Raw genomic sequence first — 72,089 nt, forward strand, 5'->3', positions numbered from 1 at the left:
TGTACAAGTCATTCTTCGGACCCCAAATAGAGTGTCCGGACACCTACGAGGACGTGGGCCTGAGCAGCAACCACACCGCGGCCCAAGTAAGTAATCCTCTAGTCGAACACACTGTCTTTCATTTATCACGACGTCATTCTGAAGAATCGCTTTTTGAAAAGGACTGGATAACAAAAGCGAAGATGATCCGCTGTTCGGCCCCCCCTTCCCGAAGTCTTGGACAATCTGGTGCTGGAAAAGATGCTCGAGCCAGCACCTTGCCTGGTGCCCTCAAAGGAAGATGAAGGAGGGAATAAGGAGGGCGAAAGCGGGCCACCACCACTACCTATTCCAACCGAGGGAACGAGTGCCTCCGTGAGGGAGGATACCCAAGGGAAGGAATCTGACATTCCCTCACCCCGCGGGAGGAAGAGGACTACCTCTGATGATCCGGAAACCAGGGTTTCCAAATGGGAGAAGAAAACTCCACCATAGGGTCCCGCCTCAGAGGGTGCTCTTGCCGTACAAAATCCATGCGGGGATCAGCCCTCTAACGAGCTGTAAGTAATCAAAAAGTACTTAATAGTGAAGATATACTCCCTTACTTCTGAGGAAGATAACCGAAACATTTATCTTCAGTTCGGATCTGAGCCCTTCTCAGCAGAGCTCGTCTTCGGGGGATCTGCTTACGGAGATGATGGAGAGCGAAACGCCTCCCCTGGACTCCCCGGCTCAAGAAGCGGGCGACCTTGAAGTGTCATCACGTAGAGTTTCTCCGGATCTGGCAAGGCCAGAAGGTAATCCCATGGTCACCCAAAGCCCTTAGTATCCAGCTCTTGAAGAGAGCAATCAAAAGAGTCCGTCACCATCTGGTATGCGGTCGGACGTACTTAAGGGTCTGCTAGAGCGAGCAACTATCTCAGAAGAGCACCGTACATTAATGTGTACCGTGATTGAAAGGATTTCGTCCGCCGAAAACAGGTTGCATGAAGCCTTTATGAGTTTACTGACGGGCTTTGAGGTACGTGAAATGATATACATTTGTGATGGTACCGCACATTTCAGGTGTGCCCTGTGTAGATAGTATCCCCTGAGACTCTAGTTGTTGTCGATAATGGTGGCGAACAAAGGATCATAGTCCCAGGTAATAACCAGACCGCCTTTATATGCAGGTGTCTGAAGCTCCGGTGGCTCGCCAGACTGATGGGGTTGCCGAACTAAAGCGGCGACTGGATGCGGAGGATGCTGACATCGAGCTTGTTAACAAGCAGCTTGACGAGGCATAGGGTAGGTGATATTTATAGTGGATGTCACATAGTAAGAGCAGCGTGATGCCAGTATCTTTAATATGTTGTGACTGCAGATGGAGCTGCCATCGTGGAGGCCCTGCGGGCAGAGCTTGCCCGAGCCAAGGAGCAAGCAAGGAGTAGTAATGCGGCCGCTTTGAAGGCGGCCGAAGAGTTGTGAGCCGAGAAGGCCGCTCATAGCGAGAGCAAAAAAAATGGCCAAAATGGCTGTGAAGTTAAAAGACACTGCCGACCGCTGCTAGTTTCTTGAGGAAGAAAACCGGGCGAAGGCTACGGACCTTGAAAACGCCACAATGGCAACCAAAGACACCCGCTCTGCAATGAGAGCGAAGAAGCAGGAACTGCATGAAGCCTGGGACATTGTGGCTGGCAAGCCCTTTATGCTGCGGAGGAAGTTCGGTGATCCGCGGTATGCCCCTCTGGGTCGGCTGTGGAGCTCGGCCGACGCATATCTGGACTTAGCGGCGAGCGCTGTCGATGCGGCCGAATACATCCGAGATCAAACAGATCGTGAAGTGGACAAGCTGTTCTGGTCGCAATTTAACGTTCCAGAGCGTCCGCTTCCGTTGACTGATCAGCTTGCCGAATGGGCCGAACTCAATAGATTGTCCGGACTCGCCATGAGGTCTGTCGTGGATCATCTGTGGCTGGAAAGGCCAAAGCCGAACAACTATTTTAGCTTGGTGCAGCAGTTCCTTGGACAGTAAAAAAGGTTTACGCAGGGTCTTAATCTACGAAGAATCCTTGGAACGGCTCCCTGCTGCACGTCTGCGCCTGTGTCTCCGTTGTGCCGTATCCTAGTCGGGTGTAGCACGATGGTCTTCTGAAAAAGAGAGGAACTTAATTGTCATGCAAAAGTTAAGTTATACTAAATAAACAATATATAGTTTAAATTGAGTAAAGGTGAGCCTTATTGCCACTTTTGCGCGCGCGTTGAGCCCCTTGTATTGTAATAGGGGTATGGCCATTAAACCTGTATTAATTATGTATAGCTGCGCCGGACTTGTCTAACCGCGTCTGTGGTCTTAACGACCTATCAAATGCTTGAGTTGGCGAGGCCGTTTAGTGTGCGGCGCCCAAGGCAGCCGCACCGTCTTCGGCGCCCAAGGAGCGCTCAATATTTCCATTTACTGTCATGATGTCACATGGACCGGGCATCTTGAGCTTGAGGGAAGCGTAATGCGGTATTGCGTTAAAGCGAGCGAAAGCCTCATGTCCGAGTAGTGCTTGCTAGCCACTTTGGAATGGAGCGACATGGAAAGTTAAATTTTCGCTGCGGAAGTTATTGGGGTAGCCGAATATAGCCTCTAGTAGCAGCGAGCCCCTGCAATGAGCCTCTGGGCCTGGCGTTATTCCTTTAAAGGTGGCATTGCTGCGGCAAATTTTTGTTGGGTCTATCCCCATTTTGCAAACTGTGTCCTAATATATCAGATTTAAGCTTCTGCCGCCATCCATCAGGACTCGTGTGAAGTGGTATCCGTCAATTATTCGATTTAAAACCAAGGTAGCCCATCCTGCACGCCGGATACTTGCCGAGTAATCCCGATGGTCGAAGGTCATCGGTTGGGACGACAAGTGGCGGAGCTCCGCGGTGATAGGCCCTGGGGCATGTTTCTCTAAAGGTGCCGCTTTGTTTCTCCCGTTTATTACGTGTAACATGTTGACTGTTCTGACTTCTGGTGGGAATTTCTTCTGTTCCCCTGTGCTTTTCTTGTGAGGCTCGTCCTTGTCTTCACTTGGTGTATCCTGCCCCTTGTGTTCGGCGTTGAGCTTGTCGGACTGTTTGAAGACCCAACATTCTCTGTGGGTATGATTTGCAGGTTTATCAGGGGTGCTACGAATCTGACATATTTGATCCAGAATTTTTTTTAGGCTGGACAGTTCGTCTCTGTTGCCTTTGGAGGGCGGCTTCTGCTAGCCTGTCCGAGAGCTTCTAAATCCGGCGTTTACCGCCATGCTCTTCGGGCTGTCTTCTTTATTCCGGTGCTTATTCTTGCTGCGTCATGATTTCCCGTTTCCATCCCTGACTTCGGCTGTACTTGGGTCGCTGGTGCTGCATCGGGCTAACCAGCTGTCCTTGCCCACGCAAAAATGGGCCATGAGGCTTGTTAATGCTGCCATTGTTCTCGGCTTTTCTTGACCGGGGTGTCTAGCAAGCCATTCGTCTCGAACGCTATGCTTGGAAGCTGCTAAGGCTTCGGCGTCCGGACAGTCGACTATTTGGTTATTTTTAGTGAGGAACCTGTTCCTAAGTTTTCGGGCTGACTCACCGGGCTGTTGAGTTATATGACTTAAATCGTGTGCATCTGGTTGTCGGACATATGTCCCTTGAAAATTTACCCGAAAGGCATCTTCAAGCTCTTACCAGCTTCTAATGGAGTTTTCAGGGAGGCTTTTAAGCCAGTGCCGAGCGGGCCCTTTAAGATTGAGGGGTGGAGATCATATCCTTGAGCCATATGGATATGGAGGATGTAGTCCTCAATCCAGACCCTAGGGTCTGTTGTTCTGTCTTACGCCTCTATGTTTACGGGTTTGAATCCCTCTGGAAATTCATGATCCAGCACCTCGTCGGTGAAACATAGAGGGTGTGCGACACCCCTGTATTTGGGTGTACCGTGGTGTTCGGATGTTTGTTGTGTTGCATTGTATGTTGGAGCGCGCTTGCGTGGTCCATAGATGGATCTGGTTGCGTCGTCCTTTTGATGCGAGCCCTTACGCGGATCGCGTACTGGTTTGTGTGCGATGTCATTTGCCGCTTTATGTTGGCTATGAGGTCGTCTATTCGACCGGATGGCCATTTTATTTTTTAATTGTGGAGGATCTAAGGCCTTCTCATCAAATTCAGGTAGCAACTTTCGCTTCGGATAGCTCTTGGTGTGGCGGTTACTGCCGTACTTCGCTATAGTGTTGAGTACTTCACTCCATTTGATTTTGAGTGTGTCTAGTGCAGCCTTGAGCCTTTGCTTCTGTTTTTTCAAGCTCCTCGCCATGGCAACAAGCCTTTGATGGGCATTATGTTGCTCCTGGCACCTGTCCAGTGTGGTGTCATCTGGACAGTTATCTTCGACGGAGTCGGCTTGTTCGGTTTGATTCCCTGTGTTGCCCTGGTCGGGTGATGGTTAACCCTGCTCTATCGCTGGGTCTATATGATTGTTATTTCTGCCGAGGCGGGATTTGGAGCGGCGTTTATGCCGCCACTTTGACTGCTTCTCGAGGGAACCACCCTTCGCTGCGTCCTTCCGTTCCTCGTCGTTGTTTTCTTTGGGTGTGTCCACCATGTCACTACTATGGAAAACCCTAGCGGTAGCGCTGGTTTTGTGCTCACTAGTAGCGCGGGTAGGCACGCTACTAATAAGGCGCTACAGCTATTTCTAAGCAGTAACGCATGCCCGCACGCGCTACTGCTAGGACAAATAGCTGCAGTGTTTGTTCACTCCCACGCTACTGCTATTGTAACTACTGGCACCGTGTTTTCTCTCCATCGCTACTAGTATTATTTTTTTATTTTTTATTTTTAGTGTATTTATGCGCCATCGTACAAATATTGGTACAACACCAGTTATGAGGTTTACATCATTATGTTCATAACAGTGTGTCAAATGAAGGTGGATTAGGTTCAAGTGGAGGCAATATGTGGTGCATGTCAAAAGTATACTACTAATCCAAACTTGATCAGTTTGGACTAGTAGTACTTTCGATGTGCACCTCATGTTGCCTCCACTTGAATCTAATCCACCAGCACAAGCTATTTAATCATCATCATAGTCATTAACACCAATAGTATTTATTTAATCACCACTAACACTAGCTAATAATAATCATCATAGTCATTACCAGCAACACTAGCTATTTTATCATCATAGTAATAGTGTAGCACATCATCATCCTCAAACTCATTTCTAGCTAACTAATCACTCATGCTGCTCTCTCTTAGGTAAAATAACATAAAACATGTGTAGCTCTCCTCCTTGATCAAGTTGGAGCATGCAGATGAACCTGTCTCCTAATCGTGGGTAGCGCATCTGCTTGCTGCCCCCTAGTACTTCTCTGCGCTTCTCCATCACACATTTGGTCCAGTCTTGCACTATTAAGCATCCGTCGCTAATCTTGAATGCACTAAAGTAATCTGTAGGATATCTTGGCCGTCAGCTAATAATACTCATGGTACCTTTAGTCTCGATCCCATAAGGCACAACATTCATCGGGAGTCCCTGTTGAAGAACATCGTATGGTAACATACTTAGAAATGAAGTTTAGCTTCAAAAATAATGTATGGAAAAGATGCACTGAGGACAAATAGTAAAAATCTTACCATCGTTCCTAAATAGATGTGACCGTAGTTCATCACGAACACTATTGGTCGCACGTTTTCAGTACTAACATTTCTAAATGTAGGAAGAAAATATGTCTTGACAGTATCAAGATCCTCAAGCCATGAAACATAATGACTTAGCTCCTCACGGTTTAGTTCAGCCTCGGGACAGTAGTAGGTCCTGTCTACCAAGCGTTGGACAGGTTTTCTTGCACCAAAATAAGCTGACAATACAAATTAGTTGTCAACTATTTTTGAATAAACAATATCAAAGACATAAATATGGTTGAGAAACTTACATAATGGTATAACTAGAGGCGTCTGCACATCGACCCAGATGTCGGTACTACCTTCAATATCATCTTCCGGACGAATATCAAAGGTGATAACCATATCAAGCTCAAATGCATAAGTCTTGCATAGTGCTCGCCATGTTTTTCATCCAAAATAGGTGTAGTCGTCTAAATGGTATAATTTTGCGTGGAAAATATAACCATGCTCGGTCTTCAAGTAAACTTTCTTTTCCTCCATAGTACGACTGAAACCTATCTTATCCAATACAAAAACTCTTGCATGGCAGGGGATACGCTAGTAGAATGGTAAATAATGACTTGTCATGCTTAATGTCATGCCTAAATTATAAGTTGAAGCAAATGTCATGCTTAATTACGAAAAAAGACTTGTCGTTGTGACTTACTGTATCCAGTTCGAAGTTCTCGTCCAGCTTGATGCCGAAGCGCCTATCATCATCTATGAAGATTCGCTCGCACAGGCCGCGCTCGTCTTCGCAGTATTTGCAAATACCGAAATCCTTTTCGTTGTCAGACATCTCCTATGTTCATAGTTAAAACATTAATTGAAAATCCATCAAAGACAACTACTAGGATACTCAACACACAAATCCGGGGCACTGGATATTTCCTACATCTTCTGGCACAAGTGTAACACCCTCGATGCGACTATATCTCCCACGTGTCGAGGCACGACTTAGAGGCATAATCGCATCGAAGGCATATGTCGCAAGTGAGGTAATCTTCACATAACCCATGTAATATAATAAGGGAAATAGATTACATAGTTGGCTTACAATCGCCACTTCACACAATTACATGAATAAAGGATTACAACAACCAAATACAATCAGGGCCCGACTACGGAGCCAAAATAAAAGAAGAACCCCAAATGCGACAAAGGTCCCCGATCGACCCCAACTGGGCTCCACTACTGATCAACTAGAACGAAACACCACAAAGGACAAGATCTTCATCGAGCTCCTCCTTGAGTTTGGTTGAGTCATCTGCATGGTCTCATCGGCACCTGCAAGCTGTTTTGGAAGTATCTGTGAGTCACGGGGACTCAGCAATCTCACACCCGCGCGATCAAGACTATTTAAGCTTATGGGTAAGGTAAAAGTATGAGGTGGAGCTGCAGCAAGCGACTAGCATATATGGTGGCTAACATACCCAAATGAGAGCGAGAAGAGAAGGCAAAGCACGGTCGAGAAACTATGATCAAGAAGTGATCCTAGACAACCTATGTCAAGCATAACTCCAACACCGTGTTCACTTCCCGGACTCCACCAGAAAGCGACCATCACGGTTACACACGCGGTTGATTCATTTTAGTTAAGGTCAACTTCAGGTTTTCTACAACCGGACGTTAACAAATTCCCATCTTCCCATAACCGCGGGCACGGCTTTCGGAAGTTCCAATCCCTGCAGGGGTGTCCCAACTTAGCCCATGACAAGCTCTCACGGTCAACGAAGGAATAGACCTCCACCCGAGACATTCCGATCAGACTCGGTATCCCGGTACAACAAGACATTTTGACAGGGTAAAACTAAACCAGCAACACCACCCGAATGTGCCGACAAATCCAGATAGGAGCTGCACATATCTCTTTCTCAGGGCACACTCAGATTGTCTTAGGTACGGGTAGGCCAGCCCAGAGTTGCCCCTGGTGGTCACCGGCAGCTGACAGGTTGGACCAACACTCAGAGGAGCACTGGCCCGGGGGGGGGGGGGTTAAAACAATGATGACCCTTGAGCCGGCCGTCTCAAGGGAAAGAAAACGGCTAGGTGGCGAATGGTAAAACCAATGTTGGGCATTGCTGGAAGAGCTTTACTTAAGGCGAACTGTCAAGGGGTTCCCATTATAGCCCAACCGCGTAAGGAACGCAAAATCCGGGAAGATAACACCGATATGACGGAAACTAGGGCGGCAAGAGTGGAACAAAACACCAGGCATAAGGCCGAGCCTTCCACCCTTTACCAAATATATAGATGCATTAATTAAATAAGATATATAGTGATATGCCAACAAGTAAATATGTTCCAACAAGGAACAACATCTCCATGTTCCAACAAGGAACAAACTTCAATCTTCACCTGCAACTAACAACGCTATAAGAGGGGCTGAGCAAAGCGGTAACATAGCCAATCAACGGTTTGCTAGGACAAGGTGGGTTAGAGGCTTGGTTCAACAATATGGGAGGCATGATAAGCAAGTGGTAGGTATCGCAGCATAGGCATAGCAAAGAGCAAGCAACTAGCAAGCAAAGATAGAAGTGATTTCGAGGGTATGATCATCTTGCCTGAGATCCCGCAAGGAAGAAGTACTAGTCCATGAAGAAGACAAACGGACGTAGTCGAACAGGTCCTCACAAACGCTACGTTACCGGAACCAACCCGAAGAAGCAACACCGGAAAATAAGCACACAACATAGTAAACAACCACCACAACAACATGGCATGATGCACAACAAGTATGATTCATGTCCGGTTTAATGAGTCATGGCATGGCAAAGTGCACAAACAACCCTACAAATTAAGTGGAGCTCAATATGCAACTCCGTTGCATATTGACGAAACACCACGTGACTTATTTAGATCGATCTTGTTTATGTACTCAGCAATATTAAATGTTGTTAAACATGGCAAGAGATGAAACATGAGTAAACTAAACATTTAGGCAAGTTTAAATGAGGCCGGAAATAACAAACAACAATTCCGGTAAATCCCCATATGCATTTAGCAATTTAATGCAACAACAATTTTTAAACATATTAAATGTTGTTATCATGATGCGGATGTCATGTTCAAGTTTAGGCAATTTTAAGAAAATGTTAACAAGAGCATATTGTGAAGCATTTGTCATCGTGGCGGAAATGAAAAAGGGTTCCACGATAACGAAACAGAAATGATGCCGCGGCAACAATTTGATGATCCGGTAGCTCACGGGGATACCGGTGCAAAGAAAGTGGGTGCGAGTGTGTCATGCAAAAAGATGGGGTGCTCCCGGATTCCGGGTTCCCACATGACAGCGGCAAGACAAAAGAGGGGCTTCGTGCAATGGGTAACTCGTACACGGAGCAACACATGGTTCAACTCATACATCGCAAGCATTCACCCATGGGCGGTCGTTCTCGGCGGTTAGACCTTCGAAGTGTGCATTGTCGGAACGGACCAAGTTCGTAGAGGGAATTAGGCGTTCACGGATCGTCGAGGGAAGTAGTGGTTCATGTCCGTAGATGTTCAGGGTCGCGACATGGAACTTGATGTCCACGGGGTCTTCCGCGATGGTCGTGGTACATGTTTCGTAGACGTTCGTGGTCGCTGATAGTTGTGCATAGTCGTTGTTGGACTTGCCGGATCCGATGCCTCCGGGCGTAGTGGTGCACGTTCACGAAGTAGGTCGTACGCGTCGTCGGTAGATGTTCACTTGATGGCCTTCAACAGCGGTAGTGTTACTCATTTCGTCGTGGAACTTGGCGATTTCGGAGATGGCGGAAGACGAACTTGGCGGTCCTCGTTGACCTAGTACTTGGCGTTTCCCGGTTCGGTGACCATTTTCGGCATCAGACGTCGAGGTACTTGGCAGATCTGTGGAGCTCGCGGTCTGTCGTGGTACTTGACGGTCTCGCACGGGGCAGCAACATGGCAGTCTTGGCGGCCAACAAAGGCGTCGCGGTGACCACGATGATGAACAGGGGCGCGACACCATGGCGGGGAGGCGGCGTGCCCGTTTCATCTGTCACGGGAAACCACGGTAGCAGCAGAAATGACGGCTCTGGCGTGGGGCTGCCAGGTTCTCGCCGGAGCCATGGCCAGAGACGGGTGGCGCGGCTTCCTGAGGAGCCTAGGGCGATCATGCAGGAGAGGGAGGCGAAGGCGGGAGGAGGCGCTGAGGCGGGCGTGTGAGGGGGCGGCCACGGCGGCGCTGGTCGCCGGCATGAGGCCGCGTGGCCCGCGGGCAAGTAGCAAGGCGAGGAAGGCAGCAAAAGGCGCGGGGAAGGGCAGAAACGGAGGAAGGGGGCCGCACGAAGGGCGTCGTGCTCGCTGGCGTAGGGCGGCGGCCTACTAGAGAGGAAGCAGAAGCAGAGGGGCGGCAGAGCAGCGAGGCGAGAGGGAGAGGTCGAGCGTGAGATGGGATCGGGCAGAGGCATCGAGCGCGGGCGCTCCTTCCTAGCGGCGCGAGCAGCGGGACAAGAGGAGAGACGAGGGGGGATCGGGAAGGACGAGGGGTGGCGGCGCTGGTGTTGGGGTCGAGGGAAAAGGGAGATCGGGCTAGGGTTAGGTAGTAAGGGTGCCGGTTGGGCCTATGGTGGGCCGAGGGGAGCAGGGTGGCCTGGCTGGCCGGCCCAGAGGAGAGGGAGGCTGCTGGGCTCTCCACTCCCTCTCTCATCTATTATTTCTTTAACAGAAAACAAGAGAAGAAAATAAATGAAGAGGGGGTTTAGGGAGCAAAGTTGGACTCACGAATAAATTTTCCGGACTCACAAAAATATGTTAGGTCCGAGAAAATTAGGAAAAACCAAGATTGAAAGAATAAATTCAAATTTCTTTGAATTTAATTCAAAAGGTTTGAACTAGGGTAGGTTCTAGGAGTTTCCAAAAATGTTGAGAATTTTGGTAGAGTTCTGGAAAATGATGAAAGAATAAATGGCAAGGTTCGACGTCAAGCAGCGAGATAACAAAGGCATGGGGAAATTTGCAAGTGTGTTTTAGGTGATTCCAAAAGAATGGATAATTTTTATGATAGCTCCACTAATATCGGGAGGATATGTTATAAAGAGAACTCACCTTGTGAATTCCCTCAATTTAAATGGACCGAACATCCATACGATTTATTTAGTTGAGTTGCAACAATTAATGATATGATGGCATGATGACATGATGCAATGCACATGATGCAGAGATGAATGCAACCGACGAAACAAATCAACAACGAATCTCGGAAACCCTGGAAGGCATCTGAAGCTCCGGTCTTGGGGCGTTACAACAAGTCATGCCAAAATTCATGGAAAAATCTGGCATGACCTTTGCTAAAATAGTACATATCGAGCACCTGAAATTTGCCGGAACGGAAATGAATCAACACTCCGGCAAAACATAGGCCACTCGGAGGTGTAACCTGCAAACATGACTGGCCACTTTGGCAAGAACATATCCTATTTGAGCAACACAAGATATACATTTCATAATATATTATATGACTCAAATTAGCATGCATTCAATAAGCAAAAGTAAATCATCTCATGCATCCATACATCATCGAATAATATCACTAATACATCCCAAATAGTGTCATGCATATAACATCACTAATACAACTAAAACCCTAGCACACGACAGGTATCGGCGCGGTCGGTGGACACCCACAGAGAAGGAACGATCACGGGATCATAGCTCCAGTGAGATCCCTAGAGAACCTGCCAGGTATTGGAGAACATGTGCTCCAACGCAAACAAGTAGCGACGGACGTGTGCGTCGTCCTCACTGACACGGTGACGCACCACCTCTGCGGGGTCCTCGAGCCTCTAGACCGTCACTTGCCCATGTGACCGCCACCAAAGAAGGTTCAAGTCAACGACATGCTGTCTCCTCACCAACCTGCGCCCCCCGGTAGGTAGCGGCTCCCAGTAACACCCCGGCGGAGCCCAGTCCCGGACATGGCCCATCTAGTCAAGCAGGTGTCGTCCTCTGCCGACTCGATGACGAGGATGCGGGATAGCCATCGTCCACATCGATGCGGGAAAAATTGCTTTAACTAAAAAATAGCAACAAGTTCTTATTAACTAGTTCTATCAATTCAACTAGTTCTTATTAAAAATAAACTTACTCTAAATAAAAATAAGCTAGTACCTAATTAGTACGTAGTTCTTACTAACTAATTAGTACCTAGGAACTACTGCCCTAATTACCATCTAATTTGATGAAGCTAGGGGTGGAAAGTGGTAGCGGATATTCCAATTATCCAACTATAAAGTGAAATAAGTGGTAAAATTTTACTCGTTTTATGATTCATCTTAGAAATTTGATTCGTTTCCACCCTTAGATGAACCCTAACTCATTTGAGCTGCATCCGATTCGTTTCCACCCTTACATGAACCCTAACTAATTTGATGCAACTAAAATATAAAGAAACCCTAGGCAGAGGTAGGGGAGAGGGAGGAGCAGGCGTGCTCACCTCGGGTGCCTGCGATGAGGGAGGGGCAGGCAGCATCGAGGTCGGGGTCGGGGCTCGGGCACGCGGCGGATGGCGGTATCGAGGTCGTGGTCGGGGTCGGGGGCGGCGTCCGGGGCAGCGTTGAGGTCGGGGGCGGGGGCGGCGTTGAATCTAGGGTCGGGGGCAGCGTAGAGGGTGTGCGGAGAGCGCGCGGCGGCCGACGGGCGACAACGGCGGCAAGAGTGGAGAGCTTGATTTGGGGGAAGTGGCCGTGGGGAAGGACGAACCCCGTGGTTAAGTCAGAAGTAGCAGTAGCGCGTTCCAGAAAGCGCGCTACTGCTATGTTAGCTACAGCGCGTTCTGGGATACACGCTACTGCTACTCCTTTCTCTTTTTCCCCTTTTTCATTTAATTTTCTTCACATTTTATTTTTTTTCCTTTTCACCTTATTTTATTTCTTTCATTTTCAATTACCTTTCTATGTGCTTTCCATTTAATTTTATATCCTTTAGCAGTAGCGAGTTTAGATTAAAATGCGCTGCTACAAAGAAAGTAGCGGTAGCGCGGTTCGATATAGGTCGCTACTACTATGTGTAGCCTATCGGCTAAGCCGTGGGAATTTTAGCAGTAACGTGTTTAGAACAAGACGTGCTACTGCTAAAACTTTATCTACAGCACGGTTTGCACAGGCGCGCTACTGCTACTTAGCACCAGCGTGCTTCTTTGACCCGCGCTACTGCTAAAGTTCTGTGTATAAGGTTTTCCCTAGTAGTGTGTATAAGTCATGTGATGAAGTGGGCGTCCAGTGCCCTGTGGGCAGTGGTTCCTGTTCGTCTCCTGCATCGTCGTCCATACCGTTGATGTCTTCTGAGTCAAAGTCGAGCATGTCGGTTAAGTCATCGATAGTCGCTACTAAGTGGGTGGTGGGTGGGCGGCGAATTTATTCGTCATCCGCATCCCAATCCTGCCGGACATATTTCGGCCAACACTCTCCTGACAAGGAGAGAGACCTTAATGAGTTCAGTATGTCACCGAAGGGCGAGTGCGGAAAAATATCCGTGGAGGTAAACTCCATGATCGGCGCCCAATCGGATTCGACAGGGACGAGCGCAGGCGGTTCGGAGTCCGTGGCTGGAGAAGGATCCGGCCATTTGGCAACACGGCTCTCATGAAGGGTAAGGTCGATATTCAGCTCGATCGCCGCTAAGGATACGGCCTCCGTTGTGGGCTCTATCCACCCGTCCATGGATGGCGCAACTGGTTCCGAATTAAGGGTCGGAGCAGCTGTCGGTGCGATTTCTTGAACACTGTCCGATGGTAGAGCTAAATCGTACTCATCGCGACCGCGTGGCGCACAAGGCAGGGGCTCGAATCCGTCGAAGATCAAGTCTCTGCGGATATCGGCCGTGTAGTTTAGGCTTCCAAACCTGACCTGGTGGCCAGGGGCGTAACTTTCGATCTGCTCCAGATGGCCTAGCGAGTTGGCCCACAGTGCGAAGCCGCCGAACACAAAGATCTGTCCGGGGAGAAAAGTCTCACCCTGGACTGCATCGCTATCGATGATTGTAGGAGCCATCAAGCCTAATGGCCACGACACAGAGGAACTTTCAATGAAAGCACCAATGTCGGTGTCAAAACTGGCGGATCTCGGGTAGGGGGTTCCGAACTGTGCGTCTAAGGCGGATGGTAACAGGAGGCAGGGGACACAATGTTTTACCCAGGTTCGGGCCCTCTTGATGCAGGTAAAACCCTGCGTCCTGTTCGATTTTTTCTTGATGATATGAGTATTACAAGAGTTGATCTACCACGATATCGGAGAGGCTAAAACCCTAGAAGCTAGCCTATGGTCTGATTGTATCTTGTCCTGCGGACTAAAACCCTCCAGTTTATATAAACACCGGAGGGGCTAGGGTTACACAAGGTCAATTACAAAGGAGGAGATATACATATCTGTATTGCCTAGCTTGCCTTCCACGCCAAGTAGAGTCCCATCCAGACAGTCCAGCCAAAGGATATAGTCTGGCTATCCTGAGACCCCCTAATCCAGGACTCCCTCAATGCCCCATCCTCCTCTTCCCCGAGCGCCACGCCAACCTCGACCTCGCCCCCTCCCCTTCCTCTCATGACTGGCTACGCCGCCACGAGCTCTTGGGAAGGAGGGACGCACTTTCGAGCAGAGACCCTCGCTGCCATCGTCGAAGGGCCGGCGGCCCCTCTCGCCATGGCAGATGAAAGAACGGAGCCGAGGTGGAAGGAGAGGGATGATGAAAGATTGTGGGGTGCCATCCCGCTCCCCCCTTCTTATAAACGGGCGGGGTCGGGGCTCGGCCACCCCACTTAGCCAATCCGGCCATCAGGGACGCAGGGAATCGAGACTGACCCGCTGCTCCAATCAGTGATGGGCCGGTTTCCCGCCTCGTTATTTAAGGCTCGTGCACCCCCCTCCCGCGCGTCCACTGCCTGCCACCTTGGGGGCATGAGGGACACGTGGAGAGCAAGCAAAAATTAAGGGGACGGGTGAGGTGACCGTTCTCCACCCTGTGATCGTGGGGCACGGGCACCTTGAAGACCACGACCCGAGTCCACTCAGTAAATGATCCATGCCTTTCTGTTTTCCTCTTTTTATGGGGAATGCGCGAGGTGCCTCTTTACCATGATGTGATGCATGCATGCGGGAACCGCCACACGCGTGATCCCCACGTCACGCATGAGCCCCACGTCACGCTTGACCCTCCACGTCGCACGTTCAACGCAGGTCGTGGGGAAGCACATCGGAGGGAAAAGCTACTGCAGTAAAAATCTGCCCCTGCCTGCCCGCGCACCGTTCTCGGCCTAGACAAACAACGCATCATGCTTATGTATGGCCCAGGCCCGGGGGCTCCTATCGGTGTACAAAATTAGGGGCTCTTCTTTGCCCCTTTACTTGTGCACTGGCAGTCAGAGCCGCGCCCACAGCCGCACTGAGCAGGGCAGAGGAGGGAAGCCGGAGCACGAGACAAACGAAGCAATTCCAAGACCAGAGACAAAAGAGCAAGAGGGCAAGGTGGACTCCCCCGGCAAAACCCTTGCCGGGGCAACTTGCCAATGCCAGCAGAGCGTGCCGCCCTTGAGCCAAGGGGTTCCAATGCCATCAGCCACATTGGAACCAAGGCTCGGAAGGCTCCTCCATGGTGGCATGTAGATCTTCGTGGAGATCATAAATACACAAGATCAGATGAGGACCAAAAGACGACGATCCTTGGCAAGGTCCTTGCCAAGGAAATCGACGAGACCCTCGGCAAGATCCTTGCCGGGGAGGACCGCGGTGCCACGGCAAGACCCTTGTCGGTCCCCCAGCAAGACCCTTGACGAGGAAATCTATGGGGCCACAGACAGGCCCACGTCTGCCAAGACTCCACCGCCGCTCCCATGCAGCTGCTAGCTCAACCAGCTGGGCAGGCATCTATGTGGCAGCGTGCGGCCTCCACACCGACTCAGCAAGAACTAGCATGGTGGCATGCAGATCTAAATGAAGACTCCGCCACCATGCCAGCCCAGCGGCCAGCCAATGTGGCGCTACAACGCCTCATCAGCTCGGACGCGTCTCGAATCTTGGTGAGGCGGCGATAGCTGGGAGGAACTTCCTTGCCATCCCCGATAAAGCAAGAGGGGCATGTCGGCGGCACATTAAATGTGTTTGTCTGACGGTGCCAGAGGATAGACTCAACCACTATACACCTTTACACCTCCTGTGTGCCACAGTGGCGACCCCCTTCTTGGCTATAAAAGGAGGCCCGAGGCGTATTGGAGAGGGATTCGGATCTTTGGAACTAGAGACACATCATAGCTAGTTCAAGAACTCAAGAACACTCAAATATACATCAAAGCAGGACTAGGGTATTATGCATCTCCGCGGCCTGAACCTGGGTAAACGATCCTTGTGCTGACCACCAAACCCGCTCTTTGCACAACCCCGCGCCCGCCAATCATAGAAGGGATCCCAGTGATTCCATAGGTGTCGTTTCCACCGACACATGGTGTCATGACATGGCACCAATATACTACGGTAAATTTTTTGGCCGAATTGGGACAAGCTTTTGTGTAAGCTTCTTGCAAACCGGAGCTTCCCTCAAGAAGGCTCGTGGTTCTGATAGGGAACGTGTCACCTCCGTGTGTGAAACGACATATGTACACTGCCTTCTCTCGCTTTAATTTTTGTTACACAACCAGATTAGACCAAATGGATGTATCGTGCTAAATTTTGAAATTATTCCGGGTTCGTTTCGCCTTTCTTATACATTAATTGAGTTTCTGGGCATTTAATGTGCATAGTTCAAATTTGAACTATAAGGACATGCTCCAGTGCAGCAAAGTTGTTTGAAAAATCACATGTGTGTCCTTGGGTGAATTTCTAGATCCCATGCAAGAGATTGGAGTGAAATTCAAACATCTGGGCGTCGTGGCTCAGCCGGAAAGATTGAGAAACTTGGTTTTTTAATTCCTGTAATTCCAAAAGACGCCTCAAAATTATGAAACTTGGCGTGCTGTCATGACATGGCACCAATATGCTGTGGTAATTTTTCTGTCCGATTTGCGAAGGCGCACACATTAACAATCAACAAAATCATTTTGAACAAGTGCTATCATGTTACAAATCGGAAACACAAGTATTATTGAAACCGTGGGCGTTCAACTTACCAATTACGTGCGGCCACGCGTCCCCTTTTTTATTGGCTAGGAGGTGCCGTGCGGGGTAGCTATTTGAGTACGGGAGGTGTGCGATTAGACCCATGCACGTGCTCATCTCGGGGAGAGCCCTTTTGACCGCTACCCTCCCAATGTCTCCATTAATGGCGCTGGATTTTCTGTTCTACGGCGTGGCTATATGTCTCACTGGACTGAGATTTAAGAGAGACATGAAAATCGGAAAAGAAAGTTTTGCACGGATCTTGATGTAAGATCTGACGGACCTATATAGCATCGACAACGACTTAGCAAGCATGATGAATATAAGGATGATGGCATTGGATAATAATTGTTTTACATATTTATAAACATAATTAAAAAAAGCTGCAAGCGGCAACGCCCAATATACACAAGGGCAAAAGAAGAAGGAAGACAATGATCTGGCACGCTGATCTCTACTTTCTTGATGTGTTGCTGTAGACCACGGGAACTAGTCTCCACGGCCGGCGGCGACAAGCTCTTTCTTGTCCTCAAGATGCTGGTTGAGAGCATCCATGGATTCCTCCACCAGCCTTCTGCACTCGATGCGCAGCATGGCATTCTCGACCATAAGTTTCTCGACGATGACGCCAGTCCTCTTCAACAAGACAGTGGTCTGCTCCTGCTACTCCGCACTTCCGACGTTCTTCGCCCTTAGCAGGTCGCGCTCGGCCCGAAGCTTCACATTACTCCCATTTAGTTGCTGGATGACGTTGAGACTGTTCAAACGAGGCTTTCAGGTCATCCTGCAACCTCGCCCGCCTCGAGATCTGATCCACCTACCTAAGGACGAGGGCACGCATGCTCCTGTAAGAGTCCTCGCCTACCTGCGAGGCATTTTCCCAGGCCACCGCGGCGCGAGAGGACATCTCTGCTGCATTCGTGATGCAGCGGGACATCTCTTCTTCTTCCGTGGCACGGCCGGACCAGTCTTCTGCATCGACGGTGCGACGGGTCCTCCGTGCTGCTTCAGCGGCGCGGCGGGACCTCTAAGCTGCTACTGCCGTGCGGCGGGACATGTTGGCTGCTTTCGCGGCGAGGCGGTACATCTCTCGTGCTCCCGCTTCCAGGCTCGCCTCTCCCTAGTGGCAATCTCTCAACCCAAAACTCACGCTGGCCACGACGGATGCAAGGGAATGATGATGAATGACTTGTTTGTTTTTAACTTTTTGTGGATGAGGAGTTGAGGAGGAATGTGCAGTCATCTTGGAGTAGTAGTATTTATAACCGCATAGTAATAAGCTCGTAAGTGGGAAACCATTTAGGTTTTGATCGGTTTGAACATGTTTGCAATTTGGAATGTGATGGGACACATGCTCAGAATTTACTGAAGGTTATAAGTGCGGAACTATTCCCGGAAGGCGTAACGTGGGCACGTACGCCTTCTAGGCCGCATACATGGCGTTTGCACAATAGGGTGCACCGCAATAGGCAATGTCAGCATGCGTCTTGTTCCAACAACTGTGCGCGCTCATTATTACCATCGCGCATGCTTCTTTTAATTAAAATGGGTGTGCCCATCTAGCACACACACGTTGATCTATCTAACTATTTCAGTTTATTGTGGCTAATCGCAAACAGTTCATCCATGTGAAGTGTATGCCATCAATCGTAGACACTTTGATCTGGCTTACCTGTTTCTGTTCTGTTGCCTAATCGCAAACAGTTAATCCTTCTAAAGCGTACGCCTTCAATCACACACACCTTGATCTGGCTGACCATTTCTTTTGTGTTGCCTAATCACAGACAGTTCATCCGACTGAACTGTATGTTGTATATCGCACACACCTTCATCTGGCCACCCGTTTCTTTTCTCTTCCTAATCACAAACAGTTCATCCGAGTGAACTGTATGCTCTATATCGCACAAGCCTACATCAGGCTGCCCGTTTCTTTTGTTCCACCTCATCGCAAACAGTTCATTGGACTGAACCGTATGCCCTCGATCGCACACGCAACTAAAATCTGAAACGTCTTTGATGCATACTCCATTGCAAATGTTTTTCACCTTTTCTGACGGTTCTTTTACATCCCCGTTTGTGATTAATGCATCGCACACAGTTTCTTGAAAGGGTCTCTGATTGTAGTGTCACATTAGCAGCATCCTGCAGTAGTGCTTTACCAAGTATCTAGATGCATTAATTAAATAAGAGATATTGTGATATCCCAAGATATCCATGATATCCATGTTTCAACATGGAACAAACTGCAAATGCACCTGCAACTAGAAATGATATAAGAGGAGCTGAGCAAAGCGGCAACATAGCCAAACAACAGTGTGCTACGAAGGGTAAAAAGGTTAGAGGCTCACATGGCAACTTGGGAGGCTTCATAAACAAGTGGTAGGTAGCTCGACATAGCGATAGCATCAAGACAACTAGCATAACAAAGATAGTAGTGAGATCCAAGGTATCGGTCATCTTGCACGAAATCCAGCTAGGAAGAAGACGAGCAATGTAGTGAAATGAGTCCTCACACTCGCAACGTAACCGGAACTATCAAGAAGAAGAAACACCGAAAAGAAGCAAACAACATGGTAAACAACCATCACATAAACATGGCATGATGCACAATCAAGTATGATGCATGTCCGGTTTCCTGATTCATGGCATGACAAAGTGCAACAAACAATACTATAAATTAAGTGGAGCTCAATATGAAACAAGTTGCATATTAATGAAACACCACATGACTTATTTAGTTCTCTCTCGGTTATCTACCTAAGAATATTGAATGTTGTTAAACATGGCAAGAGGTGAAGCATAACAAAACTACCTATTTAGGAAAATTTAATTGAGGCCAAAACAACGAACAACAATTCCGGGAAAACCTCATATGCATATTTTGAATATGGTATTGTTCTTCCCTAAACACAAATTTAGGGTTATTAAACATTCAAAGTAAAGGGCACCATGTTAATATATGAATTTTTCTACCCCGTTAACATATAAAGTTTATTTAAAATGGAGCCACGGTTATTTAGTTGTGAAATAAATCATATTAGCATGTCATAATGCAAAATAAATGCAAACATCAATTTAACCATTTTTAACATGGATGAAAGTTGCATATTATGAAACTAGATGAAATTCCAAGCATTTTCCATATATAAATTATTTTAATCCAACGCCCCATTTGTGAGTTATTGAATGCATGATCTAGAGGGACTTTTCTATAATCTGTTTTTTTTCTGGACAAGAGGAAATTTGCAGCACGCCAAAAAATAGCAACGGGACGAAACTAAAACTGGACCCAACAAAAGATAAAAAATGAGGCGCTAGGATGCCCTCACCATGTGAGGAGTCCTGGACTAAGGGATCGTCGGGCGTCTGACCTATTGGATATGGGTCGGACTTATGGGCCATGAAGATACAAAGACCGAAGACTCTATCCGTGTCCCGATGGGACTCTCCTTGGCGTGGGAGGCAAGTTTGGCGACCTTGTGTAACCCTAGATCCCTCCTGTGTCTATATAAATCGGAGGGCTAGGTCCGTAGATAGATTCGGATAACCATAATCATAGCCAGGCTAGACTTTTAGCGTTTAGCCATTACAATATCGTGGTAGATCAACTCTTGTAATACTCATATTCATCATGATCAATCAAGAAGGAAGTAGGGTATTACCTCCATAGAGAGGGCTCGAACCTGGGTAAACATTGTGTTCCTCGTCTCCTGTTACCATCGATCCTAGACGCGTGGTTCGCGACCCCCTACCCGAGATCCGCCGGTTTTGACACCGACATTGGTGCTTTCATTGAGAGTTCCACTGTTTCGTCCTCAAAAGGTTTGATTGCTCCTTCAATTGTCTACAACGATGCAGTCCAAGGAGAAGTCTTTCTCCCTGGACAGATCTTCGTGTTTGGCGGCTCTGCACTGCGGGCCACACTACTAGGGAAAAGCCTACCAGCAGCGAGGGTTTTGGGCCTCTCAGTAGAGCGGGCACCGGCGCTACTAATAAGGCGCTATAGCTAACATATAGCAGTAGCGCCGGTTGTCCCACGCTACTGCTATACATGAATAGCTGTAGCGCTCTTTGGGAAAGGGCGCTACTGATATTATCTGCAGCGCTGTTTGCTGGGACGCGCTACTGACAATGCGACGCTACTGCTAAATTTCCCCCCTCGCTACTACTAGTTTATTTATTAGTTTTTTTCCTGCATATTTGTTTTGTATTTGTTTTGTATTTGAATAGGCTTTATACAATAATCTTTAGCATATCATACACATACAAATGTAATCATAGCATATACATACAATTAGTCTCATCATATCATGTCATCATCATAATCATCATCCAACACAAAGTGGTCTCTCGTCATCATCTCGAAAATAGCGATACAAGTCTCGAATGATACGCAAATACATCGTCATCCATCTAAACAATGATATACGTGAGAAGAGCTATCACTTTGAGAACATGAGTTCGTATCCCTCTTTCGCATTACCGTGAACCTCTAAACTAACTACTGCCTGTCGCTCGGAAACCGGAAGGGCCTGACACTCTGGCCACTTGTCGTATATATACTCCTGGCATAGCACTTCTTCACCATCTATGATCTATGCACCTGCATCATCACATGAGTCGATGATATGCAACATATATAGTTGAGCAACAGAAAGAGACAGACTTGGCAAAAATAAAAACAACATATCATAAGCATAAATAACAAAGTTCGTCGTACCCCAAAATAACCTAACTAGAGTGATTTTCGCTAGTAGAGGAGGAGGACGGTTTAATTACATCAAAAATAAAGTTTCACCGTGCATAACTCAAAGTTTTGTCATACAGAAAGTATGGACTAAACGGACACATTGTCATATATCGACAATCACTCCAACATGTCGTTCCATCCATCCAAGTCAGGGAGATAGTCCCCGAGCCTAGTGAAAGGCTTCAGGTCGAGACGCTGAGAGGCTATCCATGTTCGGATGTCTTCCCGCAACATTTGTCCTTCTCCATAGAACATCCCTATTTTTCCGACGACCTCCTTCATGATGATTTGGGCAAGTTCGCGCTGGATGTTATAGAACTCAGCTCGAAGTCGATGATCCTCGATATCTCCTATGTCCTTTGCCCATTGCAGAATATGGGCATCGCCGGAAGAAGGTGCCATGCGAAGGTTCTGGTGATCCCGTCTGTACTCCAGCATGTGGTGTAGGACATAGAATCCATCATTAAGAGAATCGTCCGGTTGCTGGATGCAGCAGAAGTTGGTCTTATGGCCGAAGGCGACCCTGCCGCCCCTCATCTTCTTGTCCCTGACCTCTCCACCCAGTGATTGGTAGTGATACATAGCACTGTCGAGAAAATCCTTGATGTGGGTGTAATCCTTTTTGTGAATGTTCTTCGACGTGTCCAAGTAAAGAGCGTGGGAGAATCAGGGGTAGAGGATGATGAGGACGGCGCGCCCGCCGCTGCGCAAAATAAGTCCTCAAATTAATTAGCCTCCACCGTGCAAATGAATGATTGAAATCGAAGGAAGGATAGCAACGCGGATGACTTACACGGGATGATAAGGCACGAGAATCGCCCCCTTGTCCTTATTGGTGAGCATGAAACTGACAATGTAATCCCTCGCGTATTCACGGTGATTTGCGCAGACTCCCAAGAAGCCCTCGTGCATGTAGTACAGGTCAGCGACACAGATATGAGATATCTGCTCAACCCCGATGATGTAGTTCATGTGCAAGGCATAAAGGCGGACAAACATAAAATCCAGCTTCTTCACATGAAACATGTCGAATATGTAATCGAATCGGAGGAAGAACTTATCCACGGGGAAGCTGTCGACGTACGACATTTGCCGCGGAACGTTAACCACGTAGAGTGGGTATCCTGGATCTTTCGAGGCGATGAGGTCTTTCTCTACCCGCAGCACATCGTCATGAAGTCTCTTTAGATCGCCGAATCTGGCCCGTAGCTCTGTTGCAGGTAGGATTGGTTGACCGGGGATATGCCATTTATCCGCACCAGGGATATCTATACGGTCCTAAAGCCGAGGCTGCTGAGGCGGCTGGATCATAGAAACAGCTTTTTTGCCTTTCCTTGCTCTCTTCCTAAACTTCTTTACTACGGGAAGGTCGTCCATAATATGTTGAGACGGCAATTCAGACACCGACTCATGACGCTCAAACCCTGAGGAGGCACCAGTATAGACATACTCTTCAGTAGCGCCATCGTCGTCCTCATCCTCATCCATGGCGACGTCATCAGCGACTAGTGGAGCCTCCTCCTTACCTCGTCCGCTATCACCCAACCCGACACCCGACCATAATTGGGTAGGTGGGGTGTTGATGTTCATACCTTGCTGAGGCTGTGTGCTCGTGGGTGTGCTCCCGGCCGCCTCCAGACGAAGCAGACTCTTTGGCCACAATAGGACCCACCCAGCATTGCAACAATCACCAAGCCGCCGCAGTGTCCCGTCGTCATCCCCCAGTAGTACTGGAGGAGGCAAATTCTCGTGGCCCGGTTTGACACTGGCCACGGAAACCTTGAAGATGTTCGGGGGGATCGGCCGGCTGTGGAACAATGGTTCCTTCGGCTCCATTATCATCGCCTTCCCCACGTCCACCTTCTGGTTGCCGATGGTGTACAATATGGTGCACGGGGTTTCGTCGGCCTGCAAAGAAAAGTCTGCGATGTGAGACATCCGAAAGGCAACGAAAACAGGAGATTATACATTTATATTGAAGGGGGCCGGTGTGACAGATACCGTGAGGGCGTCGAGCTCAGCCAAAGACGAAGCATCGCCTAGCACGTCCGGTGCGGGAGCCAGTGTGGGAGCCGGTGCGCGAGCCGGTGCGGGAGCCGGTGCGGGACCAGGTGCAGCTGCAGGTGCTGGTGCAACGCTAGTCAAGGTGCTCCCCGCCAAGAAGTCAGCAAGGGGAAAGTCCGCTGCATCATTTTTTGGATTTTGCCTGGTCCAAATGAAAACAGCAGGAACCAAGGTAGTAGAAATATCTAAAGCCACCTGTTTTGCGGCAGCTACCGCTGTTGCGACTGTCTCAGTTGATTTCTTCTCAACCGCAATCTCAACCCTCTTGTCGATGTTTTCTTCATTTAACCTCCGTCTTTCCTTTCTCTCCTCCGTGGTCTCATGGTAGTACTACTTCCACGTGGTGCCGTCTCCGACACCGTGCACGCGTCCATACGACGGTCGAGTATCCACCGGTTGTTGTTTCAATATGTTCAACGCCCGGTTGAATGGAGTGTCCCACTTGGGCCTCGCCAATGCCTAAGACGGCGAGCCACTTTCGGCCGCAATCCTCTGCTCCTCTCTCTGCAAAAGGCACAACGATCGTTTACAAATATGACTAACGTGTGCAGTCGAATTGATCAAAAACTAAAATTACCAGCAGTCTCATGAACTCTGTAATGACCGGTGTTGTCTCGTAAACCTTTTTCACTGGGTCCCAATGGTGCCGGGCCCTGAGGACGTCACGCTCCTGCGGGACGGTGAACTCTGCCAAGGGGTCTGGGATGCCCAGACTCGTGGCTTCCGCGTCCTCCTTGGCCCATTTGGACCTCTTTCCGCCGTAACCACGGCTTCCGAGGTGGTGGCTCCCAATGTTCCTCTCTTGAAGCCCCTTCATGTACTTAGACTTTTTTTTGGCATCTTCCGCCTCGCAAGCCTCCTTGAATATTTGAAACTGCTCTTCCGTGATTGTCGGATTATCCTTTACAATCTCGGAGTAGGGTTCCTTCTTGTCGATGATCCTTGCTTTCACTCGATTTTTCCAAGCGGCCAACGCGTCGCTAAACTTGGTCATGGCGTGTTTGTTTATCTTCTTCATTGCCGGGTCCTCATCTGGATCTTTATAATCATTCTCATTCCGGCCCGGGAACAAGAATATTTGGTGAAATTTCTTTAGGAGGGAGCTCCTCATATTTTCTATCTTCTGTAGTTTCTCATCGTTGATGGTGGCGGTTGTCCGTACGATGCAGCATATTTGATGGCTGTAGCATCGACGTGCTTCCTCGGGCGCCGTTGGCTCAAAATTGCCGTCGTCCACCTCCGTGACCACCACTCTAGTAGTCCTGAGTTTGTTAGGAACCCGTTGCCTCTTTGCTTTCGGTTCTACGCCGGCTCCGCTCCCCGAGGCAGCGCCGGTCTCAGTCTCAGCACCGGTCTCGATGCCGGTCTGAGTCTGAGCGCCGGTCTCAGTCTCAGCACCGGTCTATGTGTCGGTCTCAGTCCCAGATGCCACCGGTGGGCCCAGCAATAACATCGGTTGATCATCGGTAAGGCTAAAAAATTCGTCTGCCGCCCGGTAGGCGTCGTCGCAATCACCAGAACCCTATCCTTCATCGTTGCTAGCCATGTTTCCAATGATTAAATCTAGTCAATTAATTCTAGACCTAATAAAATGAATAATGACATAAAAATGCCTATTGTTTTGCAGGAATGTTGGCTCCTTCCTGGTGCGGCAAATCACGGGCACTCGATATGTCCTAGTTTGTAGCATGAGTCATGCTGATTCACGGAAAATTTCGGCATGAGCTTTGCTAAAAAGTGGACAAATCGAGAACCTAAAATTTATCAGAAAAGAAATGAATCAACATTCCGGCAAAACATAGGCCACTAAGCATCATTCCCTGCAAACAGTGTCCAAATATATACACGAGCAACCCCATGTGCAAACAGTGTAGAAGAAAATTCATTTAACTACTAATAGAACAAAATTCAGTTAACTTTAGTGCTCTATAATGATGAAAGGAAAAAAATTTCAGTTAACTACTAATTTCATTCATTTAGGTTATTCATTTAACATCACCTAATTAACCTACTATACCAATACTACTAGAAGCACCACTAACCTAATTAACCTAGCAAAACTCTATTGCCCTAACTGAAAAACATCTAATTAACATCTAATTTTTCTCTAAAAAACAGAGGGAGATGAGTGAGGGGGAGGGGTGGGGGGCTTACAGAGAGGGGAGAGACGGTGGCGGGGAGGTGCTTGGTGATGGAGGCAGGGGCGGAGAGGGCGGTCTCGGGCACGGGCAAGGGCGGTCCTGGGCGGGCTCGGGCGGCGGTGAGGTGGAGGGCGCCGACGGTGACGTGGAGGGCGGCCTTGGGCGGCGGCTGTGAGGCTGAGGGCGGCCTCTGGCGGCGGCAGTGAGGCGGAGGGCGGCCTCGGGCAGCGGCGGTGAGGCTGAGGGCGGCCTCGGGCAGCGGCAGTGAGGCTGAGGGCAGCCTCAGGCGGCGGCGGTGAGGAGACGGTGGCGAGGGCGAGGGACGATTTGGGGAAGAATTGGTGGCTGGGGGGCGGGGTGGGGGGAAACCGCTGTTTAAGTGAAACGTAACGGTAGCGCGTTTCCGGAATGCACTATAGCTAAGTTAGCTATAGCGCGTTTACTGAAACCCGCTACTGCTATTCCATTCTCCTTTTTCCCTTTTTTTCTTTTATTTTTCTTTACATTTTATTTTTTCCCTTTCTCCTTTTTCTATTTCTTTCATTTTCACTTACTTTTCTACTTGTTTTTCACTTTATTTTATATCCGTTAGCAGCAGCGCTTTACACGTAAGCGCGCTGCAGCTAAGGAGATTAGCAGTAGCGCTGGGCCATTATACGCGCTACTGCTAGGTTGGGCTAGCCATGTGCGCCCGGTTCAAACGTAGCAGCAACGCTTTTCGCTAGTACGCGCTACTGCTAAAGTCATAGCAGTAGCGTGGTTTATTTACGCGCGCTGCTACTAAGTAGCAGCAGCGCTTGATTTTGTACAGCGCTACTGGTAAAATTCTGTGTATAGGCTTTTCCCTAGTAGTGCCAACTCGCTTGGCCAGATGGAGCAGATCGAAAGCTACGCCCCTGGCCACCAGGTCAGATTCGGAAGCTTGAACTACGCTGCAGATATCCGTGGAGACTTGATCTTCGATGGATTTGAGACCACGAGAGCCGCTGCAAGCCACCATGATGAACATGACTTAGATCTGTCATGGGGCCATACCCAGGAAATTGCACCTAAAACCGCTCTGGCCTTAGATCCGGAGCAGATCGCGCCATCCGAGGACAGGAAGCTCAACCCCGCCACGGAAGCCACAGACTCCCCGGCGTTGGAGCCGCACACAGACTTAACTTCAAGTAACATCTGTGTCACCGGAGCTACGGACTCATTTCCGGTTATAAGTTTTGAACTATGTGCGTCTGCACATGTCGAGCATGGTCGCTCATCGATCGCCGAATTCAGCGCCATGGACATCTTCTGGCACTCGCCTCTGGGCAACGTGCTAAACTCGTTAAGAGCACTATCTTTAGTTGGAGGCTCACAGCTGAATTGTGTCCGGCTAGAACAGGAGGCTGATGATGGAGAATTTCACTTCCAACCCACTGCCCACGTCATAGCCACTGTCGAATACTTAACTGACATGCTCGATTACGGCTCCAACGACATTGACAGTATGGACGATGATGCCGGAGAAGAGGAGGGCCAGGACCCGCCATTCACCGGACGCTGGACGGCCACTTCCTCATACAACGTATACATGGTGGATGCACCAAAGGAATATAGCGGCAATGAAAAGGAAGATCCAACTGAGGATAAACCTTCTGAGATACAATCAAAGCACCGACGCCAGCGGCACCGCTCTAAGTCACGCCGCAGTAAAGACAGCAACACCGGCACAGGAGAAGATAACACTCCAAAAGGTGCCGAAGACAATGAAGACCCCGTTGACGCAGCCACTGAACGGGATGAACGGGAACATGGGCAGGTTAGCCCTGGTAAACAGGCCACGCATGAAGACTCGGAGGACGGTAGTTATCTTCCGATATCCTAGGATGAGGCGAGCCTCAGCACTGAGGATTTCATCGTGCCTGAGGAACCTCTTGAGCATGATCGCTTCAAGCGCCAGCTAATCGCCACTGCAAGGAGCCTGAAAAAGAAGTAGGAGCAGCTTCAAGCTGACCAAGATTTGCTCAACGACAAATGGACCGATGTCCTAGCAGCCGAAGAGTATGTCCTCAAGCGCCTAGCCAAAAGCTACCCGATGCACAAATTGCTACCTCAGTTCGACAAAGAGGCGCCAGAACACATACCACCATCGCGTAATGCGGCTGACCAACCACCACGTGGTCGAGATAAAACGGCAGCTCAAACCGAATACCAGCCCGCCCCGCCTCAACGCAAAGTCAGAGGTAAACCAACTCGCGGTCATACATATGACCTTCGGCAGGACCAGAACAATAAAGCAGGACATACCAGATCGATCTACGGATCACGAGGACGTTCCTCGACGCGCGACGATGGCCATCTATCCGGACGTGACAAACGCAGTCATGCGCGGGTTTAAAGCCGTAGATGGACACCATCAAAGCTACGTCGCGATACGACCCGATATAGAGGCGCCGCACACCCTCATTGCTTCACCGACAAAGTCATGGAACATGAATTCCCAGAAGGATTCAAACCTGTGAATATAGAATCATACGATGGATCCACAGACCCCGCGGTATGGATCAAAGACTTCATCCTCCATATTCATATGGCCTGCGGCGATGACCTTCATGCCATCAAATACATCCCCCTAAAACTCAAAGGACCAGCACGGCTCTGGTTGAACAGCCTGCCCGAAAATTCCATCGGAAGCTGGGAGGACTAGGAAGAAGCCTTGATAACTTGCAAGGTACATATGTTCGACCTCCGGATGCTGACGAATTAAGCCATATAGTCCAATAGCCCGGAGTGTCCGCCAGGAAATTCTGGACTAGGTTCTTATCTAAAAAGAACCAAATCGTCGACTGTCCGGATGGCGAATCCCTAGCGGCCTTTAAACATAGCATCCGCGATGAATGGCTCGTCCGCCACCTCGGCCAATAGAATCCAAAGTCCATGGTGGCCCTCACGGCACTCATGACCAGCTTTTGTGCGGGCGAGGATAGTTGGCTGGCCCGTAGCAAAAACAATGCAAGCGACGCCAGCACCCCTAAAGCTAAAAATACCAATGACAACTCTCGATGCAGCAGATACAAGCGTCGAAACAACAATGAAAACACCGAGGATACGGCGGTCAACACTGGATTCAGTGGCTCTAAGTCCGGTCAGCGGAAGAAGCCGTTCAAAAAGGACAATTTGGGCCCATCTATCTTGGACCGCATACTTGATCGTCTGTGCCAGATTCATGGCACCCCAGAAAAACCACCCAATAATACCAACAGAGATTGTTGGGTTTTTAAACAGGACAGCAAGATAAATGCCGAAATCAAGGATAAGGGATCGCAAAGCAAAGACGATGACGAGGAGCACCGACCGCCGAACACAGGGGGACAGAAGAAGTTTCCCCCTCAGGTCAAAACGGTGAACATGATATACGCCACCCACATCCCCAAGAGGGAGCGCAAGCGCGCGCTCAGGGATGTCTACGCGATAGAGCCAGTCGCCCCAAAATTTAATCCATGGTCGTCATGCCCGATCACTTTTGATCGTCGGGATCATCCGAACAGTATTCATCACGGCGGTTCAGCCACACTGGTCCTGGACCCAATAAATGATGGGTTCCACCTGACGCGAGTCCTGATGGACGGTGGCAGCAGCCTCAACTTGCTCTATCAGGATACAATGCACAAAATGGGCATTAACCCATCACGTATCAAGCCCACAAAGACTACCTTTAAGGGAGTCATACCGGACGTAGAGGCCCGCTGCACGGGCTCAATCACACTAGAGGTTGTCTTCCGATCTCTGGACAACTTCTGAAGTGAAGAGTTAATCTTTGATATCGTCCCCTTTCGCAGCGGCTACCACACACTGCTCGGATGAACCCCGTTTACTCGATTCAATGCGGTGCCACACTACGCTTATCTCAAGCACAAGATGCCCAGACCATGCGGCGTCATAATAGTCAATGGAAACATGGAACGCTCCCTCCACACCGAGGAGCACACCGCTGCCTTAGCGGCAGAAGTATAGGGTGACCTTTTCAAGCAGAACCTCAATTCGGTGGCCGATCCCCCGGACACTGTCAAGAGAGTCTGAACCATTCTGCAAAAGGATAGTTCGGCTTGTCAAGAGCTCGAATAGCAATTTGGCATCCGTCCCAGTCCTGACCATGTGGCAGCAATTTTACCGCGCGTACATAATTACGCACTAAAAGTACCTTGGACACGGATGGAGGCATAATCACCTTGTGATCTACAATACAGCTCGACCGCCCCGGACACACGTAATTCCAATATTTCCTTTCTTTTTCTCTTTTTAATTTTTCTCTTTTACACAGGCCTTTTCTGGCGGCTTGACCACCGATTCTTTTCGAAGGATAAAACACCAAGGCGACAAGAAGCATTGGTGTACTGGGGAATCTTTAGGTGGTTTCTTCCACGATCCCTTTCACCTATTTTCAGGATCCACACCAAGCTCTCCCTTGGTTAAGGCATAGTAAAAAGCCTTCTAGTTATGGCATTATTTGTATAAATGCGTTTAACGCACCAATCAAATTATCATAGAAACAGTTTGCAGCCCAATTTTTATGGCCCTAGCTTGCCACTTGTTCTTCTTTTGTTTCCTTTTTTGTCTTTTCTTTTCTGGTAACCTTATCAGATAACACACGTACACTCTGGTGCGTTTCAATTTGCCAGGGGCTTCATAGCACCCCACAACATGGAAACAAAATTTCCGAACACTTTCACAATACAGCTCGGCACCCCGAATTTAGCACTCTATGCATTGGCTCCGAATCATGTGTTTGGTCGATAGTTGGGTTGCCCGGCTCCTGTGTTACTAACTTATGTTTCGTTGTATCGGCTAGGGTAGTAAAGGGAGAACTACTGCGATTGTGCCCTGGTTTACACAAGTGAGCACCTCAGTAGAGAAAGCCGAAAACTGACTATCATGATGCGGCGAGAGCCTGTCACCTCTTCGGAGGTCTCAAATCCTTAGAGATTTTTTCCACATTACGTGAAGGATTGGTACTTACCCGGTCAAGTGTTTATAGCATCCTAGTCCGGATACTATGGGTTGCGCCTATATTTCTATTTTTCAAACTCCTATGGCTAAGTGAGAGTGCTAAAACCGCATAGTCTTATTGCCTGGTTCGTCGCGCTAAACACCTCCTTCAAGGACCAAACAATTGGATCAAGAGTGTTTAGATTACAACCTGAACACCCCCTTATTACCTACGTGGGGGCAGAAGCCGACGACTGGCCAACTCTCAGATTTCACATAACACTGCCGCACAGGAGGAGAATTTTTTAAACTAAACATTGTGTTACCTAATGATTTTGTTTCATCATAGAGGGCAAAGCCAACTTAATTGTATTCATTAAAAAATAATTTCTTGCGCACATTGCGTTGCTACAATGCGCGACCCCTCTCGGACATCTGCAAAATACCGCATTGCTACAATGCGTTGCTACAGTGTGCGGTGCTCCTTGCCCTCTGGCAGCCCCTCGGTCATCAGCTTGACGACATCCATCTTCACCTACCACACCTTGACGCGGGCAAAGGCCATGCGCACACCTTCAATACAGGCCGATCGCTTGACAACGTCCAGCCGAGGACAGGCGTTCACTAGCAGCTTCACGAGTCCGAAGTAGCTGCGAGGCATAGCTTCGGCAGGCCACAGCTAGATTATAAAATCCTTCATGGCCAGTTCGGCCACCCTATGCAGCTCCACCAGCTGTTTTAGCTGATCGGTGAAGGGCACAGGATGCTCTGGCGCCTGATACTGCGACCAGAACAACTTCCCCATCGAGCTCCCTTCTTTGTCCCGGAAGAACTCCATGGCGTCGGACACACTGCACGGCAGATCTGCAAAGGCCCCTGGAGCACTCCGCATCCGTGTTAGTAGGAAATATTTATTCTTCACATACTTGCTCTGCATACTAAATGCCTTACCCGTTGCGATATTCTTGGCCTCCTGGTTCTCCTGGAGGGCACCCTGGGCTTCAACCCGGGCCGCTTCTGCGCTTTGGCGAGCCTTTGAGAGTTCGGCCTCTCGAGCCGAAACATCTCCCTCCAAACCCTCATACCTTTTCACAGCATCTTGGAGCTCTTTCTGGACCTCGTTTAGCCGGGCCTTCAGCTTTTTGCGAGCGGCCTTCTCCTTGACAACTTTCCTCGGCTTCGGCCAGGGCCTTTTTAAGGGCCGCGATGTCACATCCCTACTTTTAGTCATGCATTAGGATTGGATGAACTCGTGAATCATGTTTAAATTTATTTTAAACTTGAAATGGGGCCTAATCAACCCCAACGACCCCCTGAAAATGCTAATTTCCAACAATTGGAATTTCAATGAACCCAAAATGCCCTTCATAAAAGCCCACCATTTTTGGTTCTGGTTTAAACCTCTGACAAAAATGCTCTTGCAAATTATGGAGCTATTCTGGATTTTTGAACAAGCCATAAGTATTCGAATTTGGGCATTTTAAATACTATAAATATTTTAAAGTGCTCAAATACTCTTGGAAGTATTTTTAGGAAGTTGAGAATATTTTCAAATGTGCCTGTGAATATTTTCAGGATTTTTAGAAATGGAATGGTATTTTAATCATTTCAATACACAGAGTAGAGAAAATAAAAAAGAGAAAACAAAAGGGAACAGAGGACTTACCTGGAAGCCCACCAACAGGCCCACCTACTAGCCCAGCCCACCTCCTGTGCCAGCGAGCTGCTTGCCCTCGCCAGCACAGGCAAGTAGCTGCTCGACGGCGAGCACAGCATGCGTGCCACGCAGCTGCCCGCCGCCTCGCCGCTCCCCTCGTCGAGCTGTCGCCCTGGGACACACCCCCACCTCTCTCCCGAGCTCCCAGACACACTCGCTCTCCTCCCCTGACCCTCTCTCTCGCCCTCCCTGACGACGCCCGAGCCATCACCGTTGCCGCCGCTTGTCACAGCCGCGTCCAACGCCGTCCCCGAGCCGCGCCACCGTGTCTAACAGCGTCGCCGTCGTCGACTACGTCGACTAGCCAAGCCGCACGATGCCGGAGCCCTCCCCGAGCTGGCTGACCCTCTCTGCGGGTTCCCAGTGAGCTGCTGCTCCTCCCCATTCTCTCTGCTTCGTTGCTAGAGCTCTGTAGCCGCCGCGCCTCTTTCGTCCGAACGCGCCGCCGCCTGAGCTCGTCGCCGGCGTAGCTCCGGCCTCTTAGCGGTCCCGCTGGCATGTCCAGCGTGCTCACTGCATCGCATAGATGCTGTAGGTGCTAGCGCCACGCCGCCTACAGCCATGCGCACCATTTCCCACTGCAGCCACGCGCACGAGCTGACCCGAGCTTCGGCCTCCGCCAAGCTCGTCGCCGGTGATGCTCCGGCCTCCGCCAAGCTCGTCGTCGGCGATGCTCCGGCCACTTCCCAGCCACGCCATCACCACGGCTGGATGCGGGCGAGCACCAGCTGCCCGTAGCTGCTCTCCGCGCAGCAAATGGTGCCTTGTGGGCAAATCCCACAGCACGCCGCCGCGTCTGGCCTCGCCGCCGGCTAAACACCGGCAGGCGCTGACCGCTGACCGGCGAGGTTTGACCCCGCCGTGTTAGGTTGACTTCCCCTCTCTCTCACTGACGTGTGGGCCCCGCCCGATTAATTACTCTGTTATTGTTAATTAACTCGGTTTTAACTAGTATAGTCACTGACTAGTGGGCCCTGCCCAGTTAATTAGACTAACTAAACATAGTTAGTGCATAGAGTCACTGACCAGTGGGCCCCACTGGTCAGGTTTGACTGGCCCCTGGCGCCTTTGACTCGCTGATGTCACAGTGACGCAGTGCTAACACAATTATTTAATTTCTGGATTTATTTTCATATAGGAAATTCCAGAAAATAGCCTAAACTTCTAAAAATCATAGAAAATCAACCATAGCTCCAAATCAAACAAATTATATATGAAAAATGATCAGAAAAATTCAATCTATCCACTTGTAATGGTTTAATGCATGAAAAACCAGTTTAACCTTGTTGTTTAGGTGAAACAAGCTAACACACTTATTATGCATAGGAACTTTAATTCCATTTGAATCTTTGGTTCAAATGGACCCATTTCAACTTGTTTCACATTGCATTAGGCAGGACACATCATTTTTCCATGTCATAGCATGCATCATATTGTTGCATATTGTCATGTGTTGATTATGTTCTGTGTGTCCTTCGTGGTAGGTTCTGCCTCTGAGGATATCTCCGAGTATCCAACTGAAGGGCAGTACCCTACTACCACTCCATCAGGCAAGCAACCCCATTGATCATATCGATACAATCCCATGTTCTCGCCTGTGCTCTTATTTACTGCATTAAGACAACAACATTTCAAACTGTTGTGTGCTGCTGTAGTTGAACCCTTATCCTCTGTATGACCTGTCATTGCCACAGTAACTAGATGAAACCCACTAGCATGTGTAGGAGTTGATTGAGCCATGTTTGTGTTTCCTACCTTGCTATGCCTGCTATGCTTAGAGTTGTGTCAGGTCTGGTTCATCTGGGTGATGGGCTACAGTGAAATGATTATGTCGATAATGTGAGGGATGTGTTGAACATGATTTGGTAAAGGTAACGATGAGAGGCCATGTAGGAGTACATGGTGGGTTGTTCCATTGAGGCCGTCCCTAAGAACTAAGATCTGTATCTGTGATTTTAAGAATTAGCTACTACCATGCATTGGGATCCTTAATTGACCCTCTCAGCCTCTTAATCACCCTAGTAGTCTGTCCAGGAGTTGCAAATAGTTTCTGGTGTTTGTAGGTTATGTGTTGGCGGCCGTGCGTAGCACTGACAATAGGGGTGGGCTATGATGCGGTAGATACACCATGGCACGGTGTACCGAGTCACCCGTTTGGTTTCTCGGGAACCCTGTTCACATCGTTCGGGGCCGTATGTTGAAACCTTGGCTGGACTCCCTGCGGATGGAACCTGGATAGGCAATAAGCCTGGACTAGAGACTTGAGTGTTTAGGTAGGCCATGGCCGACACCCTCGTTGGGCTTCCGCTTGAAGGTTGCCGAGTACATGTCGTGTAAACGGTGGTAAGTGGTGAGAGCGTGCATGAAGAGGTACACCCCTGCAGGGTTAACATCATCTATTCGAATAGCCGCGTCCGCGGTAAAGGACTACTTGGTTGCCTATACTGTTCATAGACATGTTAATGGTTACTACTAAAAGACCCAAGATAAGTGTGAGTACCTAGGATGGCCCTCTCGTAGGATGACGAGGGAGGATCCCCGGTGGAGTATTGTGTTGGTGATTAGTGGACTCGTGTGCGAAAACTATTTTACTAGTGGTGTCTCGTAGGATAGCTTAGCCAAGAGTCAAAGCTGGCTTGCTGCAATAACTCCACCACCTTCTTGAGAATGAGCATGTATAGTAGGTTCTGATGTAAGACTTGATGAGTACCTTTGTACTCATGTTTGCTTAATTACTGTTTCCAGACGACAACACCGCCCCCTCCGATGGCTTTTATGTAGACCTCGACGTCGATGAGTGACTTGCCACCCAGGTGGTGATCCTGGCCATGGAGAGCCCTTTGTAGATAGACAGGCTTCGAGAAGCCTTCTTGCTTTCTAGTGTCTGTACTCAGACTATTTGCTTCCGCATTTGCTTGTATGCTTGTATGACATGAGTGTTGGGTCATGTGACCCCTACCTGTATGAACATGTTATGTATGGCTCTCTGGAGCCTTTAGATAACGTACTTGAGTTGTAGAGTTTTGTTGTGATGCCATGTTGTATTTGCACATATCGAGCATATTGTGTGTATGATTGAAATGCTTGGTATGTGTGGGATCCGACAATCTAGTTGTCTATCCTTGGCAGCCTCTCTTATGGGGAAATGTAATCTAGTGCTCCTTGAGCCATAGTAGTCCGCTACAGCCCGGTTCACCGGAGTCCTGCTAGCCCAGCACTACTGCTCAGGACACTTGACTGGCCGGCATGTGTTTCACTTCGTTCCTATTTCTGTCACTTCGGGGAAATGTCACGGGGTGACTTCCGGAGTCCTGCCTAGCCTGCTACAGCCCGGGTTCCCCGGAGTCCTGTTAGCCCAGTGCTATAGCCCGGATTCACACGCTGATGACCGACATGCTCGATGTGATTCATGTATGCCTGTCTCCATAGGTCTGTGCCACTTTGGGTTCACGACTAGCCACGTCGGCCTGGGTTCTCTATCATATGGATGCTAGCGACACTATCATATACGTGAGCCAAAAGGCGCAAACGGTCCCGGGCCATGGTAAGGCGACACCCGTGGGGATACCGTGCATGAGGCCACAATGTGATATGAAGTGCGTGAGGCCGCAATGCAATTTAACTTGGAATCGGGGTCCTGACACGCGAGCTCAGTCATCGCCCATACACATATCATGACACTACGGTCGGCATACATCATCTATTCTTTCCGAATACATAGCGAGTCAGTACATACCTTGCTGGTCTTCCAGCTGTTTCCTCACCTGGCCGAGCTCCTCTTTGGCCCGCTCCAGTTTCTGCGTTAGTCCGGAGACTTCGCCAGTGTGGGAGGTCGCGGCTAGCAGCGATGCCTCCTTATTCACATCAGACACATTTTGGTTAGTTTCCTGTGAAATTTAATTGATCCTCTATCCAACTTTTCTTTCCGAACACCGGATAGTATCTCAGGGGCTACTGTCTATATTGGGATTTTCTCGGTTAAACACCGCTTACCTCAAAACCTGTCTGCAGGCCGCTGCAGGCTTTGGTCAGTCCGCTTTTGACGGAGTGAACCTTCTCAATCACCGTACACATAAAGATACGGTGTTCTTCCACAATGGAAGCACCCCGTAGCGCTTCCAATAGATTATCCGGCGCCTCTGGTTGGACAAAGGTCACCGGTGGGATGGTCACACCTCCTTCTCTTGAAGCTGGCTACTTCTCGGACTCCGGATCGCGCTCAGATGGGGGCCGAATTGAGCTTGACCCCCATCTTCAGTCTCCATGGGGGCCTGTTCCCCCATGTGTCCAGCGGTCGAGGTGTCGCCCTCCAGCGCCGTCATTACGGCCTCGTGAACCTCTTCCTGGTCTGGGAAGGTCCTTTGGGATAGCACACCGTCATCTCCCTTTGGCTTGGGAGAGTAAGTGGCCGGCATTGTCTCGTTGGCCATCTCCTTTGAGTCCAACGGGCCTCTTGATGAGGATCGCTGGGAGCTGTTGTGGGCTGGACTTCAATGACATTATTAAACCATGAAAAATACCATAAGATAGAGAGTCTGGGTAAATGGATGTGTGCGGTTTCTTTGTACTCACAATGCGGCCAGGGGCTTGTTCCGGGGGCGTCGTTCCGGACTGCTGTTGACGTCCCACGCGGAGCTGTCCGCGAGAGGGCCTTTCCCCTTATTAGGCGCCCCGCCTCCAGATTCGTAGAGGCCGCCCTCTTCTTCCTCCCCCCATCAGGGGGAGAGTCTCACTCCTCCTCCTCATCATCATCGTCTTCGGTGGCAGAGGAGCAGGTCTTGTCTTCGGACGTAATGTCCAAAGCGCCCTTGTGGTAGGGACCACTCCAAACCCCCTTGGCCTTCCGCTTGGCCTTGTCTCCGGCGCCGTATAGGGTACCGGCACCAGCATCTTCGCTAGACGCGGGATGACCGGTTCTTCAGGCAGCGGAGCCGAACACTGGATCCGCTTAGCCCTCTCCATCCATTCCTGAAGATGCAATGATAACAAAATATCAGATATCATCCTTGAAACAAGCAAGTAGAGGATGCGTTAAAAAACACACATCGTTGGCGAGGTGGTTAATATCGTGCCGCGGTTTGAGTTCGTGGCTGGCGGTGTCTCATTGCCCTTGAAGAGCAACTTCCAGGCATCTTCGTGATTGGTTTCAAAGAGCCTCTTGAAGGTATGGTGCTTCTTCGGATTGAACTCCCATAATGGGCGGCTTCAGCTTTGGCACGGGAGAATCCGGTAAACTAGCATCACCTAGATTACATCGACGAGCTTGGTATCTTTATCCACCTTGCTCTGAAGCGCGTGTGCAGCGCTATCAGCTCGTCTGATGAAGACCAATTCGGGTTCTTCTCAACCCAGGAGGTGAGTCGCATGGGAGCGCCGGAGTTGAATTCAGCAGCTGCGGCCAGGTGGCGCCACGGGGTTATGTGGTGTAGAACCACTGTTTCTGCCATTCCTTGACAGTCTCCACGAAAGTGCCTTTTGGCCAGGAGACATTGGTTAGCTTGCTCACCATGGCACCTCCGCACTCCGCGTGCTAGTCATCCACCAACTTCGGCTAGACATTGAAGACCTTGAGCCACAGCCCGAAGGGGGGTTGGATGGAGAGGAAGGCCTCACACACGATGATGAACGCTGAGATGTTGAGGAAAGAGTTTGGGGATAGATCATGGAAGTCTAACCCCTAATAGAGCATCAGCCCACGGACAAAAGGGTGGAGTGGAAACCCTAGCCCACGGAGGAAACTAGGGATGAATACTGTTGGGGATATAACTATTGAGTATAAACCGCCCAGGAGGGGCCGGATTGTACTCATAGTGAGTTGTTCCTGTCATAGCCCATGAGGACAAGGAGTACGGTGCTTTATGTAGGAGAGTTAACAAGAAGGCCGAAGGCCCAAAGGCGGATTATGGCCCATAGATATAAACCGCCATAAGATGTATAACTTGTGTTGTAAGATAATAAAGGGTAGAAACCGAGCCGGACACGTTTATGAGCCGGCCGGGACTCTATAAACCGCCGGGCGTCAACCTGTGTATATAAAGGGACGACTCAGCGATGGTTTAGGGAGAAGAAACAAGAGATCGAGAGCCGGGTCAAGCGTATTCGCTCCCCGTTCATCGAAACCCTAGCAATACCAACTACAAACTGGACTAGGCTTTTACCTTCATCGTAAGGGGCCGAACCAGTATAAACTCCTGTGTCCTTTGTCCTGTTTAACCCCTTTAAGCTAACCTCAACGCGATGGCTCCATGACTAAGTCCTCACACTAGGACATCTGCCGTGACGTTTCCACGACCGTTGGCACCCACCGTGGGACTATCGCATGATGGTTTCGAGTTCTTACAGGTCAGCTTCGAAGGGCTCAAGGGATACGGCATGGGCCGGATGACCAAGAGTCGCCGTTGCAAGCTCTACATCAATGATGCAGGCTGGGGCGCCGAGGCCGGATCCATTGAGTACGGGTACCGGGTCCCCTTCGGTGGAATTCACTTCTTCATCGGCAAGATCGGTGAACCGGGCCCTGAGCCGGACATCTGCCCCGACATCATCGAGACGGCTCAGCATGCGAGACTAGCCTGGGTTCAGCCTGCCATGAAGCGTGTCTTCGTGGGAGTCATCCACGGGGCAGAACCTAAGGATAGACCGGTATCTGATGGTGAAACTGTCGTTTACTCCGATGGCGAGTCATCTACTGGGGAGACCAAGTCATTGTACCAGCTGCAAGACGAACAGCTTGGGGGTTATTCCGATGGCAACAGTATTCCAGATCCCCACGAGCCGCCAAACCGGGTTGCAATCTTTATGGCCGGTAGACAGCCAGGGCAGAATTCTTCAACTGCAGCGGCGTTAATCTCCGGGTCAGCAGTGGCAACAACAGCCGGGGCAGGAGGCCCTGTGCGCCCATCGGCTCAAGTCTTGTCCGGTTCACTTGACGCTCTAGCAACACAGATGACGACCGAGGTTAGTGCGGCAATCCGGGATGAACATAATGCCGAAATTGCGAAGGTGAGAGACCAGATAACTCAAGTCAAGGAAGACCTAGCAGCCGAGGATGTAAGGATGGCCATGATGCGGGCCGAGTTGGAGGCTCAGGAGCAGCGGGTTCAATCGGAATCCTTCCGGCTTATGCTAGATTAGAACGCATCGAATGATGTCATGAGGAGAAGGCATCAGACCCACCTACCTTTGGTTTACGAGCCGAGAAACATCTTCAACACACCCGGAGCAGGGACCAGTAACCAGCCAGTGATAAACCGGATTGAAGCACCAGGAATAGGGGCACCGGTTCAACCGCACACGATGGATCCGCCTCGTCAGGGTAATTACCCGCCGCAGCATGCACCGACGCCGCATCATGTGCCGACACCGCCGGGTCATTACTCTAACCCCTTGGATAATATGGTCGCTGCCGCTTCACGATTGGCGGCTCTCCCAATTGAAGGCGAGTCCCTAGTAGCGGTTGAGACGCGATGAGCTAGGAAGCTCCTTCAGATAGTCTTGGCTCAGCAGCAGGCTTATTCGTATAGCCGTGAGAGGATTCATTGCACCCCCGCCCGAGCCGGAGTTCCAATAGACATATTGATGAGCTGGTCATATCAAGCAGTGTGCGGAATCGTGATCCGCCTCTTGGCCATACCCCGGCAGGTGGTGGTGCCGGTGCTTAGAACATGGTGGACCAAGGTAGAGTACGTCAAGAGGCCTGATACGTCCATTTTGCATCATGCATTTATATTGATATTTATTGCATTATGGACTGTTATTTCACTTGATGTCAGAATACTTATGGCTATTCTCTCTTATTTTACAAGGTTTACATAAGGAGGGCGAATGCCGGCAGCAGGACTTCTGGGATGGAAAAGGAGCAAATATTAGAGGCCTATTCTGCGCAACTCCAAAAGTCTTGAAACTCCACGGAACATCTTAAAATAAATAAAGAAAAATCCTCGTTAAATATGAAGGCCAGGGGGCCCACACCCTGCTCACGAGGGTGGGGGGTGCCCCCCCAGGGCGCGCCCCCTACCTCGTGGGCCCCCTGGTGGCTCTTCGACGTCCATCTTCTCCTATATGAAGTCTTTCGATGAGAAAAAAAATAGGAGTAACTTTTCGGGATGAGACTCCGCCGCCACGAGGCAGAACCTTGGCGGAACCAATCTAGAGCTCCGGCAGAGCTGTTCTGTCAGGGATGCTTCCCTCCGGGAGGGGGAAATCATCACCATCGTCATCACCAATGCTCCTCTCGTCGGGAGAGGGAAATCTCCATCAACATCTTCACAAGCACCATCTCATCTCCAAACCCTAGTTCATCTCTTGTATCCAATACTTGTCTCAAAGTCCAGGATTGGTGCTAGTAGGTTGCTAGTAGTGTTGATTACTCCTTGTAGTTGATGCTAGTTGGTTTATTTGGTGGAAGATCATATGTTTAGATCCTATATGCATATTATTACCCCTCTGATTATGAACATGAATATGATTTTTGAGTAATTACGTTTGTTCCTGAGGACAAGGGAGAAGTCTTGTTATTAGTAGTCATGTGAATTTGGTATTCGTTTGATATTTTGATAAGATGTATGTTGTCTAGCCTCTAGTGGTGTTATTTGAACGTCGACTACATAACACTTCACCATTATTTGGGCCTAGAGGAAGGCATTGGGAAGTAATAAGTAGATGATGGGTTGCTAGAGTGACAGAAGCTTAAACCCTAGTTTATGCGTTGCGTCGTAAGGGGCTGATTTGGATCCATATGTTTCATGCTATGGTTAGGTTTACCTTAATACTTTTGTTGTAGTTGTGGATGCTTGCAATAGAGGTTAATCATAAGTGGGATGCTTGTTCAAGCAGCACCCAAGCACCGGCCCACCCACATATCAAATTATCAAAGTATCGAACGCAAATCATATGAACGTGACGAAAACTAGCTTGACGATATTCCCATGTGTCCTCGGGAGCGCTTTTCCTATTATAAGAGTTTGTTTCGGCATGTCCATTGCTCCCAAAGGATTGGGTCACCTTCCTGCACTTTATTTACTTTTGTTACTTGTTGCTCGTTACAATTTATCCCGTCACAAAACTATCTGTTACCACTTATTTCAGTACTTGCAGAGAATACCTTGCTGAAAACCGCTTATCATTTCCTTCTGCTCCTCGTTGGGTTCGACACTCTTAGTTATCCAAAGGACTACGATAGATCCCCTATACTTGTGGGTCATCAAGACTCTTTTCTGGTGCCGTTGCCGGGGAGTGTAGCGCCTTTGGTAGGTGGAATTTGGTTAGGAAAAATTTATATAATGTGCTGAAATTTACTGTCACTTGTTACTATGGAAAGTAATTCTCTGAGGGGCTTGTTCGGGGTATCTTCACCCCGTCCAGTAGAGCAAAGAGTTGCTCCTCAACCTACTGAACCTATTGAAAATGAAACTCCTTTTGAATTTCCTTTCGGTATGATGGAAAAACTGCTAGCTAACCCTTTTACAGGAGATGGAACAAAGCATCCTAATGAGCACTTAATATATGTGGATGAAGTTTGTGGATTATTTAAGCTTGCAGGTATACCCAATGATGTTGCTAAGAAGAAGGTCTTCCCTTTATCTTTGAAGGGAGATGCATTGATATGGTATAAGCTATGTGATGATATGAGATCATGGGACTATAAAAGATTGAAGTTGGAATTTCATCAAAAGTATTACCCTATGCATCTTGTTCATCGTGATCGCAATTATATATATAATTTCTAGACTCGCGAAGGAGAAAGCATCGCTCAAGCTTGGGGGAGGCTTAAATCAATGTTATATTCATGCCCCAATCATGAGCTCTCAAGAGAAATGATCATTCAAAATTTTTATGCTCGGCTTTCTGAAAACAATCGCACCATGCTCGATACTTCTTGTGCTGGCTCTTTTATGATGAAGACTATTGAATTCATATGGAATTTATTAGATAGAATTAAACGCAACTCTGAAGATTGGGACCTCGACGAAGGTAAGGAGTGAGGTATGACACCTAAGTTTGATTGTGTTAAATCTTTTATGGACACCGATATTTTCTTTATGTTTAGCACTAAATATGGACTTGACTCTGGATAGTAGCTTCTTTCTGTGAATCATTTGCTACTTATGTTGATCTCCCTAAGGAGAAGTGGTTTAAATATCATCCTCCCATAGAAGTAAAAGTAGTTGCACCTATTAAAGTTGAAGAAAAGGCTGTCACTTATAATGATCCTATTGTTCCTACTTCTTATGTTGAGAAACCACCTTTCCCTGTTAGAATAAAGGATCATGCTAAAGCTTCAACTGTTGTTCGTAAAAGCAATATTAGAACTTATACACCTCCTAAGAAAGTTAAAGTAGAACCTAATATCGCTATTGTTAAAGATCTCTTGTCTGATAATATTGATGGGCATGTTATTCAGTTCGAAGGTGAAACTGCTAGAATTGCTAAACCTTGTGATAAAGATAAACATAGACCTGTGGTAGGCGTGCCTGTTATTTCTGTTAAAATAGGAGATCATTGTTATCATGGCTTATGTGATATGGGTGCTAGTGCTAGTGCAATACCTATTGACTTATACAAAGAAATTATGCATGACATTGCACCTATTGAATTAGAAGGAATTGATGTTACTATTAAACTTGCTAATAGAGATACTATTTCACCAATGGGAATTGTTAAAGATGTTGAAGTCCTGTGTGGGAAAACTAAATATACTGCTGACTTTCTTGTTCTTGGTTCCCCACAAGATAGCTTTTGTCCCATTATATTTGGTAGACCCTTCTTAAATACTGTTAATGCTACCATAGATTGCACAAAGAATGTTGTTACTGTTGGCTTTGATGATATGGTTCATGAGTTTAATTTCTCTAAATGTAGTAAACAACATCGTGAGGAAGAATTACCTAGTAAGGATGAAATTATTGGTCTTGCTTCGATTGCCGTACCTCCTAGTGATCCTTTAGAACACTATTTGCTAGACCATGAAAATGATATGTTCATGAATGAAAGAAGGGAAATAGATGAAGTATTATTTAAACAGGAACCTAATCTGCAACATAATTTGCCTGTTGAAATTTTAGGGGATACTCCTCCACCCAAGGGTGATTCTGTGTTTGAGCTTAACCCTTTGCCCGATAATCTTAAATATGCTTATCTTGATGAAAAGAAGATATATCCTGTTATTATTAGTGCTAACCTTTCAGAGCATGAAGAAGAAAGATTATTGAAAACTCTGAAGCTATTGGATATACTCTTGATGATCTTAAGGGAATTAGTCCCACTCTATGTCAACATAAAATAAATTTGGAAGCAGATGCCAAACCAGTTCGTGATCCTCAACGACGCCTGAATCCTAAAATGAAAGAAGTGGTAAGAAAAGAAATACTAAAGCTTCTGGAGGAAGGTATAATCTATCCCGTTGCTGATAGTGAGTGGGTAAGTCCTGTCCATTGTGTCCATGAGAAGGGAGGTATTACTGTTGTTCCTAATGATAAAGATGAATTGATTCCACAAAGAATTATCATAGGTTATAGGATGGTAATTGATTTCTGCAAATTAAATAAAGCTACTAAGAAAGATCATTACCCCTTACCTTTTACTGATCAAATGCTAGAATGATTATGCAAACATACACACTATTGCTTTCTAGATGGATATTCTGGTTTCTCTCAAATACCTGTGTCGGCTAGAGATCAATCAAAGACTACTTTTACATGCCCTTTTGGTACTTTTTCTTATAGATGTATGCCTTTTGGTTTATGTAATGCACCTGCTACCTTTCATAGATGCATGATGGCTATATTCTATGACTTTTCTGAAAAGATTTGTGAGGTTTTCATGGATGATTTTTCCGTCTATGGTTCCTCTTTTGATGATTGCTTGAGAAATCTTGATCGAGTTTTGCAGAGATGTGAAGAAACTAATCTTGTCTTAAATTGGGAAAAGTGCCACTTTATGGTTACTGAAGGTATCGTCTTGGGGCACAAAGTTTCTGAAAGAGGTATTGAAGTTGATGAAGCCAAGGTCGATGCTATTCAAAAGATGCCATGTCCCAAGGACATCGAAGGTATAAGAAGTTTCCTTTGTCACGCTGGATTTTATAGGAGATTCATTACGGACTTCTCAAAAATTTCTCTGCCTCTAACTAATTTATTGCTAAAAGATATACCATTTGTCTTTGATGATGATTGCGTAGAAGCATTTGAAATACTTAAGAAAGCATTAGTCTCTGTACCTATTGTTCAGCCACCTGATTGGAATTTACCCTTTGAAATTATGTGTGATGGTAGTGATTATGCTGTAGGTGCTATTCTAGGGCAAAGAGTTGATAAGAAATTAAATGTTATTCATTATGCTAGTAAGACTCTACACAATGCTCAAAGAAATTATGCTACTACTGAAAAAGAGCTTTTAGCAGTTCTATATGCTTGTGATAAGTTCAGATCTTATATTGTTGATTCTAAAGTAACTATTCAAACTAATCATGCTGCTATTAAATACCTTATGGAAAACAAAGATGCTAAACCTAGACTTATTAGATGGGTTCTCTTGCTAGAAGAATTTGATTTGCATATTGTTGATAGAAAGGGAGCTGAGAACCCCGTTGCAGACAACTTGTCTAGGTTAGAAAATATCCTTGATGACCCACTTCCTATTAATGATAGCTTTCCTGATGAACAATTAAATGTTATACGTACTTCTCGTAGTACTTCATGGTATGCTGATTTATGCTAATTATATTGTTGCTAAATTTATACCACCTAGCTTCATATTCCAGCAAAAGAAAAAGTTTTTCTACGATTTAAGACATTACTTTTGGGATAACCCACATCTTTATAAAGAAGGAGTAGATGGTGTTATTAGACATTGTGTACCTGAGAATGAACAGGAACAGATCCTACGCAAGTGTCATTCCGAGTCTTATGGAGGACACCACGCTGGAGATAGAACTGCACATAAGGTATTACAATCTGGTTTTTATTGGCCTACTCTCTTCTAGGTTGCCCGTAAGTTTGTCTTGTCTTGTGATGAATGTCACAGAATTGGTAATATTAGTGGACGTCAAGAAATTCCTATGAATTATTCACTTGTTATTGAACCGTTTGATGTTTGGGGCTTTGATTATATGGGACCTTTTCCTGCCTCTAATGGATATACACATATTTTAGTTGTTGTTGATTACGTTACTAAGTGGGTAGAAGCTATTCCAACTAGTAGTGCTGATCATAACACTTCTATTAAAATGCTTAAAGAAGTTATTTTCCCGAGGTTTGGAGTCCCTAGATAATTGATGAATGATGGTGGTTCACACTTTATTCATGGTGCTTTCCGTAAAATGCATGCTAAATATGATGTTAATCATAGAATTGCATCTCCTTATCACCCACAGTCTAGTGGTCAAGTAGAGTTGAGCAATAGAGAGCTCAAATTAATTTTGCAAAAGACTATTAATAGGTCTAGAAAGAATTGGTCTAAGAAACTTGATGATGAATTATGGGCTTATAGAGCTGCATATAAAAATCCTATGGGTATGTCTCAGTATAAAATGGTTTATGGAAAAGCATGTCACTTACCTCTCGAACTAGAACATAAGGCGTATTGGGCTACTAAAGAGCTTAAATATGATTTTAAACTTGCCGGTGAGAAGAGGTTATTTGATATTAGCTCACTAGATGAATGGAGAACCCAAGCTTATGAAAATGGCAAGTTGTTTAAAGAAAAAGTTAAAAGATGGCATGACAAAAGGATACAAAAGCGTGAGTTTAATGTAGGTGATTATGTATTGCTATACAACTCTCATTTAAGATTTTTTGCAGGAAAACTTCTCTCTAAATGGGAAGGCCCTTATGTTATCGAAGAGGTCTATCGTTCCGGTGCCATAAAGATCAACAACTTCGAGGGCACAAATCCGAAGGTGGTAAACGGTCAAAGAATCAAACATTATATCTCAGGTAATCCCATAAATGTTGACACCAATATTATTGAAACCATAACCCCGGAGGAATACATAAGGGACACTTTCTGGAACGTTTCAGACTCCGAAAAGGAATATGTATGTGGTACGGTAAGTAAACCGACTCCAAAACTATTTTTATGGCAATATTTATCCATTTTGGAATATTTAGAAAAATAGAAAAATAAGTAGCAGTCCGGGAAGGACACGAGGGCCTAACGAGGGTGGTGGGCGCGCCCTACCCCCTGGGCGCGCCCCACTACCTCGTGAGCACCTCGTGTGCCTTCCGGACTCCGTTTTCTTGCACATTATGTATTTTGGTTGGTAAAAATTCATTATATAACCTCCCCAAGGTTTTGACTCCCGTATCACGCAATTATTCTCTGTTCTTGTTTCGAGCTATTTTTCTGACAGATCTAGATTATCATGACATCCCCAAGTGCTTCCAAGGACAAGTTCTTCAAGAAGGTCATCAACCCTTACCTCGCGGAGGTGCTGCGACACCCTCAAACCGTTCAGATGCGTGATGGGTTGTTGCACATCTGCGATGTTGAGGGACCAAAGGGATCCGGAAGCGTGGAGACGAGGCTCGAAGCAATGGAGCACCAAGTTTTCAAGTGCCAGGGGATGGTGGAGCGTGGAATCAACGCTAGCCACACGATGCTCGCGGAGTTCACTAACAACTACAAGCTGGATGCCAAGAACACCGAGGAGGCCATCTTCAAGCTATATGAGAAGATCGAGCACCTCCAAGCCCAAATATATGACCTGCAAAACCAAAATTGTGAGTATGAATATAGATTCAAAAGAATGAGTTTGGCTGCAGATTCGAGGATTCCGGAGACTCGATCATCCTTCTATGATGGTGAACCTATGCCTTGGAAGATGGATGACAAGCCTGCATCTTCAACAACACCTCCACCTTCTTCACCAACCAAGGAGATATAATCACTTGGGTACGGGCACTCCCCTTGGCAACTGCCAAGCTTGGGGGAGGTGCCCCGGTATCGTATCACAATCACAACTCCTATCTTTACCCTTTTTCTTAGTTCGATCCTATTAGTAGTGTCTTGATCTAGTAGAATAAAGTTTATGGCATGATCTAGTTTTGAGTTTTGCTTTATGATCTCTCTTTGTAATCGAGTCCGTGAGCTATATATATAATAAAGATTAGTGTTGAGTCAAGGGCTTGATTATTTTGCCATGATCTTCGGTGAATAAAAAAAAGAGAAAAAGAATACAAAGAAACAAAAAGTTCATATTGATCTTATTGAGAGTAATGACTTCACATAGAAAGAGTATGATGATTAAAATTTGTTGGGAGTTGGCAGACATAGCTTTGGTCATTGTTGCAATTAATAGGAAGTAATAAGGAAAGAGAGGTTTTCACATATAGATATATTATCATTGACATCTTTTATGATTGGGAGCACTCATTAAAATATGACATGCTAAAGGGTTGATGTTGGACAAGGAAGCCAACGTAATGAGTTATGTCTTTCTTATATCTGAGCTAAAGTATGTTGTCATGGATCCTCTAACTTGTTGAGCTTGCCTTTCCCCCTCATGCTAGCCAAATTCTCAGCACCAAGTAGAAATACTACTTGTGCTTCCAAATACCCTTAAAGCAGTTTTGCCATCAGAGTCCACCATATCTACCTATGGATTGAGTAAGATCCTTCAAGTAAGTTGTCATCGGTGCAAAGCAATAAAAATTGCTCTAAAGTTTATTTCTCCCACACCACAAAATCGTATAAAGCTTATTTCTCCCACACCAATTAAAACTCCGTAACCACAAGTATTGCGTGAGTGTTAGCAATTATGGAGGACTAAATGATAGTTGAGTATGTGGACTTGCTTTTTAGCTCTGACGTAGACTCTTTCCGATGTTATGACAAATTGCAATTGCTTCAATGACTGAGATTATAGTTTGACGGAGCCCAATAGGGTTTATGATTTATACTTTTGCATTGTGAAAAGATCATCACTTGAACATAAGTAATCATATGACAAAATCTATATATGCTGCTGTTATGAGAATAATCATGATGCCTTCATGTCCGTATTTTATTTTTATCGACGCCTCTACCTCTAAACATGAGGACATATTTATTGTTATCGGCTTTTCGCTTGAGAACAAGCGAGGTCTAAGCTTGGGGGGGAGTTGATACGTCCATTTTGCATTATGCTTTTATATCAATATTTATTGCATTATGGACTGTTATTTCACTTTATGTCACAATACTTATGGCTATTCTCTCTTATTTTACAAGGTTTACATAAGGAGGGAGAGTGCCGGCAGCTGGAATTCTGGGCTGTAAAAGGAGCAAATATTAGAGACCTATTCTGTGCAACTCCAAAAGTCCTGAAACTCCACGGAACATCTTAAAATAAATAAAGAAAAATCCTCGCCAAAGATGAAGGCCAGGGGGCCCACACCCTGCTCACGAGGGTGGGGGCACCCCCCCTACCTCGTGGGCCCCCCTGGTGGCTCTCCGATGTCCATCTTCTCCTATATGAAGTCTTTCAATGAGAAAAAATAGGAGGAACTTTTCAGGACGAGACTCCGCCGCCACGAGGCGGAACCTTGGCGGAACCAATCTAGAGCTCCGGCGGAGCTGTTCTGCTGGGGATACTTCCCTCGGGGAGGGGGAAATCATCACCATCGTCATCACGAATGCTCCTCTCATCGGAAGAGGGCAATCTCCATCAACATATTCACCAGCACCATCTCATCTCCAAACCCTAGTTCATCTCTTGTATCCAATTCTTGTCTCAAAGTCCGGGATTGGTGCTAGTAGGTTGCTAGTAGTGTTGATTACTCCTTGTAGTTGATGCTAGTTGGTTTATTTGGTGGAAGATCATATGTTCAGATCCTATATGCATATTATTACCCATCTGATTATGAACATTAATATGCTTTGTGAGTAATTACGTGTGTTCCTGAGGACAAGGGAGAAGTCTTGCTATTAGTAGTCATGTGAATTTGGTATTCGTTTGATATTTTGATAAGATGTATCTTGTCTAGCCTCTAGTGGTGTTATGTGAACGTCGACTACATAACACTTCACCATTATTTGGGCCTGGAGGAAGGCATTTGGAAGTAATAAGTAGATGATGGGTTGCGAGAGTGACAAAAGCTTCAATCCTAGTTTATGCGTTGCTTCGTAAGGGGCTGATTTGGATCCATATGTTTCATGCTATGGTTAGGTTTACCTTAATACTTTTGTTGTAGTTGCGGATGCTTGCAATAGAGGTTAATCATAAGTGGGATGCTTGTTCAAGTAAGAACAGCACCCAAGCACCGGTCCACCCACATATCAAATTATCAAAGTATCGAACAAGAATCATATAAACGTGATGAAAACTAGCTTGACGATATTCCCATGTGTCCTCGGGAGCGCTTTTCCTATTATAAGAGTTTGTTCCGGCTTGACCTTTTCTCCAAAAGGATTGGGCCACCTTGCTGCACTTTATTTACTTTTGTTACTTGTTTCTCGTTACAATTTATCCCGTCACAAAACTATTTGTTACCACTTATTTCAGTACTTGCAGAGAATACCTTTCTGAAAACCGCTTATCATTTCCTTATGCTCCTCGTTGGGTTCGACACTCTTACTTATCGAAAGGACTACAATAGATCCGCCATACTTGTGGGTCATCAAGTCCGAGTTAGCGACGCCATACGCAGCCCGTCAACCTTCTTCGGTTCATCCGACGGCTTCGGTCGAGACTGGAGTAACTTTCAGGTCTTTGGGTGTCCCGTGTTTGACCCCGACTTTGCGTAACGTACTGTTGCCCAAGGATTTCAAAAGTCCCCGTAAGGTACCCAACTACACGGCATATTTACCTCCTGAATTGTGGATTGAGAGTTATGAGATGGCGATGGAACTGTTGGATGTTGACGAGGCTGCATGTGCTAAGTATTTTACCATGATGTTAGAAGGAATGGCTCGTACTTGCTTGAAAGGATTACCGGCTAACTCTGTTGGGTCATGGCCCGAGTTAAAAGCCCAGTTTATCTAGAATTTCAAGGACACGTGTAAGAAGCCCATGTCAATTGTGGATTTGGCCTCCTGTGTCCAAGAAGAAGGAGAATCAACAACCCATTGGGTGCGTCGGGTTTCAATGATACTGCACTCGTCAGACCGGATCAATACCGATTCAGCAGTCTTGACGTTGGAGAAAAATGGCCGTTTTATGCCCCTCAAGCAGAAATAAGGGTGGCTCAAACGTCACTACAATGACATGGGGACACTTATGGCTGCTCCGGTTAAGTACGCTGACTCTGATAGTACCAAAGACCCCGAATCTGATGATGACAAACCGGGAAAGGGAAAGAAGAGCACCAGCACCAGAGGGCAGCAGCATAACCCGGCGGCGAATCAAGGAGGTAATGGTAAGCGCAAGGTTGATAACAACCTGGACTTTGTGGCAAATACTAATGCACAAAATAATGGCCAGGGACGTAAGGGCAGACCACCCCCGCAGACCGGAGCGCCATGCATTTATCTTGAGCACATGTTCAATCAGCTCTGCCCGAAGCATGGTACACGTCAAAGACCGTCTACTCATCTTTCGAAAGATTGTTATGTCATGAGGGAGTTCAAGAATTCCAATCTTTTTCAAAGCAACCATGGACCGGGAGGCGATCCAGGATCCGGTTCACAAGGTCCGGGTTAGGTGGCGGCGGTTCAGGCTCTAGGTTCCAGGGTCATCAAGGTCATCAAAGTCATCAAGGAAGTCAAGGCAATCAGGGCGGTTACCATCAACAGTCTAGTCAGGGCAGTCAGCAGCAGCAGTCTGGATATCAGAGTAACCAGAAACAGTTGAATAGTGGACAGTATCACGTCTTCACCACGAGTTTGTGCAAGCGGGATTTGAAGCTTCATAAACGGCCAATAAGCTCCGTTGAACTGGTAGTGCCCCGTTACCTGCGCCGGTCTGAGCAGCCCATTACGTGGAGTAGAGAGGATCATCCGCCCAGGGTTGATAATCCGTGTCATTTGGCATTGGTGGTTGCGCCTCAAGTTGGAGGGTATAAGTTCACCAAGGTGCTCATGGACGGAAAGATCAGCATTAATATCCTTTGTTATGACACCTTCCATTGTATGGGGTTGACGGATAAAATTTTTAAACCATCAAACACTATCTTCCATGGAGTGGTGCCTGGTAATTCCGCGTATCCAGTTGGTAAGATAGCCCTGGAAGTTGCTTTTGGAGATGATCATGATTCTAGATCAGAAACGTTGACCTTTGAGGTGGTGAAAATCAAAAGCCCTTATCATGCCCTGTTTGGACGACCGGCTTATGCTAAGTTTATGGCAAGAACCTATTATGTTTATCTGCAGCTCAAGATGCCAGGTCATAAGTGGACCATCATGGTACATGGGAGCCGAAAGATAGCCTTGGAATGTGAAGAAGGTGATGCGGCTTATGCTGAGTCAGTTTGTGCAACAGAGGAGTTGAAATTTTATAAGGACAATGTTGATCCGGCGGATATGACTTCTTTGAAAAAGCCACCTGTAGAGCATGATCCGGCCTTGAAGTTTAAATCGGCTAAGGAAACCAAGTTAGTTGATTTTGTTCCTGGCGATTCATCCAAGCAGTTTAGCATCAGTGCTAATTTGGGTCCGAAATAGGAAAGCGCGCTCATCGAGTTTATCCGTGAGAACCGGGACATCTTTGCATGAAAACCTTCTGACATGCCAGGTGTACCGAGGGAACTCGCTGAGAACACTCTTAACATTGATCCTAAGTTTAAACTGGTCAAGCAGTTTCTCCGCCGCTTCAATAAAGAAAGGCGTAAGGCTATTGGTGAGGAGGTAGCCCGGCTCCTGGCAGCTGGGTTTATCGTTGAAGTATCTCATCCTGAGTGGTTGGCTAACCTGGTGCTGGTACTTAAGAAGAATGGCACTTGGCGCATGTGTGTGGACTACAAATATTTAAACAAGGCTTGTCCAGCTGTCCTTTCGCCCTCCCTCATATTCATCAGATTATTGATGCTACGGCGGGTTGTGAGCGTTTGAGTTTTCTGGATGCTTATTCTGGTTATCATCAGATCAAGATGGAAGTTAAGGGCTAGGAGAAGACAACTTTTATAACTCACTTTGGAGCCTTCTGCTATGTGTCTATGCCTTTTGGGCTCAAGAGTGCCAGGCGACTTATCAGCGTTGTGTGCAGAATTGTCTTCATACTCAGATTGGGCACAATGTTCATACTTATGATATTGTTGTAAAGTCCAGGAAGGAGGAGACGTTGATAGATGATTTGAAGGAAACTTTTGATAATCTCCGAATTTATATGATGATGCTTGATCCGGCCAAGTGTGCCTTTGGTGTACCGGCAGACAAGCTCTTGGGTTTTTTGGTGTCTAACGGGGGCATTGACACTACTAGGGAAAAGCTTATAGGCAGGCGCTTACTAGTAGCGCGGGATTATACCCCTCGCTGCTGCTACTTACTAGTAGCGTGCTTTTTTACCCCTCGCTGCTACTAAGTTGATAGTAGTAGCGCGGGTTTTTAACCCTCGCTTTTACTAAGCAGTCTCTATTGTGCCCCCCCGAGACATGCCATAGTAGTAATGAGGTTTATGAATCCGCACTACTACTAAGTTGATAGTAGTAGCGCGGGTTTATACCCCTCGCTACTACTAAGTACAAGGTAAGTAAAGTCTCCATATCCTCGGTCGAAACCCTCCTCTCTCCCTCACTCTCCGCCCTCTATCCATAGGCTCTCCCATTCCGCTTCTCCCTCCCACCCGCGATTCCCTTCCTCATCCACCACCACCGCCAGCCTCGCACCTCATGCCTCCCCCAAATCCGGCAACCTCCACACCCACCGCAGCCCCCTCCCCCTCCTTCCTCCTCCTTCTCTAATGTTGGAAGGAAAGGGAGATCAGGCAGAGCGCCATCCATGGCGGTGGCCAGATCCGCCATGGACACAACCACCGGTGAGTTGTTCTTCCTACCCCCCTCAATCTCTCTCTCTCGCTCTCTCTCTCTAATTCTCTCTCTCGCCCTCTCTCTCTCTCTCTCTTCATCTTCCAGATCGAGCAGAGAGCCATCCATGGCGTCATCTAGGGTTTCGGCTCCAACTCCGGCGGCCAATGGTGAGTTGCTGCACCTACTCCTCCCTATCTCTCCATTCCTCTTCTAATCCTTGTCTCTTTTTTGTAGCAGCAGCAAAGGAGAGGTGTATCACCATGGAAAACTTCATCCCCTCCAGGACAAGTAGTAGCCATGGATGGAGAGGACGATGACGCCCAGCAGAAGCAGCCGCCATGGATGGAATTTATTTTTTAATTCTCAATTAGTTAGTAGTAAAGAGGGGCCCTGACCCGTGCTACAACTAAGTGGTACTAGCTTGGGTGTCAACCGCGCTACTACTACTAGAAGTAGCAGTAGCGCGGGTACCACCCGCGCTACTGCTAAAAGTTAGCTGTCTCGCCCTAGTAGTAGCGTAGGCCCTCGCGCTACTGCTAGGAAATTACCCGCGCTACTACTATGGTTTTCCCTATTAGTGTGAGGCTAACCCGGAAAAGATCAAGTCAATTACTTCTTTGGCTAAACCGACATGTATCAATGATGTTCAACGTTTGACGGGTCGTATTACAGCAATGAGCCGGTTTATCAGCCGGTTGGGGGAGAAAGCTATCCCTTTATATCCGATGATTAAAAAGACAGATAATTTTGTCTGGAGTGATGCCGCTGATGTGGCGTTTGAGGACTTGAAAAAGCAGTTAGCCGAGCCACCTGTCCTTGCTGCTCCTGTTGATAAAGAGCCATTGTTGCTATATGTGGCTACCAATGCGAGGGATGTCAGTGTGTCTATTGTGGTAGAGCAAAAGGAGGCAGGCAAGGAATATCCAGTTCAACGACCGGTTTATTATATCAGTGAGGTTCTCATTGAGTCCAAGCAGAGATACCCACATTGGCAAAATCTGGTGTACGGAGTTTTCATGGCAAGTTGGAAGCTTAAATAGTATTTTCAGGGTCATCCTATCACTGTGATCAGTTTTGCTCCTTTGGGAGATATAGTCCAAAACAGGAAGGCAACTAGCCGGGTTGCCAAGTGGGCCATTAAGCTTGGACCTCACGTGTTAAAGTATATGCCTCGTACGACAATCAAGTCTCAGACACCAGAGGAAAAGCCAGATATTACATATTGGACTATTCACTTTGATGGGTCCAGGCAATTGGAGGGCTCAGGGGCTGGAGTTGTGCTAACTTCCCCTCGAGGTGATAAATTTTGTTATGTTCTCCGTTTAATGTTTCTTTGCACGAACAATGTAGCTGAATATGAGGCCTTACTCCATGGTCTTTGAGTGGCTAAGGAGATGAACTTAAGTCGGGTTAGGTGCTTTGGTGACTCGGATTTGTTAGCTTAACAAGTATCAGGTACTTGGGACTCCAAGTATCCACTCATGGCGGCTTATCGGTGGGAGGTGGTTGTCATTGCTGGTCACTTCAAGGGTTACCAGGTTGAGCATGTGGACTGGAGAAAGAATGAAGCGGCGGTCGCTTTAAGCCGGTTGGGTTCTCAACGTAAATCAGTGCCGCCCAATGGTTTTCTTGATGTCCTTCATAACCCGTCAGTCAAGTTACCCACAGAGGAGGATTTGGCTATTCCTGACCCAGAGGCTCAGTTGGTGGTGGTTCTTCATGTTATCTCAGATTGGATAGTAGCCTATTTGGCGTATATGACCCGGGGCGAGTTACCGGAGGATGAAGTTTTAGCCAGGCAGATAATCCGGCGGTCTAAATCAATGACTATTGTCAACGGAGAATTGCATCATTGCAGTGTCACAGGGGTGTTTCAGCATTGCGTGTCTCCTAACGTGAGATTTAGAAATCCCACGTGAGATCCCACATGAGATCCATGAAGGGGACTGTGGTCATCATGCCGATTAAAAATCTCTGGTAGCCAAGGCTTTTCATCATGTTTTTTATTGGCTGACGGCTCATGCTGATGCTGAGGACTTGGTCAGAAGGTGTGATAGTTGTCAGAAATTTGCACGTCGAGCTCATGTTTCGGCTCACGAGTTAAGGATGATTCCAATTACTTGGCCGTTTGCAGTCTGGGGACTTGATATGGTTGGACCCTTTAAGAGATCCAAGGATAAGAAGACGCACCTCTTGGTGGCAGTTGACAAGTTCACTAAATGGGTAGAGGCAGAGCCAGTGAGTAAGTGTGATCCAGCAACGGCGGTTCAATTCATGAAGAAGGTGATCTTCCGCTTTGGCTGTCCACATAGCATTATAACTGACAATGGCACAAACCTTTCCAAGGGAGCTATGGAAGAATTTTGTCAACGTGAGCACATCCGGCTTGATGTATCATCAGTGGCTCACCCCCAGTCTAATGGTCAAGCTGAGAGAGTCAATCAAGAGATTTTGAGAGGTATGAAACCCCGGCTTATGGTTCCCTTACAAAGGACGCTGGGTTGTTGGGTCGAGGAGTTACCTTCCGTGTTATGGAGCATTAATACCACCCCCAACAGGTCTACGGGTTATACGCCCTTTTTCATGGTTTATGGAGCAGAGGCAGTTCTCCCTAGTGACATCCATCATGACTCGCCCCGCGTGGCGGCTTATGTTGAAGCTGACAATGAAAAAGCATGTCAGGAAGCACTTGACCTGTTAGATGAAGAGCGTGACATCGCAGCGGCTCGTTCGGCGATTTACCAGCAAGATATGCGCCGTTACCACAGCTGCCGGGTTAAAACCAGAACTTTTCAAGAAGGCGATCTGGTGCTCCGGCTCATCCAGGATCAGACTGATATGGACAAGTTATCCCCACCTTGAGAAGGACCCTTTGTGGTCAGCAAGAATCTAAACAACAGGTCATATTACCTTGTCGATGTTCGAGACCACAAGGACTCACGCACGTCAGAGGAGGAGACCCGCCGGCCCTAGAATATTGCTCAGCTTAGGCCATACTACACTTGAGCCACATGCTTTGCTTATGTACATATTTAGACAATGTATATATTATTATTGATATAATAAACCGACATCCTTGCTAAAGCGGGGCCTCTGTCATTCTCTTCAACGAGCTTTTGATTACCGTGGGTTTCCGGTTCAGGCATGAAGCTATGAGTTCCCCTTGATCCGGCTGTCAAGCCAATATTGTCATATTATAAGAGCACAGCTCTAGTTACCTTGGTAATCCGACTATCAAGCCCATATTATAAGAGCACAGCCTGGTTGCCTTGGTAATCTAGCTATCAAGCCCATATTATAATAGCACAGCTCTGGTTACCTTGGTAATCCGGCTATCAAGCCACTATTTTATATGAGAGCCCTGGTCCACTTGGAGGCTTAAATTAAAGGGACCAAAGAGAGTCTGTTACACAACACAACTTAAACATAGTTACCCCTCGGGCACAACCCACACAATCACTTGGGGGCTTGGTCGCATTCGAACCATAGCTACACCTCTTGATTGGCGTAAGGCCACCAGGGAAATCACTTGGGGCTTGGTCGTATTCGAACCATAGCTACACCTCTTGATAGGCATAAGGCCACCAGGGAAATCACTTGGGGGCTTGGTCGTATTTGAACCATAGCTACACCTCTTGATAGGCATAAGGCCACCAGGAAATCATTTGGGGGCTTTGGTCGTATCCGAACCCTAGCTTAAACCCTCTTGATCAATGCAATACCATAATTATGACTATTTAAATCCTTTTTGATTTTTTTGGTTTATAATGCTTTATGAGTATGATTTATTTGTACATATTAACCCGGCCTGGCCTTTGACTATAAGTCACCAGCAAGCAGAAAACTACTGTCCGGTGTTTTGATCCGGCCTGGGCCCGTTCATAGACTGACAAACAGATGATGATTACCAGTATTCAAGTTATGGGTTATCACACTTATTATACCGGCTTGCTAAACCAGCAGTGTGATAAAATATCACAAGTATGGTATATCTTACATTGTATATGGTTAATTTTATCCTTAGCCATGGTTATAAACTTTGTTGTTGGGCAAGATAACCTGTCTAGCGGTGCACCACTAGGACGTTCTTTATTTTATTGCAGGAGCAGATTCTATGGTGCTAAAGTATCATAAGCAGAGATAGCATATATTAACATGGCGGATTAACAGTGTCATGCAAAGTAAATATGCATGATGTCATAGCAGACCAAGCGTTTTAAACTAGCCTATTACAAGCCGGTTTGTTTCCCATAAGAACAATTATTTCAAACAAGTCTTGGAGAGAGAAGGAGCTAAACCGGCTACCGGTTTATGAATCTTGACCGGGCTGGCTTGAAGGTTGTGGGTCATCATGTGCTGGTTCAGCCTCCTCTTCTCTACCCAGTTGCTAGAAGTCATTGGTTAACCAATCGATCCCAGTTAAGGCTCTAAATACAGCTTCATCGCTTATAAGTGAGGAGGGGTCAACGTTAGGAGCATAAGTATGCTTACGGATTGGCGGAATAAGATCCGGAGTGTTGCAACTTGGCGGCTTAACCTTCTTGTTGTTGGCATCATAAATCGCCTAATAATGTGACAAATCAGTTTCTTCAGCCAATTTGCTAGCCAGTGGACGCATCTCCCTTATCAAAGCCCTGAGGTCATCATTATAAAAATCTGACCCGTCCTCTTTTATGCTGGGATAGCCATTTCCAAGATTGGCCGGGTCAAGATCAAAAATCCAAGCTTTGGCTCGCGTCAATATGGTAAGAGCACCCGCCCTGGCAGCCGATTTCTTCAGCTCCTCAATTCGGGCAGGCATCACAGCTAGCCTTACCAATGTATCCTTGATCAAAGTTGGGGGCGGTTTGTTATGAGAAGTTGTGTAGATGATCCGTTGTATGCTGGTATATAGCAGTTCTGTAAAGGTATATGCAGCTTTCAGAATTTGACGCATGTCGGGGCCAAGATGAGCTACACGACACCCTGCATTGACACAATTGGTAAACCAGCAGTCTATTTGATAATACATGTTTACAGTTTGTGAAGACGATTACTAACCAAAGATAGCAGTAGTCATGGAATTTATCTGCTGCTTTAAGCCAGTTAGTTCCTCCATGACCGGATTAAGGGCCGCTTCATCATCCTCAGCCCTTTTCAGCATAGTGGCTTTCTCCGTATCCCAGCCTGCCTACTTACTATTAAAGTTCTCCTTCAGCTTTTCCATAGCTGCTAAAGCATTGGTCAGCTCTTCTTTGGCCTTGGAAGTCTCGGCTTCTTGAGTTTTGATGGTCTCCTGAAGGTCGGCGACTTGGGTTTCCTTTTTACTAAGTTCAGCCTGCAAGAGGTGTGCAATTTGTCAGTTGGTAGTACACAGTTGAAGTCCCAAGTGCATGACAAGTCATACACTTTGCACTTGGGCTAATGGCTATTTCTTCTTGTAAGTGCATCTAGTGCCACCCCTAGTTGGTTTTGGAGTATTGACGACAAACCTAGTTGAGGGACTAATGTGTTTGTGAGAATTGCAGGATAACACAGGTAGAAGTCCCTCATTGATTTGGTTTTCCTACCAGAGATGACCCCTAATAATGTATGAAGACATTGAAGTGAAAGGTGGTAAGAGAAGACATTCACCTTGAAGACTATGACAAGAGAAGACATCGCATGAAGACTATGGAGCGCGAAGACTTAGATCTTTCGTAGTTCTTTTTTCTTCTTTGTTGAGTCATAGGAACCACCGTACTGTTAAGTGGGGTCCAAGAAAACCAGTCAGAATGACTGAAGTGATGCTTAACCAAAATCCTATGTCTTCGAGTGAAGACTATGAGAGCGAATCTTGTCCAGAGATGGACAAGTCAGCTTTGCTTGTAGCCCAAGTAAAGTTGCCATGTGTGTTTGAAATCTGACTGTTGGAACACGTGTCAGTTCCTTAGTGACCCAGGGTCATTTCAGACAAATCAGGTCGGGTTGCCTAGTGGCTATAAATAGCCCACCCCCTACAACCATAAACGGTTGGCTGCTCTGAGTTAAAGTACGACTTTTGTCGTTTGAGAGCAACCCACCTCGAAGCCTTTGAGAGAGAATTCCTTGAGAGGATAAAGCCCTAACCACCCAGAGCCAAAGAGTGTTAGGCATCACTTAAGTATTCTTGTCTGTGTGATCTTAAGACTTATTACACTTGAGGACTGTGAATCCTCCAGCCGGTTAGGCGTCGCGTTCTGAGCATCCAAGAGTCATTGTGGATCGCCGGTGAACGAAGTCTGTGAAGGTTTGGAAGTATACCTTGAAGACTTGCCAGAGTGATTGGGCGAGGACTGGGTGTCCTTAGCTCAAGGGGAATAAGGTGAAGACGAGGTCTTCTGAGTTGAATCTCAGCCTCCCTAACCAGATGTGCAGTTGTCACAGCAACTGGAACTGGTCCATTGTCTTCAATGAGTCACTGGTTTCATCCTTCCCTTCCCTTACTTACTGTTGGTTCTTGTGAAGTCATTGTACGATAGCATCACCATTTGACTTCACTAAGTGATTACATGTACTGATTGGCTTCTTAACATCTTCCTACCTGATCCTTACTGCCTAGATGCTATTTGTCATTGTGCTTTCACTTCATTGAATACATGACTATGGTTTGCCTAGTGTAGTCTACCTTCCGCTGCATGATAACAGGTTTATTTCTATCGTTTGTCTTCGAAACTCACGTGTTTTGAAGACTTTCATAAAAATCGCCTATTCACCCCCCCTCCTCTAGTCGATCACTAGCACTTTCAATTGGTATCAGAGCAAGGTACTACCTTGTTCTGTGTGATTTGGTTTAACCACCTGGAGTTTTAGCTATGTCGACTGCAGGGATAATTAAAGTCTCTGTTGCGTGCCCCGTCTTCGATGGAACTGAATATCCCTACTATAAGAATAAGATGCGCATGCATCTTGAAGCCATTGATGTCGACCTATGGTATGTCGTCAAGAACGGCGTTCCCAAGGCTGGAGAAGGTGTCACTGCCGCTGATGTCAAGAAGTTCGTTCAACTGGACTCTACTGCCAAGAATATCATCTGTGGTCATCTGACCGAAGGACAGTATGGCCGCCTGAGTGCTTTGGAAACATCTAAGCTAGTCTGGGACTGGCTATCCAAGGTCAACGAAGGCGTCTCAACCTAGAGAGATCAGAGAATCAGTGTCCTTGGCAACCTCTTCAACTGCTTCAAGAGAAATGACAATGAGAATGTCCAGCTCACGTTCGATCGACTCACTGACATCACAAATGAGCTTCAAGCCCTCGGCGCTACTGAGATCACCAAGCATGAACTCGTCAAGACACTCCTGAGATCACTTGACAGTTCGTTTGACACCCTAGCCCTGATGATTCAAGAACGTCTTGATTTCAAGACACTCGATCCGTCTGACATACTTGAAAGGCTCAACACACACGAGTTTCATCTTTCTGAGAAAAGAGACATCTACGGTCCCAACTATGGGCGAACTCGTGCCTTGAAGGCAAAGGCTGTCTCCTCATCTGAAGAAGAATCTGACAGCAGTTCTGATGATCCTGAAGACATTGGAAGGGAGCTTGCTATGCTTGTAAAGAAGTTCCAAAAATTCACCAAGAAGAAAGGCCTCAGAAAGTCGTCACGATCAAGCTCAAGGAATGATGAAGCTTCTGCTCATGACTACAAGAAGAGAAAATGTCACAAGTGCAAGAAACCTGGCCACTACATCTCTGAGTGTCCACAGTGGGACAATGAGAACAACAACAAGAAGAAGAGCAAGGAGTATGACTCTGACGACAGGAAGAAGAAGAAATACTCAAAATCTTCTTCCAAGTCTTCCTCCAAGTCTTCATCAGACAAGAAGAGCTCATCTGGCAAGGCACGTGCATTTGTTGGCAAGGAAATGGACTCTAAGGATGAGTCCGCTTCTGAGGAGGCGGAGGTGGAGTCTGAGGAGGAGTCCGACTCTGGCATTGCATGTCTGGCTACAGCATACGTTGCCAAGTCCATCTTCAACACTGAAGAAAATGACTTCATCACCGACACCGATGCAAATGACAAGGACTACTCCGCTCCTTCCTACTGCTTCATGGCACGTGGTGCCAAGGTAAACACACGCACTACTCACTATCAAACATCTAGTGACGATGACTCTGATTGTGTTTCCAAACCCAGCTACAAAACACTTGCTAAAATTGCAACTGAACAACACAAAACCATGGAACACATTCAAAAATTGTTAGACAAAAGCGATGATCTGTTAGACGCTGAAATGACTCGATCTCAGTCCTTAATCGAAGACATAAAAAATCTTCACGTTAAGTATGAGGAACTTGAAAGTCGTCATGAAACGCTCTCAACAGCTCATGAAAGGCTTTCCTATGATTATCTTCAAAGGAAGCAAGATCTTGAGAAATTGAGAGTGGCTCATGAAGATCTTCAAAAAGAAAACGATTCACTTCGCGCCAAACATATTAGTTCAGCTCAGTAAGGATTTGAACCACCATGTCTTAAATGTATTCAGCGTGATAACGCTACTTCTGTTGCTGAATGTTCTACTGCTGCTACTATTGCAATATCTTCAACTGTTGATGTGGAAACTAACCCCTCTGCTGAGGACACCACTGCTATTGCTGATGAGAATGCTAGGTTGAAGACACTGCTTGAAACAGGGATGTACAAAAGTCTCAAAGGGCATCAGACACTATGCGATGTCCTCAAAAGGCGGATCCTGAACCGAAACCCTAGGAAAGAGGGTGTTGGGTTCGTAAGGAAAATGAATGCTGATGGCTCTTACTAGAAACCTGAGCAGTACCCCAAAACCACATGGGTTGCTGCAGAGGAACCTTCAGCAGATCCATCCACTCTATCTGGCTTCACTTGTACTAACCCCATTGTTATTGATGAATCCTTTGATGCAAACTATAAACTGTTTAAGAATCAGAATGGTGAAGTGTTTGCCAGGTACATTGGTACTAACTGCAGGAATGGATCACCTATGAAGAAGATCTGGGTGCTGAAAAGGTGTTTGGAGAATCTTCCTGTGAATGTCATCATGACACCACAGGTGAAGAAGACAAACCCCAGACCACAGGCTTCATACGGTCCAAAAGCTTCATACAGACAGAGGACTCACCGGAGTCAAACTAACGCAAATGTTTTGCAGGGAAGCCATACTCAGGCCTATGAATATGAGCGCGGTCCATTAAACCGCCATGTTCATAAGACCAAGAACTATTCTGCTTATTCTTATGAGTACTATTGTCCACCTGCAAGACTTTTTGCTAGGGCTCCAAAGCCAAAGTTCTCAGATGCTGCACTTAGACTTATTGCTTCGAAGCCACCCCTGAAGATGTGGGTGGCCAAGAAAGCTTAACTCTCTTTTGCAGGGAAAGGTCTCCAGCCGAAAACCAAAATCGTCTGACACTATTGCCGGGGACCTTAAACATCTTGTAGGGCGCAAGATCAAATTCCCAAATGGTCTTACTATGTACTTTGTTTCTGAATCGCTTGCAACCTGCCCTATCAGTCCTAATCTTGATCTAAGCTTTAATAATCCACTGGTTCGTCAAATGTTTTTTCTTCACAATTCTCTTCGTGAAGCCTATCCCCCTAACTGCACTGTAGGGTACAACACCAGCTGCTTCAGAATGGATTATTGATAGTGGGTGTACAAATCACATGACTGGCAAGCGAAGCCTTCTCATGGACTCAACTTTACGTCCATCAGACAAAAGTCACATCACATTTGCCGACACTGGAAAAAGCAAGGTATTGGGTATAAGTAGAGTTGCAATCTCAAAGGATCAACACATGGATAAAGTCATGCTTGTTGAATCCCTTGGTTTCAACTTAATGTCTGTCTCAATGCTTTGTGATTTAAACATGATTGTGATGTTTGGAAAATATCGTTGCCTTGTACTAATGGAATCTGACAAGTCTCTAGTGTTTGAAGGGTATCAAAAAGATGATTTGTATGTTGTAGATTTCTCAGCAGGACCACAACTTGCAGTATGTCTTCTAGCAAAAGCTTCTGAATGCTGGCTCTGGCATCGAAGGCTAGGGCATGCTGTCATGAGGAACCTCCACACTCTTGCAAGGAAGAAGCATGTCATAGGCATCGAGGGCGTCAAGTTCAAGAAGGATCACTTATGTGGTGCCTGTGAAGCAGGAACGATGACGAGGGCCAAGCATCCCTCGAAGACAATCATGACAACGACTCAACTCTTCGAACTGCTACACATGGATCTTTTCGGTCCCACTCATTACTCAACTCTTACTACTACTGCTTGTCTCTATGGTTTTGTCATTGTTGATGATTATTCAAGATATACTTGGGTGCATATAATCCTTTACAACACTGAAGTGCAGGATGTCTTCAGACGCTTCGCCAATCGAGCAATGAACAACTATGGCGCCAAGTTAAAGCACGTCAGAAGTGACAATGGCACTGAATTCAAGAACACTGGCCTTGATACATATCTTGATACTTTGGGCATCACACATGAATTCTCAGCTCCGTACACGCCACAGCAGAATGGCATCGTCGAACGCAAGAACAGAAAACTTATTGAGATGGCTCGGACGATGCTTGATGAATACAAGACTCCAAGAAAATTCTTGCCTGAAGCCATTGACACTGCATGCCATATCATCAACCGTGTTTATCTTCACAAGCTTCTGAACAAAACATCCTACGAACTCCTTACTGGCAAGAAGCCAAATGTCAGTTACTTCAGAGTATTTTGCGCCAAGTGCTGGATCAAGGATCCACATCACACTTCAAAATTTGCACCAAAAGCACATGAGGGTTTTATGCTTGGATATGGAAAGGATTCTCACTCCTACAGAGTCTTCAATCTCTTTCATTAAAAAGTGGTTGAAACAGTGGATGTGCAGTTTGATGAAACTAACGGCTCACAAAGAGAGCAACTGCCAAATGTGCTAGATGAAGTTCCATCCAGTGAATCAATCAAACTTATGGGAACTGGAGAAATCATACCTTCTGAAGCTCAACCTGAAGAAGAACTTATCATGTCCGCACCTGATCAGCCTGAAGACAATCCCTCTAACAATGATAATGATCAGCAAGAGCAAAATCTTCGTCCTGTACATCCTCGTGTTGCAAATGAAGTGCAGATTGAGAGAATAATCGATACATCAATGCACTAGGTCCACACACTCGTTCAAGGGCAACACAGCTAGCAAATTTTTGTGGGCACTTCGCATTCGTCTCAATAACAGAACCCAAGAAAGTTGAAGAAGCCTTCAAGGAACCTGAATGGATTCAAGCTATGCAAGAAGAGCTTCAACAGTTTGAGCTGAATAATGTATGGGAACTGGTTAAGCGTCCTGATCCTCGGAAGCACAATATAATAGGCACCAAATGGATATATCGCAACAAGCAAGATGAGCATGGTCAAGCTGTTAGAAACAAAGCTTGTCTCGTTGCTCAAGGATACACTCAAGTTGAAGGGATTGAATTCGATGAAACATTTGCTCCTGTGGCTAGACTTGAAGCCATACGCATACTGCTGGCCTATGCAAATCATCATATCATACTTCTGTATCAAATGGATGTGAAGAGCGCTTTTCTCAATGGCAAGATTTAAGAAGAAGTGATGTCGCACAACCACCTGGCTTTGAAGATCCAAAACATCCTGACATGGTATACAAGCTCAAGAAGGCACTGTATGGCCTCAAACAAGCCCCTCGGGCTTGGTATGACACACTCAAAAACTTCCTGAAGAGCAAAGGCTTCAAATCTGGTTCCCTCGACCCCACTCTCTTAACGAAGACATATGATGGTGAATTGTTTGTGTGCCAAATATATGTGGATGACATTATCTTTAGCTGCAGCAATCAGAAATACAGTGAAGAGTTTGTATATATGATGCAAGAGCAATATCAGATGTCCATGATGGGTGAGCTGAAGTTCTTCCTTGGTCTTCAAATACGTCAGCAACGCAATGACATCTTTGTATCTCAAGAGAAGTATCTCAAAGATTGCCTGAAGAAGTTTGGTATGCAGGACTGCAAAGGCTTCATGACGCCAATGCCAGCCAAACATCATCTGGGTCCCGACGACAATGCTAAAGAGTTCGATCAAAAGGTATACCGCTCCATGATTGGTTCTTTACTTATCTATGTGCATCTAGGCCATATATTATGCTTAGTGTTTGCATGTGTGCTCGATTCCAAGCGGCACCAAAGGAATCGCATCACTTAGCTGTGAAGCGAATTCTTCGATATTTGGCTTACACCCCAACTCTAGGATTATGGTATCCAAAGGGCTCAGAGTTTGATCTGGTTGATTTTCGGATGCTGATTATGCTGGTGACAAGGTGGATCACAAGTCTACATCAAACACATGTCATTTTCTGGGACGATCACTTGTATGTTGGTCTTCAAAGAAGCAGAACTGTGTATCTCTCTCCACTGCTGAATCTGAATACATTGCTGTTGGATCTTGCTGTGCTCAGCTTCTTTGGATGAAGCAAACCCTCAAAGACTATGGCATTCATCTGAAGCAAGTGCCACTCTACTGCGACAATGAAAGCGCCATCAAGATTGCCAACAACCCAGTTCAGCACTCGAAGACAAAGCACATTGAAATTCGTCATCACTTTCTCAGAGATCATGTTGTGAAGGAAGATATTGATATCATACACGTCAACACTGAAGAGCAATTGGCAGATATCTTCACCAAGCCCTTGGATGAGAAGAGACTTTGCAAGTTACGGTGTGAGCTAAATATCTTGGAATCCTCAAATGTCCTGTGATCAGGCACACATCCTAACACTTATGCATATTGATGACTTAGATGTGCAACACACGAAGTAAAGTATATCTTCAATCAATGAAGACATACATTCTAAGTGTGAATACATTAATGTGGAATTTGACTTCGGAGCGCCATGATAATTGTGCGCCGTGTCTGGGTCTAATACTTCCTATACGGTGGGTAACGCCACCACAAAATTCGTCTGTTTGAAGTGTTTTACCCATGGTGTTACATTTGTTGTGTCGTCACATTTGGTTTGGTTTCAATATCAACATGTCTTCATGATTATCTTCATTATGTTGATCATATATATATATACAAGTGTTCTGTCCTCTACAGCATTCACTTATAGCTATGTCTTCTTGTTGAGTCTTTTGAACTAAGTGAATGTGATCGAACCCTACCCTCTCTATGATGTCTATCTCAAACTCTATCTCTCCAAATCATATGCATTCTATTGAAACTGTCGAATGTCTTCTCTGCGTCCTTGTCAGCAGAAGATACAGAGACAAACATTAAGTCCGTTTTCAATGCCAATTCCTTCACCTGAAACCCGGAGAAGTGGGAACGACCACCAGACAATCCAGGCATGCGTGGGAACATGGAACAACCTCCGATATGTTGCATGATGGTCACGTGTTCTTCAGATGTGAATCGCTAGGGGCACCTGTGTAATAAAGTTGTGCCATCCCTGTCCCTATAAATACACGCCTTACCACAGTCATTATCCTTTCTTCCACTCTCGCATGAACCCTAGCGGCACCGCTAGCCCTCGACGACGCCGGCGATGAAGCGCTTAGCTGCCGCGACCTCTCCGACGCCGTCTTCACGCCGGCCACGGACATCGTCTTCTCCGCCGTCGCCGTAGGTGTCCTCCGTCGCCAAGTTAGGGCACGGACGATCGAACTGCTCGGCCTCCTCTTCCACTCCGTCTAGCAGTTCCTTGTGTGGTAAATAAAACTTGCTTTTTACGGCCTCTTTGATCCTATAGATTCGTCACTTTCTACCACAAGCAGTTTCTGTTCACACAAGTTGGATCCACTTCATACTGCATCTCATATTATGCCTAGTATGTTCACTTATGCTTCACAAAGTAGTTAGATTCCTCACTTGTACTGATCTGTGGATTCATACAAATCTGGAACCAACTCCTTATCTATGAGTGAATGTCTTCGCACGATGAGGTCACTGTCTTCTAAACTGATTTGTCTTCAAAATCTTCTAAGAATGCATATGACCTCTTCCCCTTCCCTCACACCTTAATGCTGTCACAGGTACATGTCCGTGGGAGAATCCCTTGGTTCTCATAGTCTGCATTCATTTGCAGAATTCTTACAGCATCACATAAATTCTCCCGAAGCCAGTTCCTGTTTGTCCAGCAAGCGAAAGCCCGTGAAGCCTTTGAACGTATTGCAGCCATTCAGTTTAAAGTTCATGGCTGCAGATAAATCAGCAAGGAAGGGTGGCAGAAAGCGTCGAGGTGAGACATCAAGAGATCTGCCCGATGACCTCTCAGAACTGTATAAGACAGATCCAGAAGAGGATTACAATCAGCGCAAGACACGAATCCAATGGATTCGACGATATTGGGCAGAACAGTGGTTCAAGTATAGATTTGTGACAAAGGAATATGCTAAAAAGAATGCCATCAAGCGACCATGGGGAGACATCCTATAAAAAAATCTTCAACCCAGGTCCAGAGATGAAGCCATTGAACAAGGCTTCTATCCCTGCATGGCCCGTGGACCACAGCCTGCGGATGCTGACCCATCGTCACTGCTCTGGTGTCATGACGACAATCTGTTCAAGCGCAACTTCCAGTTTGCCCAGAATTCGGTGAAGCAGAACAACCTTGGTCCCTCTGCTCCCCGTGTAGATGGCACCCGCGATGCCGAACCCAATGTCGTCAGTCCGTTCTACAACCTGGATGGCCTCATCACTCACATCTCTGTTCAAGGTGCCAAAGTGGATCATTCTGATGATGATGCTGACACTGATGAAGCCCCAGCTCCTACTCCAAAGCTGCAGAAGCCAAAGCTGCCTAAAGCTTCAAAGCCTGCCTCAGCACCAAAAATCTCACGGGCGAAGCCACTGGCTACTGCACCTCCTAAAGACAATGTGCAGTCTGAAGATCTGTCACGTATCTCCAATCCCCCAAGAGTCAAGATGCCTCTGCCACACACCAGCCAAGAACTGACTGTTGCTGCCATTCTGCGCAACAATGTCATTGATCTATCTAGTGATGAAGGTCTTGCAGATGACGCTCTTGAGCAACTGATCAAGAGCAAAGAAGAAGCAGAAATCTTCAACAATTTGCCTCTATTTGACGTGGCAATCATCCACGACTTCATCGATGAGTGGTTTGACACGCCCAACCTCAGCTTTGAAGATCTGCAACTTCCCATTGGCCTTAGTGTCGCTTTCCATGGAGCCATTGCTTCAGAGTTAGCTATAGCCCAGCGCATCGTTGAACTGAAGCAGAAGATTGACTTTGAGAAAGCTCAGTTCAAGAAGCATATGGCCAAGCTCAGCATGCAAGAGGTCAAGAACTTCAAGATCATGCTGCACGAGCTCAAAGAAGCCTTTCTCAAGAAGCATGAAGAAGATCAAGGATCTCGTGAGCGCATGAAGAACCTGGCTGACAAGTGTGTGCAAGCCTACAATGAGGCTGAGAAACGCAAGGCCCTTGGGCGCCCTGGCATTGACCCCAGGATGGCTGCAAAGCAGAAGAAGAAGCCCGCTATGGACGAACCAAACGCACCAAGGCAGGAAGCACATCCCATTGTCTTCCCAATCAGCATGACTGGCTCGAAGCCAAAAGCCAGGTCTACTACTTCAGAACTGAAGAAGACGAGGACTGCTGAGGCTAATGCCAGAAAGAGGAAACATCCTGAAGCCTCTGCTGCTGCTCCCTCCAAGAAGAAGCGGAAGACCAAGAAGGAACGGGCTGCTCCCACAAAGCCCTTAATTGTTGAACCTATCTCCATGGTTCGCCCTGCCGCTGAACATCAAGAGCGCCAACTGACTGTCCATGAGCCTGATTTCACAGAGGCTCATGAAGTTGAAGACATACCAGCAGCTGATCCCACCGCTGCTAAAGACATTGGTCACCATGACCATGTTGAAGATGATGTAGTTCTTCCTCAGATCGAGCACCAACATGTATCATTGCCTATGCTTACGCACAGCGAACTCATCAGCATTGGTCGTCCTCTGACGCCAATTGCTCAGGATGCAACATTGGCTGATCACCCACAACAACAACAAGTCACACCACCCCGGCAAGAAGAAGAAGAAGACTTTGAGGCCCAGCCAACTCCATCTCCAAAGGCGTCGCCTGCGTTACGCAGGCTTCGCAAAGGACCAAGGTCTCAAGTCTCCGAGTCTGAAGCTAAAACTGCTGAAGACATTCCGGCTGCATCAGCCAATGACACCCAAGAAGAAGAACGTGTTCCTACTTCCCCAACTACTGAAGAAGCTGTTCTCGAGGAGAACGTGTTTGTGCCCGACCCTCCAGCTCATCAAGTGGAGGTAGAAAATCTTGAGGTTGCCACCACCAACACCAATGAAGCCACTGACGTTGTCATGGCTGAAGCAAATGTGGAGCCTGCACCAACCCAAGAACCAGAAGTCAGTGAAGCCAATGATGCTACTGCTTCTGTTCCTGCACCTGCTGCTGGTCCTCAGTTTGACTATCATATTGAGCATAGGCCTCAGGTACAGAAGCCAATGCCAAGGTTACCCAGGTTTCCAGGTCCTGCAACAGCACCTGGATCCTTCAATGTCAACGGCTTCAAAGCAGACAACACCTTCTTCAATAGCTCCAAGAACCCCTACTCAAGGGAGCGAATATCTTCTGATCGGTTCTGGAGCTATCCGCAGCGAAGCTATTACCCCCGCATTCTGTACAATCAAGGTCGCATCTTCCCACATATGCGTCTTGACACCGAAGCAATAGCTGGTCTGCCCTGTCTGGAAGAAGCTCTGGATTGCTTCAAAGAGGTTGGATTGTTGCCTTTCGTCACCGACCAAGAGCACTGGAACGAAGAGTTGCTACTCCAATTTTATGCCACACTTCACATACGTGGTTACAACAGAGATCCGAAGACTTGGGTCCTGGAGTGGATGACAGGAAATGTTCATCGTGAAGCCAAAGCCTTTGATATCATTGAGCTCACTGGTCTGCCCACTCCTGGAGATCTCTATGAACCTGGATGTCAACTTCACAGTGAAACTATGGAAAGCATCTTTTAGAAGCCTGAACCGAACATGAGTCAGATGCTCGGTATGATGAATCCTTTGCCACAGATGCTGGATATCCTAAGGAGTTCTTTGTTGAAGACCTTGAGTATCTGCCAAGGACTATCTATCACATCATAAGGCGAACTCTCTGGCCCATCAAAGGACATTCTCCACATGCAGAGCTGGAAGGTGCAATGAAGACTTCGGTCTTCTATATTCTTCATGGCAAATGCTTCAATGCACAAGACTTCTTCATCCGCCAACTTGCTGCATCAGGATCTGATCTTTTTGGCTTGAAGTTCTATGCTCCATGGATAATTGCGGCTAATTAAACTCCACTCAGCTATCTCATATCAGCCATCTGCTCGCAATCATCGGATCTTTCTGCCTGATGTGGATATGTCTATTGAAGCCATTTATCCTGAGCCTGCCAAGGAACCTCTTAATATTCAGAATGCGGAGCATCAGAGTTTCACTCAGAACATTGAAGGAGTTGAAGCAGTCACTCGTGTTTATCCTCTGGCTGGTACTACATGTGCACCTCATCGTGCTCTTACTGAAGCCACTGATAGCACTATTGCCCAACAACCCAAGAAGCGATCCCGTGTTCTCAATGACCGAGAGCTTCTGGTTGCTCTTCATCAGAAACAGGATAGGCATCATGACTGGCTGAAGCGCCAAATGCAAAGCCTCTTGGTGGATATCAACCGCATTCGCAATCTTGCCACCAAGAATGCCTTTGTTGCCCATGAATCTTGTCGGCGCACATGGAAAGGGCTGACGCTTATGTGCTCTGAGGATGATCTTCAAGAGGATGGCTTCTCTGAACGTTTCAAGTTTGACTCCACACCTCCCCGAAGGGCTGTGCTGTGACGAACTCCATCTCTTGAAGATTCTGAGTTTTCTTCCTCTGCGGCAACTATGAATGCCAGAGTGATCGAGGACGAAGATGATGCCACTTCACCGCCCCCTACTTCTGCATGCCTCGACACTGCCCCAAGTTCTTCTGCACCTCCTAACACCACCGACGTCGACCCTGCTGCTTCCCCTACTCTTCGTGGGAACGAGTAGATGCTCTATGTCTTCAAACCTTTTTGGTCCTCACTGACAAAAGGGGGAGAAGCTTATGAGTTCGATAGTCTTCAAGCGGGTCCATATGGGCGGTTACTTTATGTTTTTTCTAGCGTCTACAACTCTCGTTTTGATACATTTGGTTCTTTGAGTTATAACACTTGAACTCGATGGTCGTCTGCTACCTATTTGCTATTTTGTGATGCGATGATAAATTCCGCATGTGCGACGGTAAATTCCGCACTTAGATCATTTTGCAGACGTCCATTTGTCATTATGCATGTCATTATCTTCACATATCTTTCATGCATGATGAATTGTCATCATAAGTTGAAGACGATCTCCACAAGTACAACCTGCCATGTGCATTTGCATTCCAAAAGCAAATTACTTATATGCACATCTTCAGGGGGAGCCCTTGCAACTTATGAAGACAATTCCTTATCCTGTACAATTTCACATATTATATTCCCTGTTGAAAACATCAACTAGTTTGTCATCAATCACCAAAAAGGGGGAGATTGTAAGTCAAAGGTGGTAAGAGAAGACATTCACCTTGAAGTCTATGACAAGAGAAGACATCGCATGAAGACTATGGAGCGCGAAGACTTAGATCTTTCGTAGTTCTTTTTTCTTCTTTGTTGAGTCATAGGAACCACCGTACTGTTAAGTGGGGTCCAAGAAAACCAGTCAGAATGACTGAAGTGATGCTTAACCAAAATCCTATGTCTTCGAGTGAAGACTATGAGAGCGAATCTTGTCCAGAGTTGGACAAGTCAGCTTTGCTTGTAGCCCAAGT

The sequence above is a fragment of the Triticum urartu genome, chromosome 4A (assembly GCF_056163025.1).
Source record: "Triticum urartu cultivar PI428250 chromosome 4A, HENAU_Tu73, whole genome shotgun sequence".
NCBI lineage: Eukaryota > Viridiplantae > Streptophyta > Magnoliopsida > Poales > Poaceae > Triticum > Triticum urartu.